A 72089-nucleotide genomic window follows, 5' to 3' on the forward strand; every position below is an offset into this window, starting at 1 on the left:
GATGCCTTTAAGTCGGCAGGCCCGAATGAGCTCCATCCGAGGGTGCTGAAGGCACTGGCCGACATCATTGCAGAGCCACTGGCGGGAATATTTGAACACTCGTGGCGCACGGGCCAAGTCCCGGAGGACTAGAAAAGGGCCAATGTGGTCCCCATCTTCAAGAAGGGGAGGAAGGAGGACCCGGGCAACTATAGGCCAGTCATCCTTGGCAAAATCTTTGAAAAAATTATCAAGGCTCACATTTGCGAGAGCCCAGCAGGACAAATTATGCTGAGGGGAAACCAGCACGGGTTCGTAGCAGACAGATCGTGCCTGACTAATCTGGTCTCTTTTTATGACCAGGTTACGAAACGCCTGGACACAGGAGGAGGGGTGGATGTCGTATACTTAGACTTCAGGAAGGCCTTCGATACGGTATCCCACCCCATACTGGTGAACAAGTTAAGAGGCTGTGACTTGGATGACTGCACAGTCCGGTGGGTGGCGAATTGGCTGGAGGGTCGCACCCAGATAGTTGTGGTGGATGGGTCGGTTTCGACCGGGAAGGGTGTGGGCAGTGGGGTCCCGCAGGGCTCGGTCCTTGGACCGATACTCTTTAATGTCTCCATCAGCGACTTGGACGAGGGAGTGAAATGTACTCTGTCCAAGCTTGCAGATGACACAAAGCTATGGGGAGAAGTGGACATGCCGGAGGGCAGGGAACAGCTGCAGGTAGACCTGGACAGGTTGGACAAGTGGGCATCAAACAACAGAATGCAGTTCAACAAGGAGAAATGCAAAGTGCTGCACCTAGGGGGGAAAAACATCCAGCACACCTACAGCCTAGGGAATGACCTGCTGGGTGGCACGGAAGTGGAAAGGGATCTTGGAGTCCTAGTGGATTCCAAGATGAACGTGAGTCGGCAGTGTGAAGAAGCCATCAGAAAAGCCAATGGCACTTTGTCGTGCATCAGCAGATGCATGACGAATAGATCCAGGGAAGTGATACTTCCCCTCTATCAGGCGGTGGTCAGACCGTAGTTGGAGTACTGTGTGCAATTCTGGGCACTGCACATCAAGAGGGATGCGGATAACTTGGAGAGGGTCCAGAGAAGGGCCACTCGTATGGTTAAGGGCCTGCAGACCAAGCCCTACGAGGAGAGACTAGAGAAACTGGACCTTTTCATCCTCCGCAAGAGAAGGTTGAGAGATGACCTTGTGGCTGCCTATAAGTTCATCATGGGGGCACAGAAGGGAATTGATGAGGTTTTATTCACCAAGGTGCCCCCGGGGGTTACAAGAAACAATGGCCACAAGCTAGCAGAGAGCAGATTTAGATTGGACATTAGGAAGAACTTCTTCACAGTTCGAGTGGCCAAGGTCTGGAACGGGCTCCCAAGGGAGGTGGTGCTCTCCCCTACCCTGTGGGTCTTCAAGAGGAGGTTAGATAAGCATCTAGCTGGGGTCATCTAGACCCAGCACTCTTTCCTGCCTATGCAGGGGGTCAGACTCGATGATCTATTGAGGTCCCTTCCGACCCTAACATCTATGAATCCAGGAATCTATGGGGTACCACTATGACTGGAAGCCCCCTAAAGGAGCTTGCTTCTTGCTGGGCCAGGAGGAGCCTGGATTCAGGTTCTCCTTGCACTGGCAGGAGGCTTGGTTGTGTAGACTACACATCTTACGCTAAGACTGTCCAACTGGCAGTGCACAAGCCACATACTGCCTGCAAGGGGTTAATTTGCAGCCCCTGGACACCCACCTAGCCCCTACTTCCCCCATTTATCTGCAGCAGCAGTAGCCATGGTTTCTGGGCAACCTCATCCCTGCTCCTGCTTTTCCATCCTGCACCACCCCAGGGAGTGGTACAATGCAGCAGGTCACAACCCATGGTGCTGGGGAAGCCTGTGGATGGAGACTTGAGGGTGATGATGAGGCTTCAGAACATGCAGTGTAGCAGCAAGGTACAACCAGGGTGCATGGTGGCTTGGACTGCTACAGCCTCTGCAGCATGTGACCCCCAGCAGCTTAGAAGTTGGGCAGCCCTGTCTTACACAAAGAAGCACTTTCTCTTGGGACAGATCACAGCAGTCTTGAGTATGTAAGAAGATTCCCATGCTTCTATACCCTGTGTAGGGGCCATCCCATCTCCAGTTGCAGCTCTTGCACTATCCTGAGCACAAGCACCTGCTCTTGTATCTCTAAGCATATTTCAAAGAGCATGTGGAAGAGGCCAACTTACTTCTGGCCTGGGTAGTGGTTACTAACAGAAGAAGCAATGGGAAGGTTGCCTTTGGAAAACATGAATTCTGCGAAGCATTGTCTCTGAGATTTCCCCATGGACAGGGAGTTTTCCTGCACTACCACCATGCAGGACTCTACCATGCATTAAAATATGGTGTTAGGGGCTTACAGATGGTTGCCATTCTGTGTCATGTGAGGAATATCAGGCCAAATTGAAGTTGGGCCTGGGAAAACTTTATTGAAGTATAACTAGTGTAACCCAGGTGGTACTCCAAGATGTACCCCCTCTCCAATTCAAGGGATCAGAGCAGGTGCACAAGCACTGTGAGAGGTGTAGGGACCCTCCTTCACCTATAGAGCAGAGCCAGACCAGCAATGGGGACTTAACCATATACCTTTTAATGACAAAACAGTACTGGGAACATAACAGGTATAAACCAGGGGGTACAGGGGACACTACTATGCCCCAAGAGGGCAGGATTCTATAAAGGTTAGGCACTTACAATCATACACATATTCATCCAGTTGACAAAAGACAGGTTTAACAAAATATAAAACACAAACAGCAGAACAAACAATACTGGTTGGTGAAATATAAAATGCACAAAATACAAAATGTCAAATAACAAGAAATATAGGGCCTAGGTACCTGGAGCAGGGAAAGAGGGAAAACACAATGATCCCCTTCCACTGCAACGAGAATTTCTCACTGTCACTTCACTCAGCCCAAATCATCCCAGCTGGGACTTGAACTCAGATCTCCCACATGGTAGGCAAAAATTCTACCCCACAGGCACCAGTACTGGTAATGTTTCAAGCTGCTAGGGTTTTTACTTTCCACTATCCCCTGCCTCATGTCAAGCTTCCTGGCCTCTTGCTGGAGCTGGGGAGCCTCTCCTGCTGGCCACAGCCTCTCATAGGGGATCTTGGAGCCCAGCGGGAAGCCTCTCTTGCCAGCCACAGGCCGCACTGCTGAGGGTCCAACTGCTGCCTGTAGGTCCCACTCCTTCAGGGTCTTCTGGGGCAACTGATCCCGCCCCGCTGGCCCAGCTCTTGCCAGCTCTTTGAAAATCCTTCCTCATGGTCCCTCACTGCTCTCTCTTGAGTCAACTGCATTGCCCCTTTTATCCCCCTCCGGGTGACCCAAGGGGCCAATCAGGGGACATGGAGGGTGGGTCTCTGGGGCCTGATTGGTGAGGAAAGGGAATCCTAAGCCCTCCAATCATCTTTTGCACTTTCAAAACCCCTGGGCCAAATCATTACCAGCTAGCTGGTCACACTAGAATTGACTCTAATAAAATATTTTTAGGCCTAAAGCTATTAGAAAAACTGAAAAAATATTTTATTTCCTCAAATCTTTCTCAGTAAAGTGGTCTAACCCATTTTAAGAAACACAGGAGTAAATGTCAGGGAAAGAATGTGTGCAAAGAGAGAATGCTGATTAGGTTATTAGATATTTTATAAAAGAGATTTTTTTGTTGATTGTAGGTTTCCAGTCTCTTACCTCAGCCCTCTTAAATCCCCACAAAGACTCCTTGCATCTCCATTTTTTTGTATTTTTGGAAAACATGCAGCTAACCTTACTGAACATCTGAGACCAATCATGATGGAACTTCCTAAAGCCTCAAGATTACTCCGGGTAGGGACTGAATCATGTGACTTTCCAAAAGACTTGGATTCATCTAGTTCAGGGGCAGGCAATTATTTCGGGTGGACGGCTGCTTACTGAGTTTTGGCAAGCAATCAAGGGCCACATGATAGGCATGCAGAGGTAGAGAAATATTAATTTTCTAAATTTTTTAGGGGCCCCATGGGCTGGCTAGAATGTCCTGGCGGGCTGCATCCGGCCCCCAGGCCGCATTTTGCACACCCCTGATCTAGTTGGTCATGAAGGCAGAGCTAATACGAAATGTAACAAAGATCATGTGAAAAGCAATTGTCTTTTTCTCTCCTGCCAGCACCGTGATCAATGCTATGTGCTCTTCCCTTCCCTGGGAAAGTCCTTTTGAAAGACAAAGATGTGGAAGACCTGTCTCTGGTAAGGTTATTCTGAACAGTTTGCAAGCTGACACCAGACTCCTGCATGCATGACAAGCTCCATCCAAGCCTCCACTACCTAGTTTGCTCAGAAGAGCAAACAGAAATGTGTGGGAATAAGAGATGCCAAGAAACAAAATAAAAGAGATCCAAACTCTATACCTTTATGTTTGTTTTTGAAGAGACCATATTTCTTCCCCTGTATATGTGTGCGCATGTGTGTATATAGTGCCTTTAATAGTTTCCAAAAGTAAACACCAACCTGTCATAAATAATTAGGACATACTGGTACTCATTACTACATAGTCAGAAGATGCCTCTTGGGATAAAAAAAAAGAGTATGACTCAAGAGCCACTCTTGTGTGAAATTTAACCATCATCTCTGTGTTAAGTCTCTGTGTGTTATTATGAAACAAAGGCTTGGAATAGGAAAAATAACATATAACGGTGAGATATAAGGAGGCAATGTTAAAGAAGTTCCATATAGATATGCTTTTTCTACCTGAACTAAATTTTATTGTTTGCTTGGATCATTTAATTTGGCAAGCATCCAAGAGCAGAACAGATCTATAAGATCTATAGACACTGATATCCTTCACCAGGTAGGTCAGTACCCTCTGCTAGCTACAATGTTGCCTGGGTTTTTTTTAATGAAAGCCATCTAACTCCTCCTTAAATTCCTCTAAGACAAGATTAGCAAAAAAATAGCTCTTTTTAGTTTCAACCTTATAATTTGATTTGATTATTGGACATTTGATCGTTTGAATCGATTGATTTTTGTTTTGTGAAATTGTACCATATTTGCTTAGTAAGATGCATTTTTAAAGTGTACATTTGTTTGCTTATCCTATCTAGTAAAATCCATAAAAGCACTGGTTTATTTAATCAAACTGCAGCATGAGCCACAAACCCAAAGTCACAGACAACCTCAGCTAAGAAATTTAGCTTCCCAACTAATACCTACATCCTTCAATGTTGCCACCTATTTGGGGAGCTGAATTAGTGTCTTTTGGGAAGGAACACAATTTTGGAATTCATTGCCTGTTATAGAGGCATTGGGAATGGATTGGAATCCATAAGTCAGATCCATTTTTCTCTTGCTTTCAAATAGCAATTGGAAACCACTCAGTCCTAGGGACTCTTAAAGCCCCTCCTATTCTAGAGGGCTCTCACTGTCTGAGCACTCCTGTCTCCATGCCATGCCATTTAAAGTGCAGCATTGTACTAAACCACCTTGCTCTTTGGTATGATGTGGGTAGCTTAGTAGATTGTGATGATTGGCAGTCAACATTTGCTGGATATCATAGCTTTTAGCCTTTTGCAGGCATCTTATTATTTGCTGGTATGCCAGTGCACTGCAAATGACGTACATGTAATATTTAAATCACCCATCACTGATTTTCAAAATAAGTTTTGCTGCCAAAACACATACTTGCTCCATTTCCTTAAGTGAAAGTTGTTAGATTTCATGGCTTAAGGAGAGAACAATGACTCTAAGATGGCTGAATAGCTGATAGTATAATCTTACCACAGAAAGTAAAAGTTCTTCGATAAGGGAACATCCTGTTTCCATAGATGCCATTTTGCTGTGTCACTCTATAATACAATGAACAGTTTTGAAGGCCCTCATCACATGAAAGGCCTTGTAATCATGAACCGAATTAATCAAATGCTGTTAAATATAATATTAAAAGGAACACTGCCAATGGGCAAAAGGCAGAACTGGGGAATTGCTGTGAACCCAACACTACAAGAGGATTATTCTCTCCTCGGACATCTGTCAATAGCTGTCATCTATCCTCCATCTCCTCCTGATCACATGGCCAGAATTGCTTTTTAACCAGTTCTTCTTGCAGTGGAGATCTGTATTTGGCATTGCTAGTCCTTTTCTCTCTTTTTAGACCCAGCCCTTTGAGTGCTGCACAAGAGCGTACAGGTATTCACGATGCCACGGCACTACATCTTACTGGAGCTTGTTTCTAGGCTAAGGTGGCAAGTCTTGCTGGGGTGCAGCAGTGCTTAGCTTCATTGTCGGGATGGTGTCACATGCCATGTAATTAAGTTGAACAAGTTACAGAAGATCACAAATTCTCCAAAGAAAAGTCATTAGCTGAATTGGCTTCTACATCAATGCTCCTGAATTGAAAGCTGTTAAAGTTTGCCATCTTGAAAAGGCTAATGTATCACAAAGAACGGAATGGTTTAACTTGTCTGAAAGCCAAACAGCAATGAAGAAAGTCTGAAGGGAGAGCAAATATTTAATTCCACCATCTGGCAAAGCTACAAGCTGAGCTTAAATACAAAATCAAAGAGTTGCAAGAGATTACTGGGCAATAAATTGCCTGCTGCCAACTTTTCCCCAAGGACTACCCAAAGCAACCATCAACCTAGAGTGGAAAATCCAGCCTAACAATGATTAGTAATATTTTTCTCAGGTGTTCAGTGCCCAAGTCCAGTGTCTATCATTGCTATAAATCAGTGATCTTTCATTATTAATTAGCTATTTCAGCCAAGAAGTAGGGACAACAGTGAAGGAGAAGGCTTTATAATAGCTACAGAGCAATCATCTTCTGACAGCCATCACCTTCCCCCGTGGAATGTGTAGCATATTTGACATCACCTGTCAGTGTATTCCATTGCTAACCTTGAGACATGCTAGGTATTAAATGCAAGCATGCTGCATGCACCCAGCTGCAGTCACTGGAGACATTCCCTGTCTCCGTGGGATGAGCACTTGTTCATACACTGAGATGGCACGATCAGCATCCACCAAGCCTGTTGGAATGGTGAGGCAGCATCTTGCCAGGGCATACAGATGTGGAAACTGGTCACAGACAGAGTCCCAGAATGCAGACACAAGCACCTGGCACTCTCTGACAAAGTTCACATAAGCAGTACGTTCATTGTCATGCTCCATCTCAGGATTGCTTTCAGTAGCTGAGGTCAAAACTCAAAGGCACCTGGTTGGGGTTCAAAATGCGGACAGCATTAAGGAAGGGGACAGCCAGTTGTCTGAACTGTGGTGGCAGTGTAGCTGTAATCCTGGTTCAGCTTCACAGCTATTGCCTGGAACAGGTCCCTTCTTCATTGGTTTTCACATGGACAGCTTGACAGTTCTTGCGATGCCCTGTCTTTGGCCCAGCTTATCAAATCCATCAGCTTGTTGTGTGCTTGGTGGATCAAATTCTGCTGGCCTTCAAACCATGTCAGGAGCTCCATGAACTGGGTGGCACTGTCAGCCACAAATGTCACTTGATTTTGAATGTTGCCTCAGCCTAAGAAATTGTGAAGCTTAAGCATGTACTGTGTGCTGGGTGTGATTTCTAGCTCCTCACTCACAAACTGCTGGTAGTGCTGCATATGCTTGGCATGGTAACAGACACCAATTGCACCATGTGAGCACAGGCTCTGGTGGCAGCAGCACAGTGGCATGCGAGCCCCACTTTGAGTGGTGATGGGCTCTCTGTACCAGACCTTATAACCTGGACAGTGCTTGAAGGCTTTTTTAAAGGAAGACAACTCAAAGCAGTTTGAGATGCCACAAGAGTCACGCTGGGAACAAAAAAATGTTCCCTGTGCTGCATATTTGCAGTGCAGACTCTAAATTTGATAGTAGGAAATCCTGGTACCAAAAAGAAACCTGCTTTAAAAAAGAGGTGTAGGGTACACTCCTGGAGCATGCCCTGAAGCAACCAGAGGCTGGGCCCTCTGATGAGACACTCCGGCACCCGACCAGAGTATCTCTATGCCTGCCCCCTTCCCCTGCTGATCCAGGATGCTGGAGCAAATAGGAGAGGGGTAAGGCTGCAGCAGTGACCTGGACCCAGGTGTCAGGGATGTGCGGGTTAGGGGGGGCTGTGGGTGGGGAGGGGTGGGCCCCCTGCCCTCCCTTCCGCACAGCGCAGCCCCTTCACAGCAACAGCAGCAGCTGTCAGGCACTTGAGGCCCACTGCAGCAGAGCTCCCCTGTGGCATGGTGCAGTCCCAGCCACATAAGATGCAGTACCACCTATGCCACACAGTGTGGGCCTGGCCCAGCATGGCCCACACCCGGGGTGTGAGCCTTCAGCCAGGACCGAGCCGCTCTTCTGTCACTGGGATCCTGGCACCACATGCAGGGGCCATGCACTGGGCCTGCATGGAGCCAGCCCAGCCTGACAGCATGTGGGGCACTTGGAGGCAGCACCTGGCCTGGCCTGATGTGCAGCCGCTCTATGCGGTGCCAGGACCCTGGTGACCGAAAAAGAGGCCCAGTCCTGCCCTAAGGCATATGCCCCCAGACCAGGCCCGCGCTATGTGGCACAGGTGATGCTCGGTCTCAGGTAGCTAGGGCTGCACCTCATTGTGGAGGGGCTCTGCCAGCAGCTGTGTGCAGTGCAGGGGGGGCACAAATCTCACACCCTGCATGCCCAGCCAGCCAAATGGGATGGGACAGGACTTGCTGACAGGAGTCATGGCTGCAGGGGCAACTGCCACACTGCAGCCCTGCTCCATGTCCACACCAGTACTGGGACATGCAGCCCCAGACTTGGGGGGGAGGGGGTGGCGGGGAGGTCCTGGTCCCAGGAACCACTTGGGGGGTGTGATGGGCCGGGAGGAGGGCTGGAGGTGGCAGCAGGGCTGTGTATATGTGAGAGAGAGAGAGATGGGGGTTGGGGTGGGGGAGTGCTCCAGGTAGGAGAGGCTGCCAGAGCCAGGCTTAGAGCCTCCCCTACCCCCCTAGAGCAGCCTGTATAAGGGGAAGCCAATCTGGAAGGGAAAGGGCTTGCCCAGCCCAGTCCTTGAGCCCCAGTCAAGGACTTCCCAGGAACAACACAGGGATTCATAGATTCATAGACATTAGAGCTGGAAGGGACCTCGCGAAATCATTGAGTCCAGCCCCCTGCCCAGGGGCAGGAAGTTAGTAGGGATTCATAGATTCATAGATGCTAGGGTCGGAAGGGACCTCAATAGATCATCGAGTCTGACCTCCTGCATAGGCAGGAAAGAGTGCTGGGTTTAGATGACCCCAACTAGATGCCTATCTAACCTCCTGAAGACCCCTAGGGTAGGGGAGAGCACCACCTCCCTTGGGAGCCCATTCCAGACTTTGGTCACTCGAACTGTGAAGAAGTTCTTCCTAATGTCCAGTCTAAATCTGCTCTCTGCTAGCTTATGGCCATTATTTCTTGTAACCCCTGGGGGTGCCTTGGTGAGTAAAACCTCACCAATTCCCTTCTGTGCCCCCATGATGAACTTATAGGCAGCCACAAGGTCACCTCTCAACCTTCTCTTGCGGAGGATGAAGATGTCCAGGTGCCCTAGTCTCTCCTCATAGGGCTTGGCCTGCAAGCCCTTAACCATACAAGTGGCCCTTCTCTGGACCCTCTCTAGGTTATCCGCATCCCTCTTGAAGTGCGGTGCCCAAAACTGCACGCAGTACTCCAACTGCGGTCTGACCAGCGCCCAATAGAGGGGAAGTATCACCTCCTTGGTTCTGTTCGTCATGCATCTGCTGATGCACGATAAAGTGCCATTAGCTTTCCTGATGACTTCGTCACACTGTCGACTCATGTTCATCTTGGAGTCCACTAGGACTCCAAGGTCCCTTTCTGCTTCCATGCCTCCAAGCAGGTAATTTCCTAGGCAGTAGGTATGCTGGACATTTTTCCTCCCTAGGTGCAGCACTTTGCATTTCTCCTTGTTGAATTGGAGATCATAGGATCCCAGCAAGATAGACCTCCCAATGTTTCTTGAAGGCATTCAAAGTAGGTGCTTGAACCACCTGTGGTGGCAGTCTATTCCAAACCTAGGCAGAGGCACAGGCACAGGAAGCAGAACAGCAAGGGCTGGCACCGCTCAGAGCCACAAAACAGTGGGTAGGACAGCTGCAACTGGACTCATGTCCTGGTGCTGGGATGGAGTTATTGCTAGGAGGGAGTTAGTGGGGGCAGGGAGGGGATGTGGGTCAGGAGTGAGGGGTAGTGGGTAGGAGGTTGTGGGCTGAGAGTGAGAGGCAGGGGCAGGGCACTGGGACATCAGTGCTGCTGAGCACCCCACATCCTAGTGAGTGAAGGGGGCAGGGGCAGCTCTGATTTTTCTATGATAAAAAAAACAAAAGCAAACGCCAAAGTGTATAGATATTTAGAATTTGTTTAGGATGATGACAGAGGCACTGGCAGACTTCCAAATTGCTTTAAAATTCTAAATATATCAATAAAACATTGCCCAACTGATCTCTCTATGTATAGTGGCATTTCATTTTAACCACAGAAGAACACAGATTTGGGGTATTTTAATGAGAGAAATTGGGTTATTTATCAGAGAATTTGCCATTTTTAACAGGGAACACCAGGATCTCTGCTGGTGAGACAAGTAGTGAGACCCAGGCAGAGGACCCTGCCCAGGGCCAGCACCCAGCTAGAGGGCAGACAAGGTGGCTGACTGGGCCATTTGCGGCCAGGAAGACATGTTTTGAGAGTTCAAAGTGGGCCACCGCAACAAGCACATCTTCTGGGCAATAGCTACCCAGATGGCAGGGTGTGGGCACCAGAAGATATGACAGCAGTTCCACACAAAGGCCAACTGTGCAGATATGACAGCTGGTATTTTCTGAGGGGGGTTTTCCAGCCTATTGAGGGGTGCCTCTAGACTAAAAAGAGTGAGAACTATGTGAGAAAGATATTGTATTCACTGCATCACAAGCAGTTTACAGTGTGGATGGGAATACAGAAAACAGTTCATTTTGGTATTCAGAAGTTCATAATGCCACATTTTGCTTGAAGGAACATCCCAGGCATTGGTCAGTGATAACAGAAAACGTATTCTTTCTTGTTTAGCTGTTAACAAGGCTCTTAAGCAGAAGGCTGTCTCTTCCATCCCCTCCCACTGCAATGCCAAGCTATCTTATTATTAGGGACCTGCTGAATTCACAGCGGAAGTAGAGTTTGCACTGGCTCCCTTAATCTTGCATGTTCCCCCCATGTGCACCTTGCTCCTTGCCTCCCGCACTGCTGACTAGTGGAGGGCCCCGCCACTCCCTCCTGATCAGCAGGAAAGCTAAAACCGCGGTTTTAAACATGGCACTGTTTTGGCCTCCCCACAAGTCAGCAGCAAACAGGAGGGCTGTCCGGGGCCCCTTGGCCAATCAGTGGTGGGAGACAAAAATGGTGCCATATTTAAAACCACAGTTTTTGTCTCCCTGCTGATTAGGAGTGAGCTGCAAGTGGAGCCCCTCCACCAATCAGTAGAAAGGGTGGGGGAACCTGCAGGATTAAAAGAGCCATAGCACACCCCATTTCCACCATGAATTTGGTAGGTTCTACTTATTATTTATAAACGTCACACCCAGGATTGAATGAAGAACAGAGATAGGAACATGAAAGAATTGGGTATTCAGTACCATATCTAGGTGGTTAGAGGAGATAAAACCAACCTGAGTGAATATTACACCAAAAGGATCCTCTACAATGAGGTTTAACGGTATAGTGACAACCCCCACTTTCTGGAAACAGCCCTTTGACCACATCATTTACTAAGTGGAAAAGAAAAATCCGGGTTTCTCTGCACAGATAAGCATGGAGCTCATCAATGCAATGTGGCCTGCCATGCAAATCAGGTGCCAGAGCCTAGGACTCAATGAGAGTCGGTCCAATGCGCTGTTGATCAGATCAGAATCTTTGCAATCTTATGCCTCATGACTTTAGGCTATACTCCCTTGGAAATTTAGGTCTCACATAGCAGTGCATTAATAAGAAAAGAAAGAAAATGCTTTCTGTTCTTACAATTTTCCCCTCTTTTTTAGTACTTTCTTAATTGTCTCCATGCACCGACACCCTTGAAGACAGGAATGTACTACACTGTAGCCAAAACATCCAAGCATTCCATGATGTATGTTCTGTCAGCTGTTCCTCCAAACATATTCCCTTACTAAGGATGATAAATGTTTGCAGGAGATATGCTTTCAGGGCAAGAATTTCAGAGCTTTCTTCCTACAGCATCTGTGAGTGACAGGTAAGTCCTACAGGATTTTAATAAATGTTCTCTAGGTCAGGGATGTGGGTGGGGGTAAATATCAAGCCTTGTGCAGCATGACACATTTTTCTCCTATGTAGACTACCTTGACAATCCTGAATTTTTGATTCTGTGCTGATACAAATCATACCACTGTGGTGCGATCATATTGAAATACTGTGTGTTGTCTCATTATCGCTGCTGGTCCTTTAGTATCATCCCATGGTGACATTGCAGCATGCAACACAAAGCCTTACCTTCCATGGATAAAACAGCTGCATGTAGAGTACAAACCCTCAGGCTTCAGGACATGAACCAGCTACAAATTAAAAAGGTTAGGAAGAAACTTCTCTTGTAGATAGATTTTTCTATAATTCTGAAATTAACTGTAATTAAGGGATTTCTTCGTTCCTCCAAAGGAGCAGGTAATGTCCTCCCTTGGAGACAACATACTGGAGCTGCTGGGCTCCTGCTCTGATTCTAATAAAGCAACTCCCATGTTCCTGTAAGTGTCCATGCAATGGATTTTATGAATCCAAATGTAGTGAGAGTGGTTGGAGGTGGGATCTCTGCTGGTGAGCCCAGAATCATGGATATACTCTGGGTACTATGCATCATCATGCCATAAAGTTGTCTGTTTAAGCCAGGTTTACAGACATTTTTAGATCCACAAATAATCATCAAAATTCTTATGTATGATTGTGACCAATGATTTGTTTTATTTTGAAAGGTGGTGTGAAAAGAGCATTTGTTTTGAGCGTTGTGGTAATAAGGAAGGGTTCCTTTCAACACTGAGAGGGACACGTTTACTTCACCAGGGAAATCCCCTCCCCAGTTGCACTTACACACTCTGCAGCAACCCAGAACCTATTGTAATGCTTCTGCCAGCCAGTGGTTGGCAAATGCAAGGGTTGGGTTCAATTTCTAGGGATTCCTACTAACAAATGCAAACACCAATGGCTTAAGTACCCACCTAGAGACCTGGGAAAATGGAATTACACTATTTGGGTGTTCATGATGAGCAAAACTTCAAAGATAAGTCCCAGGAGTTAACCAAAACTGGACTTAATAAAGAGAAAGATGGTCCAGGAATTATGAGACAAGGATGTTTTTTGGTGATCTCTTTTATTGGACCAACTGTATACTTGGGATAAAGTTAGAAAAGCTTTCAAATACAAAGTAACTTGAAGAAGAATGCTTTGTATTCAAAAGCTTGTCAAACTCTGTTTCAGATATGCAGTTGGTCCAATGAAAGATATCCAAAAAAATCCTTGCCTCACTCTCAGAGAAGAAAGAAAAACAGATAAGTAAATGAAAAAGTTGTTTAAAACATCCAGGTTTTCCCAAAAATGCTTTGATAAATTACTAATAAGTAAGGCTACCTCCACAGTCCTTTCACAACAGTCTTGACCCAGTCCCACTCCTACTGCCTGCCAGCGTACTGCTGAGATAGCTCACCACCTTCCTCTTTCCCAAAGTCATGCTCCACTCACGGTGCCTTTTCATAGCATAGAGGAGTCCACAATGCAAGCAGGTTGGTCAATCCTACTTGTAGAGAATGTGGCTTTCAGTGCTCTCCCATCTACCCCAGCTGAAATAACCACTGCTCTAGTACTGGGTTAGGGAGACATTCATCTAGTCCATTGTTCTGGCCTCTATTCTGCTTTTGAAGGTTCAGCCCTTTCAGTCCCTGTCATTGCCACTCCTGGGTTCCTGCTACTGCCCCTGGCTTTCAGCCCAACCACTGCTATTGCTGCTGCTTCTGGTCTCCTTTTATCAATACCTTGACACAGTCTCTGTAGAGTTACTGCTCTTTAGAGGTAAATTAGGGGTATATTGAGCCCTTACTCCAACAAGAAGACATTCCTGGATGAAGTTTCTTTCCTTTCTTCCCTGAGCAGGAGTGACTGGTGTATAAGGTCCTGACTGGTTCCTTATAATGATAAGGAGATAATTCCTGGAAGGAGCTCTTTTTCTGCCCTCATAGTTTCATAGTTGGTAAGGCTGGAAGGAACCTGAGCAGATCATTAAGTCCGACCCCCTGCCATGGGCAGGAAAGAGTGCTGGGGTCAAATGACTCCGGCTAGGGATTATCTAGCCTCCTTTTGAAGACCCCCAGGGTAGGAGCGAGAACCACTTCCCTTGGAAGTTGGTTCCAGCTCCTAGCTGCCCTGACTGTGAAGCAGTGCCTCCTGATGTCTAGCCTGAACCTACTCTCAGCCAGCTTATGGCCGTTATTCCTAGTTACTTCTGGTAGTGCTAGGGGGAACAGGGTCTCTCCCGTGCCCCGCTAGCCCCCCTTTGTAAGTTTATAGATGGCCTCCAGATCCCCTCTCAGCCTTCTCTTATGGAGGCTGAACAGGTTCAGGTCCCATAGCCTCTCCTCATAGGGCCTGCCCTGCAGCCCCCTGAGCGTGCGAGTGGCCCTCTTCTGGACCTCTGATGAAGAATATCTTGCATTTGAAAGCTTGCCTAACTCTGTCCCAACTACGCAGGTGGTCCAATAAAATATATCACGTTAAGAAGTCCGTGCTTCTTGCATAATTTTGAGACCATCACAGCTACATAACTCTTATACTACCATAACAGCACACAGAAATGTGAGGAAATGGAGAAATGTATGATGATGACCATGTTCACCACATCTCTCCTCCTAAGATCCTACTGAGTGGGATCACTTTGAACAATGAGGCTTCCTGCCACAGGCTTGCATTATAATTAAACTGGAAACCATGCAGAATAGCTACTGTTACTTTGGAAATATGGCTTAGACCAGGGATTTCAAACTCATCTGGCCCTGCAGACTAGATGAGTGGTGTGGGAGCAGACCCAACAGATCAGGTCCACAGACTGGCCCCACATGCCAGATCCAGAACATGTCTTGGAGCAGTTGAAGCAGACACTAAGTGAGGTGCATGTCCTGAACTGGCTGCTTCAGGACTGTGCTGCATATGGTACCTGCTCTGGCTGCTCTGAGGCTGCATCACACACCGCACCCATTCCAATGCATGTCCACTCCATGCCAGAGCTGGCATGCGTCTTGGAGCAAGCACTGTGTGGGGTACATGCCCCAGAGTGACCAGTCTAGGACTGCATCACACACTGCAAACTTGCTGAAGTTGTTCTCCATCTCATTTCTAGATTGTTGATGAAGACGCTGAACAAAACCAGCCCCAGGAACAACCCCTGGGGCACTCCATTTGATACCAGCTACCAACTAGATGCTGAGCCATTTATTGTTACACTTTGAGCCCAACGATCCAGCCAACTACCTATCCATCTTATAGTCCATTCATCCAACCCACACTTCCTTAGTTTGCCTGTGGAAATGTTGTAGGTGACTGTATCCAAAGTCTTGCTAAAGCTAAGGTATATCATGTCTGTGCCTCTCCCACAGAGCCAGTCATCTCATCGTGGGAGACAATCATAGAAGGCTGAGTCAATTCACCAACTTAACAGAGGGTGTTAGTAGTGACTTGCCACAGGCTGCTGCAAGTTAGGGGTGTGCAACATGGGCCCTAATTGATCGGATTCAGATTCGGCCCAAATCAGGGACAGTGATTAGAGCTGTTGATTGGGATCCCATTCAAGTGTGCAGAGTAAATACAACTTACATAAGCTAAGTGCTCTATGAAGGAAAAAAGAATCAGCCCTGGCATAAGTGGTTGCAACTCCCACTTAATTAGACCTACTTATGCCAGGATTGAATGTGGCTCTGTGTGTGATGCCAATTAAATCTGGTCTTCCTCTGTTTATTTAACATTGCCTTTAATATTCCTTGCTACTTTACCTTTCCTCCTCACACCTTAACCTATACATTATATGCATTTTGCAAAAACCACTGATGCCAACCAGGAGGAAACTATGCATACCTGTCACATATTGAAAATGTTCAGTTGTTATATGTGCATAGGTCTTTGGGAATCATTGTAGATAAGCACCTGAGCATGGTATTCCAGTTGCTAGGAATTCAAGCACAATCGTTGGATATATAAGTAAAGGCACTATAACAGGGTACCTATTGAGGCCAGCTACCAGGCCAGCCCACCTCCCTGTCTGGGCAGTCTGCCCACCTACACTTCCTTGCCATGCCTACATGGAAACAATAAGTTGTTTGTTTTTAGACAGGAGGCTGCCTATTTAAAGCCAGATGCCAAGGCCATACTACACAGCTCCAAACCTTCCCTTATACCATGTACCTGTGTCTGAAAAGACAGGTGGCAGATGGCATCCAAATTCCACTATCACTTACTGGGCATTTCCTGAAAGCTGCCCTGCCAGACACAGCCTCACCACACTATCTAACCCCAGCAGGGCGTAGTTGCAGGTCATTCCCCAGGAACCTCCTGCTATCCCCATGGCTCCTACTCTGTCCTTTGGGTGTTCCTGAGCAGCAGCTCCAGCTGGGTGATGTTCTGTCTCCAGCAGCTTGCAGCAACTGCTGCTGCCTTTCCTGCTCTTATTGCTATCAACTGAACCTTCCTCCCCAATCAGGCAGTCTCTTGCTAGCCATGTGACTCCTGATTGGGGAATGCAGCCACCTGCAGGTTGCCTCAGGCACACCAAGTTGGAGGGGAGAGATAGAATGATATACGAATATGGTGTTGGCAAGACTCTCACGGGGTCATATCTCCTTTATTGTTGTCAAAACTTCCAAAGGAATGCTAAATTGGAAAGGGTTCAGAAAAGTGCTGCAAGAAAGATTCAAGCTCTGGATAACCTGTTTTACAGAAAGGACTTAAGGAAACTAAGTCATCATTGACTCCAAGATGAACATGTGACTGTCTATAAACTCACTAGGGGGGACCAGAAGGGTTTGAGGGAGACCTTGTTTCCCCCAGCGCCCCCCAGGATAACAAGAAATAGCGGCCACAAGTTGTTGGAGAGTAGGTTCAGATTAGACATCCATAGGAACTACTTCACAGTTAGGGCGGCTAGGATCTGGAACCAACTTCCAAGGGAAGTGGTGCTGGCTCCTACCCTGGGGGTCTTTAAGAAGTGGTTTGATGCCTACATGGCTGGGGTCACTTGAGCCCAGTTTCTCTCCTGCCCAGGCAGGGCGTCGGACTTGAAGATCTACAAGGTCCCTTCCGACCCTACTTCTATGATTCTATGAAATCTGTCCAAATCTCTCCAAATTGATTCGGAGGGTTTGGAATCGATTTGGAGACATTAAAGGGTCCTCTGATTTGATTCAGATTTGGAGATTCAGCCACCGAATAGGGCCGAATCAGGGACTGAAGCTTTGCACAGCCCTGCTGCAAGTACCTACATGAAGAAGAGGTTTTTGATGGCTGAGTTATTGATGAGCACAGAGCAAGATCCAATAATGGAAGCTCAAGCCACATATACTTGAATTAGAACTAAAGTGCATTTTTTCACACTGATGGTGATTCATTTTTGGAAACATTTAGTCAGATTTGGGATGGATTCTCCAAGATAATAACTCTCAAATAGAATTATGACCATCAGAGTCTTTAAGTCAAGACTGGGGGTGGAATTCTAGTACCATTTTTTACACCTAAATGGCACTTACCCGGACAGTGTCTACCCTCTGGGTTTGCCAATATAAAAATATTGCCAAATAGTGACTTTACTATACCTTCTAGTCTAAACCTAAGTGTTTATAATCTGCCTTAATGCCTGTGAATTTGTGACTCTGCTGCCTGTCTGCATTTCAGAAATTCAAATCAGCAGCAATTCCATATACACACACTTTCTATAATCACTCTGAGGCAGATCATTACCTGGTGAAAATTGTCAGAACACTGATTTCAAGGGAGTTATGACAGTTTATTTCAACTAAGTATCTTCCCCTTTGAAAATAAAACAAATGTAATTCCCTTACTGATGTGGGATGTGATTAATAAAAGCCCTGATATGTGCTATATAGAGGAGCAAGAGCCAAAGGAAATGGTGCATGCAATGTCCACTATTGGCTGTACCATCCCTGTATGTGAAGCTTTACCAACATGTAACAAAGTCTCATTTAACAGAAAAAAGACTCTCTCAGCTCCTGCACCCAGAGGTCACTGACTGACTAGTGTCATGTTAGATGAACTAACTCCTTTTGACTTGTCAGCAAAAATGTATCTTATTTTCACAAGACATTGTAGCACTTGGCCCATGATATTTTCAGCTCCTAAAAACAGTCTTCTAGGGAGGCTATTAACAGCATGCAGCCCATCCTAAAGCAGCTTGGGGAGAATTATATCAGCTCAGTCAGGGTGAACTGGAGCTCTATGCCCTACTTAGCTGGTATGCAGATACTTGTCAGGAAGTGGGACTCTCAATATCCTGAGATCTGACAGCCTTCCAACCCTGTATGGAGAAATGTCAGTCATTCCTGCTTACATTAAACACTTTCCTGTGCATCTAGGCAGTACTACAACACCAACAGCACCACATTACAAACAAAACAACATGTGCTAAACCCCTGATTCTACCTTGCTTTCTCTTTGAATGATCCCTTAAGGAAAAATAACTTTCTTTTACGAGCATCAGAAAAGCATGCAGCCCTGCAGTGCAGAGAATGACAAGGGTTCCTCCATGTGTTGTGCTCCTTGTCCATTGCATATTTTTTTCAATGCATACTTCTTTGGTAATTTTTATCATCCTATAATACAGGTTTCCCTTGATTTATGCTGTACATGCATTCCCGGAGAATGGTGCATAAATCAGATTTGCATAAAGTGAACCCACTTTACAATGTAACAAATAGGGATAGGTTCCCATGGCGGTGAGGGGGGGAGTGAGGCTGAGACTAGGGAAGGGGCAGGAGGAGGGGTGCCATTCCTGCGGCTGCACAAGGCAGCAAAGCAGAGGGAGCAGAGTGGCACACACCCCAGCCCTGGCTGCAGCTGCCCCAGGAACAGCCCCGAGAGCAGCCAGCACTACTGCCACCTGCAGCCACTCGGCTGCACTGTGCTCCGCTTGTCCCCACGCACCTCTGATCCTGGGCTATGCCATGCCCTGGTGCAGGCAGCTGGTGTTGACTGCTCCTAGGGCTGCTGAAGCCAGGGCTGGGGTGAGTGCTGCACCCTGTGCTGCCTGGGGCTCCGCTTGTCTGCAATCACCCCAACCCGTGCTGGAGCAGTCCTGGGAGTAGCTGACACCAGCTGCCTGTACCACGGGACAGCGCAGCACTGGAGCAGAGGTGAGTGGGGACAGGTGGAGCACAGTGCAGCCCAGCAGCTCCTGGCAGCTGGCCCCAGCTGCTCCTGGGTCTGCTGCAGCTGGGCCTGGCGGCAGTGGGGCCACAGCCCTTTTCCCTCTGCCAAGAGACTTAAGTGCTTGGGTGAGGGCATTTATGCTGATTGCGTAAGAGCGAATTTACCTCACATATAACAAATTATGGGTCTAAATATGCTCATTGCATAAGAGTGAATTTACAAATAAAGAACCCGCATACATTGAGGGAAACCTGTCCATGTAATGACCTTCAAATGGAATTATGACTATCAGAGTCCATTGGTGTCTTGTTTTGCTCTCTGCATTTTCATATCCTCTCTGCCTTTGGAGGAAGTGAGTGACCTAGGGATGCCATTCGCTGCAGCGGTGGGGGCTATCTGTCAGCTTCAGACACAATAGAGACAGGAAAGAACCATGTATTTTGTTAGCTAGCCCATTCCCTTGCCCGCTGTGCAAGATTCTTCTCCATAGGTGTTCCCCAGTACATACCCAAAGAGCCACTAGAAATTATACCTATTTTATTTTTCTTTTTAAAAGATAACTGTAGGTCTGACAGCAAAGGTTTCCTGACAGTCATAAACATGGAAGCTTTCATCTGCTGAACACAATCATATGCCTCAGAAGAGGCCTTTCCCATGCAACACACTTTTTTTCCAAAGTATGGGTACTTAGCCCTATGCTGGAGACTTTGCCTGTGTGGCCTGAGAGCTCCATCCCAATGGCTTGCTCAACTCTTGATCTCTCTTTTCAGATGCAGGGCTAGTTAAGTGGGTACCACCATTAGGAATCAAAATACCAGGTTCACTAAATAGCACCAGGAAACTCTTTGTCTTCTCTACATGCTTCAAGGCCTCCAAGTGGCTTCTTTGGCAGCACTTGTTGGGAACAGTACAAAGCTTTTAGCAAGTTGCTGCATGCTCTTCTTGTCTTGGGCCTTGTGACTCAGGTAGAGTCTATCAGGTCAGTTCTCTACAGCTTATTGTGCCTTTGGCAAACCCGCCACATGGCACAGCAAAGTGAGCATAGGAGGTTGGAAACAGCCTTTTCCCTTGGGTTATGTGAGCATTCTCTGTCCTCCTTAGCTGGTTCCTAAGGTTGGAGAGGGACCTGTCCAGTTTCCTGAGCATCTACAGGGGAAGAGAAAAGCTATGATGCCCAACAGGGAAATGCCTATGCCAAACTAGGCATGCCTAGTTAGGAACCATGCCTAACTAGTAAACCATCCCTGGTGCTGGCTACCTTAAGCACACTGAACTACTTCACGTGAGCTGCCTCAAGAACTAGGAGAAAGGTAGCTTCCTCCTCCTTGTCTGTCCTCATCAATGCAATATACTTGAAGGCACTTCAATTGGTGGGGGGGGGGGTAAATCTACCAATTCCACACAGCCCTAGCCTTTGAGGAATATTTCCAGTTTGGTGCATGAAAAAACACTTATTCCTCTCAGAATCTTAAGCAGATAACACATTTGAGTCTTGCTACATCCAGTCGGCCACAGCAACCTTCTATTGACCTTGTTTCCCAATGTGAGAGCAGCATCAAAGGGGTTTCAGTCCATTGCAACTGGAGCGGGTCAGGCAGCTTGCCAAGTGGATATCTGCTGGTTTAATCACTGTGCAAATCTAATAAGGAACTGGAATGTACCATGCTCATTACTGAAATTAAATTCACCTCCAATTAAAGAGAGAGCTATGAGCTTCCACCATGCAAACTGCCCCCAGGCTGCTCCTCCCAGTGGTAATCCAAAAACAACATCAGCTCCAGGCTTGCTAAATGCTATGGTATCACAAAGTACAAGAAAATGAATTAGATCCTCCTTCTATTGCTATGGGAAGTTTAAATTTGCAGATTAAACTCAAGTCCTAACAAGGTAACTTACAACCATCTGATATCCTTGCCTTCAAAGTCTTCCACTGTAGAACTTCCACCTCTGAGTCATGGAGGTATTTTTGAAATTCCCATTTTAAAGTGGCAGGCCATCTTCTGAAGCAGTAGTGTAAACTGGGGGGGGGGGGGGGGGAGTGGAGGGGGGACAGACTAGGGCAGAAGCCACTGGCATAGCCTTTGGTAGTGGGGGTTGTGAAAATAGCCACCACCATAGGAGCAGCTGACTGTACCGCTGCCACTGCACCATGGCAGCTAGCACAACCCTGTGCACTACATCTGTCCTGCTACACCTGTCCTGAAGGCCTATCTTATATTTGTGATCTGAACATATGGTTAGTGCTCAACTACTTTATAATAAACAAAACTGTTATAAATGCAAGCCTTCTATTCAACACTGGTTGGCAGCAAGAAGGGTCAGGTTCATATTTGAAGGTACCCAATGAATTATACCATTGGCACAAGCCCCCACCCAGAAATCTGGGAACATTACATTTGACTGGAGTATTCACAGACAAATCCCCATTCTCGCAAGTAGTATAAACTCACAAATTACTAATTTATTATCAAAACACAAATAAAACAACTAACCCCCCCCCCAACTTAAACATAAAGGTTTAAACATAAATATAAAGGTTATCTCTACAATTACAGTTTATAGGTTGAACCTCTTTAGAGAGACTTCACTCCAACCCAGGTGCGTCTGAGACTTGGGGTTCCCCAAAGGATTAGTTCCAGGGTCCACGCTGGACTTGTCTTATGATTAGGACTCACCGAACATCGGGAAGCTGCTTATGGTCAGCAGTTTGGTTATGGTGCCATGGGCCTCTCAAGGCTCCTGGAGAAGTGGTAGAGTGCTGATTTTTGCTCCCATGGAGAGGCTGTGTGTATATGCAATGGGGTGAAGGGAGAGGGAACAGAGAAGTGCAGGTCCAGCCAGCAACCACCCCTGCCCCCCCCCCACCTCACCCCCAACTTCTAGGCTGGATTATATGTGCTGCTGAGACAGAAACTGCCGGACAAACTCAAAAGGGAGCCAGGTTGATTACTGACAGCAGCTAGCCCAACCACACAGCTTGGCTGGAGCAACGGACCATCAAAATAAAAAAGGGGGAAAGCCAAGCCTACCTTCCAGGCCTGGGCTGCAGATAGTCTGGGTCACGCAGCTCCACTGAGAGCAGGTTACAGACCTCAACTCTGCACAAAACTGGCAGGATTAGAAACTCCCACATTTCAGCCCTGTTTAAAAACTGCCAGCATAATTGCTGGACAGCCAAGCCAAAGAGTCAATGCCCTCCTCCGGGGGCGACGCATAGGGGGTGCACACGGGTGCACACGCAACCCCTGTGTGTGGTGGTGCACCCCCTACAAAAAGGCGCTGCCGACACTGTCAGTGGTGCCTGCGGGCAGTCACCGCTCACCACCCTGCTGCTGACACCACCAGCGGCATCTGCGGGTAGTCAGCAATCCCTGCTGGCTGCTGCTGATGCTGCTGGTGGTACCTGCAGGTAGTCACCGACTCCTGGTCAGCGCTCTCCACCCCTCTCCCCCCTGCCGCTGACAGTGCCGGTGGCATCTGCAGGAGCTCCGCTCTTACCATCGCTGTGCTCCCACCACTGCCAGTGCAGCTGCGCCCCCCCAGCTGCCAGGGGCACACATCGTTCATGCCCTCCTCTCCAGTATTAATCCCTTAAAGCCTCATAAAAGGAGGAAGAAAAGGAGGAGAGAGGAGTTCCTAGACATTGGGACAATTCTGTGTCTCTCTCTCTCCTCCACCTGAGTTTCCCTTTTTTCTAGGTGTAGATTCGTTCTCCCCTTGGAGGGGACTTTGCTTTTCAGCAGTCCTTAGCAGCTTCTCCTCCTCCCCAAACCAGCCTAGCTGATCTTATATCCCTTAGTATGATATCACCTTCGCTTTGCCCAGTCAGGGAGTGCCACACTCCAGTCTCTTAACCAATCTGCCTGAAGAAATCTTTGCTCCCCCTGGCCAATCAGCCAGAGAATTTTACATATCTTACCAGCAATGCCAGTTGTACAATAATTATTGTATTTGTATGTTAATTTCATCTCTTGTACAATGTCTATCAATATTGATAGATAATACTAGAAGTGTTCAAAATGTACAATAATTTTTTTTTGCATTATTTGACCCAGTTCTCACTCGCATTGAATTGGAATTTGACAGGGACTTACATGAGGGTGAGTAATATTTGACATTTATCTTTAACCAGAGGCTTACAGTGAGCAATATAAAGTAATTGCATAATGATCACATAACTAAATCTCATTGTATAATATTACTAAGAGCTTTACTTTAAATGCTATATACGGTCTTAAATCAATAGAAAGTCAAAAAGGTTTTGTGCTTGTGTTGTTTGTAAATTCCAGGCATGTACCTAATACAGTAAGCTGCAAAATAAAGTGTAGAAGCTTTACAATACACAGAGTGAACCACAAAACAAAGAGAAAAGAATAATCATAGTAATAAATTCAGTTTAACCAGTAGAAAAAATAGTTAAACAAAACTTCATATTGGGCAGTGTCAAGTAGAGTGGCGCAGGATGTGATGATAACAGTATAAGACAACATGATGCTACTTAAAAAAAGAATATGCCTTATTTGCATACTTATGCATACTTAGCACTAGAGCTGTGCGAAGCTTCGGGTGGTGATTCATCATTGGGTGGTGTTTCAATTCGGAGGATATTCAGCCCTATTCAGTGGCTGAATCTCTAGATCCGAATCAAATCAGGGGACCAATTTAAAGGCCTGAATCAATTCAAAGCTCTCCGAATATTCAGAAAAGATTCAGAGATCTTTGATGATTTGGGCAGTCCCCGGTGGCTGCAGCAGGGAGCTGCAGCTGATTCCAAGCTGGTAAGTACTAGGGGTGGGGAAGAGGGGGCTGGGCGAGGGGTCCATGGAGGGACCACTGCCAGCCCCCCGGCCTCCCCACTCCCCCAGCCCCCACCATGGCTGCCCACTTTTGCAGCTAATAGGGGACCTGCTTCACCTCCCCAACATCCAGTGGCAACTCCTTGTCTTCCATGCTGCAGCACTAGCTGCAGACAGCAGGTAGGGAAATGATAGGGACAGAGGGGGGAGCTGCAGCTGGGCGGGGGCAGAGATCATGGTGATGGGGTTGGCGGGAGCGCAGAGCCTATGCCAGGGGGGTGGTGGGAGTGTGGAGCTCAGGTAGGCTGGGTGTGGCAGTGCTTAAGATACTTTGGATATGGATGATTCTGACTCTGGCAGGGCACTGGACTAGTTGATCTCCAGAGGTTCCTTCCAGCCCTACTTTTCTATGATTCTGTGCTTCCCAAACAGTACTGATTTGCTTCTGAGCCTATACCATAAGAAAAACTTAGTGGCACAAAGGAAAAAAATGTAGCTGTGTAAGGAATGTAGACATCTTAGCAACACATAATGGTCTGAATCATGCTAAACAGAGTGTTGGTTTGTGATTTAAAAACCTAAAAACGGAGTAAGTATCACTTACACGTACTAGCTGTGAAGTACAACGTACTCCAGGGGGTCTAGCTGAGCTCTGTTTAATTAACTAATGCCTGCACTGTATCCAAAATGCACACAAAGGAGGATTTTGTTGTTCCCATGTTGCTTTGTTTGGTCATATAAGTCAGTCGATACTGCTTCTGCTCCTGTTCCTGAAGGGATAAATGTGGCTGGACTAGTCACACATGCACACTGAAACTTCTGCTACCATTACTGTTTCTGCAAACAGATTTGACATTCACTCTCCATGAACAGCAGAAATTGTTTGTGAACTATATGTGCAAGAAGGCAGCAAACCAGGGCCCAAGTGAGTCCCTGTCACACTGAGTGAACGTTCATTCAAAAAGCATTTTTGGCCATCTCTGTTTTGCATTCATACTGCTGTGAGGAGATTCCTGAATGGAGGTACCAGAGAAAAGATGCAAAAATCCTTCAGGGTCCAAGCTACAAAGAATACACAAGACCTTGTTATTATCAAGCTCAGACCCCAGCACGGCCCCAAGGGTTAATTATTAACATGGTTTACAACCCGTTGCCTTTAGACATATTCTGCTTAAGTGCTCCCTTTGTGAGGAATAGCAGTCTTTGTTGCCTAGATACAGGGTACTTGTAGGTGGAGGAAGGTACCTGAAGCTTCATTAATAAAGGGTGGTTAGCAGGTTTTTTTGGATGGAGCTGCAGTACATCAACTCCTACCTGGGGCAGGCCTGAGCCAAAGTGGCTGCTTGTAAGCATCAACCATAGCTTACATCCTAGCAATGACAAGGCAAATAAGGATAATTGCTTCTCTCCCCCTAATCAGCATCTTACGATTAGCTATTGTATGTGAAGAAAGTCTTGGCTACGGGCTCATAAGTCTTATCCATGTCAGTCCACGGTCACTGCTTAGGGAGAGGGCAGAAGGAGCCCTGGGAAGAGTGACTGGGCAAGGACTTGCAAGACCAGCCAGAAACATCAAGGCAAGGCAAAGTATCAGGCCAAAAGAGACAAATCTCCCTGTCTCCTGTGACTATCATCTCCTCAGCTATGAGCCTGGGAGAATTAAAAGCAAGACACAAATTGAAAGAAAGGGGCATGGACCCATTGTTTACAGTTTGGATTGAAGCCTAAAGGATTTTATGACCAAGAAATAAAGATGACCGGAGGGGGAGGTATGAAATATCTATTTTTTTCAAGGTTGGAACCATAGGTACTTCATAGCCTGGAAGACTCAGTGGCCAATGACAACCACCTTGTGATGTTTTACACTGAAATTCAAGGCTGTAAAATGTAAGCCCACAAGAAGAGAAGCATTTTAATCAAATGATTTAATACTATTTTCTGAAAACACCTCATTGATGGAAAGGAGCTTTTTCTGAGAGATACAGCATCCCTGTTTTCTGATGAAGACATAAAACTACCCCTAGTGAATCATGCTCTGCCCTGGGCATGTTGGAAATGTGATATTCCTGATACTTCTAAGTGGAAGGCAAGCAGAATGAACATTTTGAGGCTCTCTCTCTTAACTCAGAAAAGGAAATTGGAGCAGACTGAGTGAGGAGGGTGGCACTCAGTCCGTCTGCAGGTGGAGCTTGGGGAACCCCAGGAGCAGGAGGTTCACCTTTAGGAACACCAGCTGCTCCACCAAAACAGGATCCAAGCTGGTGTGGTGAGGTGTAACAATGTCCCCAGCAATGCTGAACACCCTCTCACTTGGAACACTGCTTGGTGGACAGGACAGGTGTTGCTGGGCAACCGTGGCCAGATCCTGCCACTTCTGGCTGTGGCTTGCTCACTAGGCCAAGGGGTCGCAGTCCAGTGGCTCCACATCCTTAGCAAGATAGGTAGCCACAAAAGCCTCAGCACTACCTGCCCGAGGCTTGGGTCTGGTGCATCTGGACACCAGCATTGAAGCCATGACCATAGCCCACATTGGCAGTGGCTGGCATAGAGGAGACTGGCTGGTGCTGGTGCCGGTGCTGGGAATGCTGGCATGGGACAGTGGATCCCCAGCTTCCACATCCGCTTGCCTCTGCACTTCGGCCCCCCTGACTCTGTTGACCAGCACCTGCATCCAGTGATCAAGGGTTTTGGTGCTGCCAGTGCACATGCTCCCCTTCACCCTCGGGTTGCACATGCCCACCATCATGTGGACCATACTGGACTGCAAGGGATCCAGCCATCTCCTGATGCCCTCCTTCAGCCACCTCACCAGTGCCTGCACATCTGGTGACAGCGGCCTGCCCCAGCCAGGAACATTGATCCCCTGGAACTTCTCCATTTGGTTCTCCAGTTCCCTCACTAGGGGATCACCTGGCTGAGGGGGGCATCGCCAGTGCTAAGGGTCTCAGTGGCCTCAGGGAAGGGCTTGAGGACCACCAGGATCTGGGAGATAGTACCCCACTCAGCTCTGTTCAGGGGGCTGCTGATCCCAATCTCCCCAAGCAAGGCCATCTCATGGATGGCCTTCTGTTGCTTCACCAGCCTTTCGAGCATCTGATATGTGGAGTGCCACCGAGTCCCCACATCCCACATGATTTTGTGCTGTGGGATGCTCAGCTCTGACTGTTTCTCCCGCAGCATCTTGCCCCCCTTGATGCTGTGGTGGAAGTAGCCTGCCACCTTTCTGCATTTCAAAATCACTTGGCTTGTAGCAGTAGTGGTGGCAGTGCCATCACAGGCAGCCCTGTCCCCCTCCAAGGCATCCCTCACTATGAGGTGAAGCCGGTGTGCCACACAGCAGATGCCAACAAAGTTGGCATCATGGACAGCCTTCACCATATTGGCCCTGTTGTTGGTGACCATGACCCCGTGGGTGAGCTTGGCCTGCCCAATGAGCCACCCCTGCACCATGCGGTTCATGGCCCCCATGATCTCCCTTGCCGTGTGGGACTCATCTAGCACCTTGGCTTGCGGTAGAGCCCACCAACAGCCTGACTGATCACACCAGTGCCCTGTGAGGGAAAGGTAGGCGTGATCATCACCCCGGCTGCTCCAGATGTCAGAGGTGAAGTGCAAGGCTGCCTACAGCCCTGCCTTGTGCAGCTCCTCCCTCAGGTACTCCCTGCATCTCTCATACAGGGAGGGCACCACCACCCTGCTAAAGGTGATGAATGCGGGCACTTTGTAAGATGAGGCCAGAAGTACTATAAGTCACCTGAACCCTGGCTGCTCAACTAGGGAGAAGGGCTGGCTAACCAGAGCAAGCATCTGCCCAATGCTTTGGGTGATCTCTCTTGCCTTTGCAACTCACCCTGCTCTGTCTGCAGTTTTCCCCCACTGGTCCAGGTTGGCCTGCCTCTGCTTTGGGGGGAAGGGGGCTTTGGAGCGAGCAGGGGAATTCCTTTTTGGCATGCTCACACTGGTGCCAGGCTGAGCAGGAAGAAGGGCAAGGGGGTGCTGCCTCCTCACATCAAGGAAAAGTATTTCACATCCTTGCCCTGGCTGATGTGGCTTCAGCAGTGCTGGCAGATGACAAACCTGGGATCATCTGCCACCTCAAAATGATCCCACATTACACTACTCACCCGCTTCTGGGTTGAGGCTGAGGATCCTGCCTTATCCCACCCCTCAGCAGGCTGAGGCTTAACAGCACGAGGAGCTGCCTCAGCGGAGCCACTTGCCTCCACAACCTCAACCTCCTCTGAAGTGCTGCTTTCCAGAGGAGACCAGGGTCTAGAGGAAATTTGAGGGGTGTGGAGCACAAACTCTGATTCCCCCTCGGTCCCCAGAATTGCTTGAACCAGCATGCTTAGCACCCCTGGATCCAGATCCAGCTCCTCCTCTGGCAGTGGGAGGCTCATGCTGAGAGATGACATTGGGGTGGAGGAGACAGTAAGTCCACTGCTAGTGCCTATTTATGGACTGAGGAGAGGTGTTGCAGGTGCAGGGACATCAGCTGTAGACACTGCTCCCACCTCCTTGCTTCCACTGGCAGCAGAAGTGTCATGGCTGCTTGGGAAGAGAATGCGTCTATGTTTGGCGGGGGACTTGCAGCTGTAGCTCTCCCCCTACCCTCTCTCTCTTCCGCCAGAAGACCTGGCACCTGCCTTTCCAGTACACTTCATATTAATCTTTTCTGTGCTGCAAAAGGTATGCATGTGTGTGTCGCTCCTTTTGTGTTGTGTGTTTTATTCCCCCTGTGTTGTGTGCATGCACTGGACTCTTCTTTGATTATTAATAACAATATATTATGTCTTCTTCTGTGATGTTCTATTAGTGTGAATGTGTGACTACTATTGTACTTCTTGTTCTTCTTCTGTGTTGTAATGTGCACCTATAATGATATATCTCCCTCTTCTAAGACCCTGAGTTCTGTGTTAGTCTCAACCTGAATCTGACTTCTGTGTTGTCTTCAGTCTCTATGTAAGCCAACTATAATAACTAATAACTACTATATGTAATCTGACTCTCTTCTTCACCTATGAATTATCTGATTTTTCTTCTTTTATGTGTGTATATTACAAGTGTGTGTGTGTGTGTGTGTGTGTGTGTGCGCGCACGTGCAATCTGTGTGCCTCCCTGCACAGTGATGGATCATGCTGGGGGGGGAACACAGAGCTTTCTTTTTTCAAAGTTTGCAACAAAAAAAAGAGAGCAAATATAAATTGAAAGGAATGAATTGGATAGTATTAAGAGATGCTAAACTAAGCTAAGCTAAATCCTACCCAATCCTTTCTAACAACAAAAAGGACCAGGCAAGTAGCAACTCCTGGCTATAAAACAAGCCAGGCAGTGCACAGTACCTTTCTCACATTGTTCCTCAGTATTGTGCCTACAATTTCTATTTAATTAACCATAATGACCATGTTACTTCCTGTTACTGGTTAACTGTTTTCTTCTAAAATTAAGACCACAGTAAAGTTAAATACCTGCGTATAACACCAAGGGATGTCCTTGATTTAGCACAACATGCTTGTTTTCAAGGATGAATGCAGCTGGAGCCATAAGGGGAAGTTTGTGCTGTCCATTTCTGCCAACAAATAAGTGTGTGCAAGTGTCCTTTACTAACTTGATCATGGTCATTATATTAAATTAAATAGACATTGTAGGCATATACTGCAGAGACGTGGAAGAGATCTCAAGGATAAGCTAGTCCAGGGCTGTTCAGATCTGGTGAGGCTGTGGGCCCCAGATGACACCAGCATGTGTTGCACAGGCTGCACGCTGTGGGGGTGGGCCCCTAGGATCCCCTTACTGCACGGGCTGCTCCAGCAGCATGCAGACCCCCATCCTCAGCCACGGAGGCTACATTAGCAGGATCTGAACCCCCAAGGAGGCAGCTGGACATAGAGCGCCTCTGGGCCGAGCTCCTCCTGTCCAGCCCAGCTCCGGTAACTGTGCACCCCACAGCCCCGGCCCGGCCCCATGGTGCCCCCAGCTCTGCACGGGGCCTTACCTGGTGCCTCCATCCACCACGCGTGGGCCATGCTGCAGCTCCCTTGGCCGTGTGCCGGGGCAAGGGGCAGAGCCAGAAAAGAAGTCCAATCAAGCGTGGCTGGGGCAGCCCCGCACCATGCAGCCCTCGGGGCAGTGGCGGCGGAACTGGGCTCATGTGATGAGCCTGGTCCCATGGGGGTAAGCAGCTCCCCTCCCCTTGCTGCCAGCTGGGGCCCACAAGCTGGCCCTACCTGCCTCACCTCACCTCACTGCTGCCCCACCGCCACCACTGCTGCTGCCGTGAAGTGTGGAGAAGGTGCCCAAACTCCTCGTCTGTCCTGAGCGAGGGACCTTGGGCCAGTGAAAATGGCTTGGCGGGCTGCATGGCAGCCCGCGGGCCATATGTTGGACAAGCCTGGTCTAGGAGGCCTGGACCAGCTGACAGGAATGACTGGTTGGCCCCAGAGGTATGTCGTGGAAACACACACAGAGTACTTTTGGGTCAGGTCAGCAGAAGCTTTTATTCAAAAGAAACTACAGCTGTAGGGGGAGTTCTAAAGTGACATGGATTTCCCAAGCACTTGGAAGGGGTCCCCCCCCAAGAGCAAAATCAGGAGGCTTATATACTTTTTAACAGTCGCTTACAACTCATGTGATCATATAGTGAAATTAGCATGAAAAGCGGCTATAATATTACTTCATTATTTCTTTGCTGTTATCAGGATGGGAATTATGGGGGAGGTAGGGTTAGTTCACAAACCTCCTTCTTGCACCTGGAAATCTACTTTGTACATACTTTTTTTTTTCTACCTTCAAGGCCGCGGTGAGCGAAGCATTTGCAGAAGAGTTACAAAGAACAAACACTTGCCCTTATCTGTTCTACTGTATCGAGCCAGCAATTCTACACAAAGCGGTTATGTCATCTTATAACTAAAATAATCAAAGTTTAAGGCATATATTTTTTCTGATTCCACAGCCCCCCCCTTTGAGACTATTTAGTCTCACTTTAGCCTTAAATTTCCATTCTCATGAGCCCCTCTATTTCATCATGCAGCCTTTCATGTTTTTTTTTAATCTGCTCACACTTTTGTAACACCATTATTCTAGACTCTGTTGTGGGTTTTTTTGCCTTGCTAAAGCTTCCCCTGCTGGCTTTCACGCAGCAGAGGATCAGTTGCATTAAGACATAGAACATTATCAGAACTATCAAGACAAACAATATTCCATACAGGATTTTTTTGCCAAGGGCCCCGAAATCTGGGAGCCAGGAGGTTAGCCAAGACCACATTTTTTTTAGACCCCAGTCAGTATTTTTTGAGGCCACTTGATGTAGGACCCTTAACTGATTTCGGATTTTGCGAATGTCAGTTTTGATTTGCATGTCCTGATTGACATAGACACAACAGGTGGAGTTTACTAAGGCACATACTCCTCCCTGGGATACCAATAGGTAATCTAGGGCTATGCGGTGTTGTATAGTTACTTGTGAGATCTGGGAGATCTCTTTTTGCAGAGCCTGAATTGCATCCACAGTGGCATTTTTCATAGCTTCCATTGTGGCTGAAATGTTAATTATGGCTAGTTTTAATTCTCTTATTTTAAGCCACGGTATGAAGGTTCTCACAAATCGATGGAACCCTGTGTTTCTGGTAGCTAAGGGGTTAACCGCCCTTTTTATGTGATGGTTGAAATTTTTTATTTGTTCCAGATATATTGCACTATGTATTTCGAAACCAGGGATAACACGTCCAAGAGCGCATGCCCCCACCCAATTCCAGGGCAAGATTTTATGAGCCCTGTTTCCGCAGAGCCAGTAAAGGCCTGGGGCAGAAAGGGTACTCAAATCTCGACAGTTGTTGTGTCCTATCCGGCACTTTCGATTGATATGCATCGTATAGGACGGTCCACGTTCAGCTGCTATCCTGCTGGACCGAGATATATTACAAGAAGTAAAATTGGAGTGAATGTAAAATTCCGATCTGTTTGCAATGAGAGCAACATGAGGTTCCTTAGAAAAGTTGTAGACCATGAATCCTGTACAATTGAGAGAGGGTACGTTACCCAACAGGATTCCACTGGTGTTACTAGGGCTATAATCTAGAGTAGTTAGGCAATGAGGGTAGTGTCCTACAGGTGTGGCTTTATTATAAGTTCCGGTGTTGTTGGATCTGTAACAGAAAGGCGCCTCTACTCTTGGGGAGATTATCCAGTTAGCAGGGGCGGCCCTCCATTCTTTAGGAGCGGACCGATGGGCAGCTAACGAGTAGTGTCTAACGAAGCCGCCGTTTATTGTTCCCCATTGCTGGAGGGATATTGGTACTCCGATCATTGGGATTCCTTGGTGTAGGTGTGCTGGGCTGTGAGAGCATATCCAGCAGTCACTTTTATTTCCAGCTTGAGCCACCGCATGGGAGATCTGCAAATACAAATTTTTCTCCCACCCCCCTTGGGTGATACTGAGATACCCAAGTGTGATATATAAGGATATCAGTGCCATTTTTTAGATACAGGAGGGACAAAGAATCTTAACAACAAACATAACCAGCACCAGTAAGAAAAAGAACACTACCAGCCAAACCCAGGATGGCAGCCAAAGTCTTTCTTCGTCCTCTGGGCTCAAGTTACCTAAAGGACTGATAATGTCGGCTCTTGGTCTTGATCGAGGTGGTGATCTTCCGAATGGGAGCATTCACTTTCTTCGAGGCCGAAGATGATATCTTCGTTCTTCAACTGATGAATCCGGCTGGGCTGAGGTGTTGGGTGCAGGGGAGAGGTTATTAGCACTTGCACCCTGATGCTCCTCACTTGCCTGAGTGAGGTCCTGAGGGTCTTTGTTCTTGGCCTCAGGGAAAGATCCCAACCTTGGTTGGAATACAGCTGCTTTGGGGTCCAATGGAGGTGATACCTTCTTGCAGTGCAAGGCGTGAGTCCATGTTTGGTGACCTTGGCAACGAACAGCAGAATTAGTGGTTAGAAGTACCTGGAAAGGTCCTTTCCATCTGGGTTGAAGTGCGTTTTTCCGTTGATAGACCTTTACGTAGATCCAATCCCCTGGTTCGAGGTTGTGACAGGGAACATCCGGTGGTTGAGGTAAGGCTTCTTGGACCTGTGAATGAACAGACCTGGCATACTTTATTAATGCCTTGCAATAATTTAGTACAGTTTCATCAGTTAATTGTAGGTCTGTTTGGTGAGGGGCAACAGGTGGTGTAGCTGGCATCCTCATGGGTCGTGCCATGAGTATTTCATAAGGGGTTAGGCCATGTTTTCTGTTAACAGTGTTTCTAATGTGCATAAGAGCAATGGGCAGTGCATCAGGCCATTTGAGGCCTGTTTCAGCACAAATCTTCGAAATGCGCGTTTTTAAATCAGAGTTTTTACGTTCTACAGCACCGCTTGACTGTGGATGATAACTACAGTGTAGGTGTTGCTGTATGTTGAGTGCTTGGCAGATGTTTTTTACTATCTGTCCTGTGAAATGGGTGCCACGGTCACTATCTATTGTGAGGGGCAATCCAAATCTAGGGATGAATTCTTTGAGCAATTTTTTTGCTACAGTGATGGAATCAGCACGTACGCATGGGTAGGCTTCCACCCATCCAGAGAACACATCAATAATAACAAGAATGTATTCATAAGAACAGCACTTAGGTAGCTGCACAAAATCAATTTGCAGATTTATAAACGGTCCCCATGGAGGGGGATGGGCTGCGGGTGTCGTTTTTACCCGTTGCCCAATGTTGTGAGCTAAGCAGATGGGACAGGAGCTACAGTACTGTTGTGCCATGGAAGGAAAATTTGGGGCAAACCAATTTCTTTGTACTGTAGCATCATTCCTCCTTTGCTCGTATGGGCCACAGAGTGGGTTAAACGAGCAAGATGTGGCAAAAGCTCTCTAGGCGCCACCAGGCGGCCGTCCAGGGAGCGCCAGAGAGAGTCGGGGTGCAGTGAACATCCTGCACGCAGCCAGTCATTTATTTCCTTTTTTGGGGCCTGATTTTGAAGAAGGGCCAGACTTGAAAGGCTAGCCAAAGGAGACTGGTCTGCTGAAAAACAAACAAAAACAGAGTTAGGAGCCTGTGGGCCAGAAAGGGCCGCATTTCTGGCAGAACGGTCTGCCAGATCATTTCCTCGTGTGACATCATCAAAGTTTCTCATGAGCTTTACATTTAACAATAGCAATAGCAAGAGGCAATTGAACAGCTTCTAAGAGCGCTTTTACATAACAACCATGACTGATTTGGGTCCCTGATGAAGTGAGGAACCCTCTTTGTTTCCAGATTTGTCCAAAATCATGAACAACACCAAAAGCATACTTAGAGTCAGTATAAATGGTTGTGGTTTGATTTTTTGCAAGAATGCAAGCACGTGTTAAAGCAATGAGTTCAGCAACTTGAGCAGAACGAGCTTGGGGTAAAGAATAGGCTTCCAAAACAGCATACTGAGTGCATACTGCATATCCCGCAACTAATTTGCCTGCATCATTTCTAAGACAGGAACCATCAACAAACAAAACAAGGTCAGAGTTTGGGATAGGAATGTCCCTGAGGTCAGTTCGAGGGGTTAACAATTGAGTTGTGATAGACAGGCAATCATGAGGCTCACCATCAGAGGCAATAGGCAGAAGTGACGCAGGATTCAGAATTGAACAGCGACTTAAGGTTACATTTGCAGCTGACAGTAGAAGTTTCTCATATTTAGTAAGACGGGAATTGGAAATGTGCTGAGTTTTGCCCTTGAGCAGAAGGGCCATCACAGCATGTGGAACTGCAACGGTTAAAGAGTGTCCCAAAACTAGAGAATCTGCCTTTTCAACCAACAAGGCAGCAGCTGCAACTGAACGGAGGCAAGGAGGAAGTCCCGCAGCTACGGGATCAAGGGCAGAGCTGTAATATGCAATTGGGCGATGCTTTTCACCATGCAGCTGAGTGAGTACTCCTAAAGCGATTCCTTCCCGTTCATGACAAAACAAGGTAAAGGGTTTCTTATAATTAGGAAGTCCAAGAGCAGGAGCAAGAGTGAGGGCTTGCTTAAGGGCCACAAATGCTTGTTCGGCTTCAGGAGTCCAAGGGAGGGGTTCCGGGGTGGTATCATGAGTGAATGCTTGCAAGGGTTTTGCGAAAGCAGCATAACCCAGGATCCACTGTCTACAATAACCCGTTGCACCTAAGAATCCCCTCATCTGTTTTCTAGTCATAGGTTTGGGAATGTTGAGTATGGCTTCAACTCTACTAGGGGAAAGGTGTCGTTTTCCTGCTGAGATATCATGCCCTAAATAATGTACCTTAGACTTGCAGAGCTGCAATTTAGATTTTGAGGCCTTGTGGCCTTTCTGAGCTAAAGCTGTGAGGAGTGTCAAAGTATCTTGCTCACAGGCCTCTAAAGTGGGTGAGGCTAACAATAGATCATCAACGTACTGAACAAGGGTGGACCCCCCTTTGAACGTGATAGGATCCAAATCTTTTTTTAGGATCTGGGAAAACAGGGTTGGGGACTCTGTATATCCCTGAGGGAGTCTTGTCCAGGTATATTGAAATCCTTGATAAGTAAATGCAAACAGATACTGGCTATCCTTATGAACGGGGATAGAGAAAAAAGCAGAACAAAGATCCACTACTGTGAAATATGTAGCATCTGAAGGGATACAGGAAAGAATAGTGGCAGGGTTAGGGACCACGGGGAAAGCGGGTAACACAGCGGCATTTACAGCTCGAAGATCTTGCACAAAGCGATACGTATCTTTACCAGGTTTTTTGACAGGTAGGATAGGTGTGTTGCAAGGGGAGCGTATTGGGACAATAATCCCTTGCTCAAGGAGTGAGGAAACGACAGGCTTGATCCCTTCCTCAGCTTCCTTTGAGATGGGGTACTGTGGGACACGAGGAAGTGGCTTGGCAGGGTTCAGGATGATACGCACTGGTTCAGCACTCAGCATGTGCCCCACTTCATTCGCATGGGTGGACCACAGCTGTGGAGGTACTCGTGCCAACAGTTTCTCTTGCAAGAAGGAAGTGTCGGAATCAGAGTACTCTTGGGTTAGCAAAGCCACAAGCTCGGTTTCCCTATGTTCCGGTACCTCAAGGTAAACACCATCTGGGCTATAATAAATCATGCATCCCAGTTTACACAGCAAATCCTTACCAAGAAGGTTGACAGGTGCACAGGGGCTAAGAAGAAAAGCATGATTTTCAGACAAAGGGCCAATAGAGATGGAGACAGGTTCAGAGACGGGATGTGGGATAGGTTGTCCGCCTATACCGACAGCATTTACAGTTTCAGGAGAATAAGGTAGAAAAGGAAACTCAGCAGCCTTTAGCGTGGAGCGGGACGCTCCGGTGTCGACAAGACAGGAGACAGGTTTACCAGAAATAAAAATAACAAGAAAAGCCCCGGGACTCACCACTCCTGGTGTGGCCTCAGGGCTTTAGAGACCCCCACGTGGCTCAGGGCAGTGGAGGGAGTGGGGATCCCTCCCCCCCCAGCAAAAGCAGTGAGTCTGGGGGGTTTCTTGGTGGATTTTTTTCATAAAGGGCTGGAGCTGGCCTGGGTGGGGCACCTGTGTGGGGGCTGGGGGAGCAGAAGGGGGTCAGGGGGCTCATGCAGAGGCCCTCATGCAGCATGGGGCAGTGGGGATCGTTCCCCGCCCGACAGCACCCAGTGAGTTGGGGCTTTTTTTCGACAAGAGCCAGGAGCTGGGGCAGGCAGGGTAGCCATTGCTGAGCTGGGAGAGCGGTTGGGGGATGGGCCTGGCCTGGCTGGTTCAGAGATTCAGAGATTCAGCAGCAGCTGAATCTCCAAATCAGATTCGGCTGAATCGAATCGGGACAGTGATTTGAATCAGCACATCCAAATCTGAATCTGAAGCAAATACTAGCCACTTCACACAGGCCTAATGTATAGTACATGGGCAACTAGGAGTTCCAGCCGTGGACCAGTCCATGGAACTCAGAACAGAACACAGTACTCCAGATATAGCATGGTCTGATGAGAGTCCAGCAGACAAAGGCTCTTACTTCCATGCTCTGAAGTGCTCTGGGGTAGGGCCCAATGCTGTGCCAAGGGTGATTAATTCAATTATTACTAGTAGCATCAGGTACACCAGCTGTTGTTGCCAGTCACCCATGTTACCCTCTCTGTGTGTTTCTTTTTCAGATGGACCCGCTCTGATTGAAACAGAAAAAAAATCAGTACAAGAACTTAGTTTGTTGAACCAACTGATATAGATGGTGACTTGAACGGACAAGCCCAGAGAGCATGTAGCTCTAGGAGAATGCTACAGCCAAGGGTGAGCAACTGTATAAAGGACAGGGGACAGTGAAAAGTGCCTTCCTCCAAGCACAGTCCCCATCCCAATGGAGTCAACAGACAACTCTCCGGCACCAGAGTTTGTGGAAGACCCAACACCAGAATTTGCTCTGGACCTGGAAAATATCATCAAATCCTTCCCATGCCAGCTTCAGAAAAAGCTACTTCCATTTATCCCCCATTCTCCCACCGCCAGGGACTTTCTATATGCTCCCAAAGATCAACAAAATAACCCTGGCAGACGCATCATATTGAAGTATGGTAACCTCACTGGCCATGTCCAGATGAGTGCGGACGTTTGGTTCCCCAGGGACAAATACCAATGCTGCACCTTGCACCGCAGCTACTTGTCCCCAGAGAACACCCATGTCATGTGCACTTTGGTGAGCAGCAAGTTACCCCAAGGGCAGTAGGGGAGGCTGGGGCCAGCACTGTGCTGGCCCCAGTATCCTTACCTGGGGCCCTGGGGCCTCCCAGGGCTGCAGCTACAATGAACCTGCTGTGCGGAGCCTGGATGGCAGCAGAGCAGGACTCTGGGTAGCCAAGCTCTGTTTTTCAGCTGTGCACACTGCCCATGCGTGTGCCGCTCCATTTTTTTTCCCCACAGGTTTTTTTGACCCCTGGATATCCAGGGGTCAAAAAAAAAACAAGGCAAAAAAAATGGAGCAGCTCACGCATGGGCAGTGGGCCCTTGCAGTGCAGAGAACAGCTGACTGTGCAGTATGTGGTGCTGCGGATGTGTTTGCAGCGCCACATACTGCACCGTCACATTCATCTGGACACACCCACTGAGGAGCTATCAGGATTCATAGAAACTATCCTGAAACCACTCGTCATTCAAAAATCAAGTTTTCTATAAGACACCACAGACTTCCTCAGCAGAATCCAGAACTTCAACCACCTCCCTGAGAAGACCATACTTGGAGCCACCAGCCAGTTCACTACCATCCTGCACCATGAAGGCATAGCTACCTGCCTGAAATACCTTCAAGAGCATGGAGTAGACTCAGATTTGCAATAACATGTTGTACAAATCATCCATCATCACCCAGAACAACTTCACTTTTGACAGTTGTCACTTCCACTGAACTATGGGCATAAAGTAGGCCCTTCAATATGCCAACTTCTTCATAAACCATCTAGAGAAAAAATTCCTAGAAAACTGCACCATTACACATGCTTTACACCTGTATTACATAATTATATTTTCATTATCTGGACTGAACACCTGGACTTCTTTATTAACTTCCATCACAGGTTCAACAACTATCATCTTTTGATCAATTTTTCTCTGGAATAGTCCTATGCTAACGTCAACTTCTATAGGCAGGGGTGACTGTGCCTCCTGAGTCTGGCAGGGAACAATTTGTGGGTGGGCCCAGGGGCAGGCCAAAAGCCCCATATCCACTCCTATACTTCTGTGCCATGGCTTAATGCCCCCATCCCCAATGCTCTGCCAGCCTGCCCACAGCATAGAATTAGAAGAAGTAAAGAAATGAAACAAGTTTAGGAAACGAATAAAAAAACCCCTAACTTTTTAATGATTTACCTCCTGGGGAAAAAAAGGCAAAGTGTGACTTTGTATTATTTTCTCACTTAGAGAGGAAAGTTTAGAAGTGAGAGAGACTGTGATTTTTTTAAAGTGAAAGTGCTGTTTTTTTCTAAAAGTGTTATTTCTTAAAATGTGTTACTTCTCTCACTATGTAATCATTTTTTACTACTTGTGGAAAAAAGTAAAAAGAAAAGAAAAAAGTACCAATCAACTAAAGAAACAAAACATCAAACAGAAAAGGTTAGAATTTTGTCAAAATTCAAATGTTTTAAAATATTGAAAAGTTATTCCCCCAGCCCCAAACATTTTTTTGGAATTTTTCCAAAACATTAAAAAACAAACAAACCCTAAAAACAAAACAAAAAACCCCAACCCCACCATCTTTCATGAAACCAAATTTTCAAGAAAAACATATTTTTTCCTAAAAATTGGAGCAGATAAATCTTAGTTCTATACAGTTCTAGCATGGCTGGAGTTGCTGCTAATGCCTTATTGTTTGAGTTTGTATTTGAAGGGGTAGAATTGGGATGAAAAGGTATGTTCCCAAACTTCACCAAGCAAAATAATCTCTAGTTGTCAGTCCCCTGGGGACAATAGTGACTACCTTCTTATGATGTCTCCAGTGAGTAGTTGTAAAGTGAAACTAAAAGTCACTACCAAGGCAATCAGACTTTCATTTTTTCCAATTCTGATACATTATACTTTCCAACTTTGATACACTGACTACAGGATGAGCCGGAGCAACCTCTCCTATCTATGAGGGGAAAGCTTGACTGTTCTCCAACTGAACATTGAAAGCTATACCTCACCTCAAGCAATCAGTGCTGAAACGCATCACCAGGGAAATGAAACCACATACAGTCTTTTTACAAGAGGCACATAGAGCATCCATGGAAGATGAAGCTCTCAGACTCTACAGACCCTGCAGAGTCCTTGCAAACTCTGTGGCCAGCAGGATCCATGGCCTTGCTACCTTCATCTGAAATGACATAATACCTCCCAGAGTGCAATAGAAGGGAGTGCTGTCCAGGTCAATGACATAATCATTGTCAATATATGCAACCACCCTCTGCCGTGCTATCTGTCACATCCCTACCTATTTACAACCAGATGACCTTATATGCAGGGAACTTCAATTGTCAAGATCAAGGCTGAGGATACTCCATTAACAGCAGCAACAGACAATGTTTGTCTCTGGGCAAGCCTTAGTGACATAACCCCCATATATGACCCAAAAGAGCCACGTACCTTCCACTCTGGGCATTGGCACATTCAGACAAATGCAGATCTTGCCTGATGGAAGGGCGACACAAGTAAAATACCAATAAGAAAAGTATTCAACAAGTTTCTATCATCTCAGTACAGACCCTCGCTTATCAACATTGACAATATGATTTTTCAGCCCACCCTACCCAGACCAGCCCAAGACAGACCTTCATCAGAAGGTGGATTTGAAGAAATACCAAAGGTTGACCAGTGGGAGAGCAAATAAATTAGAGGATCCATCACACACCAACATTGATCAAGGCTACAATACATTTACAAACTGTTTAATCGAAATAGCCAAATTATATGTACCTAGAGGCTATAGAAGCTGTTATGTGTCATGCTGGGACAAGCAGTATAAACAGCTCTTTAACATCATCAAGCAATGCAGTAACCCTGTAACTGTAAGAAGAACTACAGAACAGCTGGCTGCCACATTGAATAATATCAAAAAGGAAAGGTGGATCACTACCACTGAAGGATTGGATATGACCCACTTGAGCGAACAAGCATGGTTCACCATCTATTGTCTTATTGGTAAAGGCACCAAAAAAACACCTTGCTCTGTGTCAGCAAACTCCATCACAAAACTACTGTGCAACAACAGCAAGTACAGTAACCCAAACAAGCAACACACAGAAGTGATTAGACACCTGACTAGTGAACAACTTAAATCACCCTATGTCAACCTTAATTTAACCACTCCCATCTCTAATAATGACTTTGACACAGCATTTAAAGTGATCAAGAAAGACAAGGCTGCTGGACCAAATAAAATATTCCCAGAATTTGTTACTAAGCTCAGAACCACGTTGAAAAGATAGCCTTGGAATTTCATGTATAAATATCTAGAAAGTAATGGACTTCCAAAAATCTGGAGGAAAACTAATGTCATTGCTATCCTGAAGCCCAATAGACCACCAGAGGATCCAAGGAGCCATCTTACTGCATACAAACTCATGAAGCTCATCATTCTGAATAGAACATCATTGATCCCCAGCTCCCAAAAGACGAAGGTGGCTTTCAGAAAAAGCAGTGTACCACTGACCAGGTTACATTATTTACATCTGACATAGAAAACGGATTTTAAATGAGCCAGCAAACTGTTGTAGTCTTTATTAACCTTACAGCCACTTATGATACTATATGGCACCAAGGTCTCAAATATAAATTGCACTTTGTGCTACCTGACCACAAGTTATGCACTTTCATCATGAACATGATCTCCAGAAGATCATTTAAACTCAAGAGTAGTCAAGGAGAAAAAAAGCAGAGTACAAACTCTGAAGAATGGAGTACCTCAAGGGTCAGTGCTAAGTCCAATACTTTTCAGACTTTCCACATATATCTAAGTGATACATGTACACTGATGCTGCTGCCATAGACAATCACATCCTTCCCCATGAAGATACCCCAACCTACCTAGTAGTCACATTAGACCATTCCCTCACCTATAAACATCACATGCAGAAAGTCAGCAGTAAAGTCTCTGCACAGGTATATGCCTTAAGATGTTTAGCCAGCACAGCATATGGTACCAACTTCAAAGTGCTCAGAACCCCCACACTCAGAATGGTATTCACTCCAGCAGAATATTCGGCTCCTGTATGGTCCAGAAGTTGTCATACTAAAAGCTCAAAACTATACTTAACAGTCTGCTGTGACTCATAACAGACTGCAAAACTTACACACATAGATGTACTCCCTGTACCCTTGGGCATTAGACCAAGTGATATAAGAAGACAGACACTAACATCATTATTGGCAATAGAGGGAAGAGAAGATGAAAATCACTCACTCCATCAACTATTAACTGAAGACCTGAATAGATGGAGGCTTAAGAGGCTTAAAAGTCATAAACTGTTTATACATGAAGCCCACAAGCTCCTGAAAGAGGTTAGGGATGAATCAAAATTATGGGCGGCAGCAGAGTGGGCCCATCACTGGGAAAGATCAGACCTATTCCTTTAGAATATCTTGTAGAATCTAGCGTCCCAAAATGGGACACTAGATTCTACAAGATAATCTGAATCTAATCTGAATCCTGCTCTTGCTTGCTATCACACGATTGCTCCACATCAGCTCCCTCAAGGTGGGGCCTGAATATATGTATGAGCTCCTTTCTTAGGCACCTCCCAAGGGTCAACCATATTAATGAGATATCACTCACAGTGAATTATACACATCTTCAACCTGCTCCCTCTCCTTGCTCACATGAGGGGTGAAATAGGATCAAAGCTGACATTGATAACACCACTGAATATCTGGTTAAAACCCTTATTCATCGGAACGGGGCATTCACACCTTTTTAGAGTTGATATTCCAGGTGACATCTGGCTGGGATTTTTCTTGTGAACTGTTTTTGTCTCAAAATATTGAGTCATCATAACTGAAGCTTGTCATGCCAGTTTTGACAAGTAAGTTTTTTAGGGTCTAGGATGGATTTTTTTTGTGTTTATGAGATACAACACACTGGAATGTATTGCAGAAGCCGGCAATTACTCTGTGGGAATTGAAATGGAAAATGAAGTTTTAAATCTTTTGTCACCTTATACCAGTCCAGGAGCCTGAGTCTCCCACATCCCAGGTCAGTGTCTGAACTGCAAAGCTACTGGCTACTCTGGAATGTGTCAGGGCCTATCCCTTTCTCTCTTCTTATATATTTTTCCTCTCAAAAATGTTGAAAGCTCTTAATTTTATCCTGATTCAGAGCAGGAAAACATCTGTGAACACTCCCATAGTATGGACTCCTCCATGATCTCTAATGTCTCATGTAGATGTCTCTACCTAAATGGATTTCCATATGTAAGCAGGGAAGTATTGAGTTTGCCATGTATCCCTTAATATAGACTATGCTCTCTCTTTTCTTCATTCACTTCTGTTGAATTGTGCATTATCCATGGGACGTACTGCAGGTCATGAAATGTTTGCTGAAGGCAAGTTGGCAACAAGTCTTCAACAAATGAGAAATAAATAGCACGCTGTTTAAAACAGATCCTATAGTATGCTTCCTGTTTGTTCCCCTTCTGGGTGATGTTTTTCCAAAATGATCCTAACTTAAGAGGACTTCATCAAATCATTGCAAATGGCTCCAATCAACAATATGATAACATTCATTTAATCCTAGAGTTTCCAAAAATCTCAGTAGCATAACTAGGGATTGGTGAGAGGGGGCATAAACTGGGTGCTAATTAAGGGAGGCAAGGGGGCACTGAAACCAAGATTGGGGACACTCGGGTAGATGTAGCTATACTGCTAATTGATAGCAACTACAGGGTCTGGCTGTGTGGAGAGGGGACAGGAGCCAGACAGTGATGTCAGGGAGACTCTCAAGTCCTGGCAGTTAAGTGCTGGGAGGAAGGAAGCAGGGAGTGAAGACAGGGGGGTGCACTCCCTTCCACTGGGCTATGGGTTTTATTTATTACCCACCAAAGCGGCAGCATCAGGTTGGAGCTGGGCGCCTGAGCACAGAGGCAGTGGCAACTTCCATTTACCACCAAAACTGCACGTACAGTCATGTGACTGATGGCACCAGCCCCCTTTTTTTTGGACACCCCCCCCTCCAGTTGGCATCCTGGACATTTGTCCTGTTTGCCCCACCCTAGTTATGCCAACCTGTGGAGGGGGAGGGGAGAAGTTTAACTGCTAAGCTGGGGGACAAGGTACAGCTGCTCTGGCTCCACCCCATGTCTCCTTCAACAGGCTATGGAACCAGAACCCACAGTTGTTGGAACCCCAGAGCCCCCTTGCTTTTACCCTCTGGGGCCTGGACATTGCCCAGACCTTCAGATATTCCCCTGGGTCCTCCCCACTCCCACACACACACTTTATTCAGGGCAACAAAGGAGCTCATTATGCTTTTGTGAAATCTATAAAAATAACTGTTCCCTTTTTTGAATTGTGTTAAGGTACGGAGGCCAAGAGCTTAAGATTCACAAATGGCCTGGGTATTTGTATGCAACAGCAGAGTTATCATAGCTAATACCAATAACAATTTGGAAAGGACTTGAGTCAGGCTCAAACCAGTCTCCAGCTATCGAGATGACAGGCTGATAGCTAATATGGAGATGGATCCTGTAGACCATGGTAGGCCTTAAGCTGTTTTGATAGGTTACTATAGAGTTACTTGTATCTGCTTTAACTACAGTTTGGCGAAGAGGAGACCAGGCAAGGGAAATGCTCAGTCAAGAGAAGGCCACAAGGCATGAACCATTTTAGAAACTATGAGTAAAATGGATGGGGTGAAAGCTAGGGTAAAGGTTGTGACATCACCTGCGAACTGATGATAGACAAGATAATGCTTTTACAGGAAATAAGAATAGGCATATGAATAATAATTAGAGTAACACCTATTAGGAATGACTTTATCTTTTCTGTTTACCTCATTTAGTAAATTTTTCATATATTAGCCAAGCCACAGAGAATAAAATCTGGGCCCATTTTGGATTTTTTGCTCTTCAGTCTTGCTATGGTTCTTGCTGAATTGTCCACTAGCAAGTATACCTTGTTAGCGCTATTTAGAGACTTTCTTTTGAAACCTAGGTAGAAAGATCCTTTCCCTAGCAGGATGGTTACCTGTCAGGGGCGTCTTAAGATTTTAGGACTTAGAAATTTTAAGATTACTTTGCTTTCAAATATTGAAAAGTTTGCTATGCCTTGAGATAAATGTGCTAGTTATAATTTTTAATCATTTGCTTGATATGCCTTATCTGTACTGTTGGGTTATTTATATCTTTTCTGCCTTTTCTTATTGAATCTGCTATTTAAAATGTAGATATTCATATGTTGTGAGTATTTAATTGCAAGGGACTAGCTTTTTGAACCTTTCTTAGTTCTCATAAGCCATTTGAGCATCAATAATCCTCCAACATCTCCTAGTGTAGAGGCACTGTCCTCTGAAACATCTCATATTGGTCACTGTTGGGAGCAGGGTGTTGTGTTTGATGGATCACAGGGATGATCAAGTCTGGCTGCTTTTAAGTTTCTAAATTCCTCAGAGGATGGAGTGAGCAACCAGTGGCCACATCTACACAAGATGCTGACTGTGCAGTTGTTACTGCACGGTCATCTAGTACTGGTATAAACAAGTACTAGATGACTGTGCAGTAACCCGAGTTACTGCATAGTAGCACTGATGAATGCCTTTTTTGTGACACTACTGTGCAGTAGCCTAATACTATTGCGCAGTAGTGTCACATCATGGCTGTTGCCACACGACGCTACTGTGCAGTGGTATTGGGATACTGTGCAGTCAGTGTCTCATGTAGACACAGCCCCTGGCCACTCTGCAGGTTCACATACAAATTTGAAGGAGCTACATAGTGTTTTGAGGGGAGTGAAGAGACGTGGGTTCTGTTCCTGACCCAGGTAAACCGAGGCACAGAGAAGGCAAAAGCTCTTCCAATCAATAAAATAATATAGTCATAGGCTAGGGACAGACATTCAAAAAGCCCAAGCCTGAATTGATTCAATCTTTGCAAGTTAGTCTAAACTATGCAGCTTAAACTGATCAACAACTGGACAGACTTTCTCTGTTAAATCAGGAAATGCAGCCACATGCCCTGCAGTGGCTCAAGCCAAAAGCTGAGGGGTGCTAGAGCATGCCTGACAGCCACTGCCAAAGGGGAGGGAAGAGAGACACCCTCCAGGGCTCTAACCTCTCCCTGCTGGAGTGGAGGGGGCATGGACAGGCACCAGCTGGGGCTAGCACAACATGTGGGATGCCAGCCACCAGCCTTGGGGAGAGTGGGGGAGGAGCTGCTGCCAGACTGAGGAGTAGGGATAGGGAAAAAGTCCTTTCTCTGAAGCAAGCATATATTAAACACAGCAATTTGCAAATCATACAATGGGGAGCTACCAAAAATCTTCGCCTAAGCTAAGATATAGCCCAGTAAAACACAGCATACACAACTAAATCTAATTTGAAATGTAAACCAGGAAGACAAAAATTGGTCTTACTAATCCTGAAGGCAGGTTGTCTCCTTACAAACCAGGCATTCAGAAAGGCGTTATTTAGGTATTCCCAGCTTTTACATGTTCTGTGTTATAATGTAAATGTAGCTCTCTGCATTCTGTGGTGAAGCTGTCTGCAACTTCCCTTAACTACATCTCCAGCATGTGTGGTGATGATTGTCAAATCTTTGCCAACACTTCCCACCTCTCAGTCTGGTCCTGCAGGTCTTATCTCTAGGTTCACAGGTGCATCCCTGCCTCACTGCAGGCAAGCCACAAAGACTGCAGCCAACCCCCCTCCCCCCACACCACCATCACCACCCCGGGGTTCCAGGGGAGAGAGGGGACAGATGAAGGAATTAACTCCTGTCCCTGTCTGGCTTCAGGCAAGCTATGGAGGTGTGGCTGGGGCTGGCAAACCCCAGCTGTGGTCCCCAGGGTTTGCTAGTGGACAGGACGGGATGGGGGAGGGGACAGAAGGAGTAATTTGCCTCAGGGGCCATGGCAGGCCAGCATCTTGCCACACCCTGCCTCTGCCCCTGCTCCTGCTAGAGAGCAGAGGGAAAGGGCCAGCCCAGCTCACTGGAGCAGAGCTCCACCCAGCACAAGAGAGCATGCTGGGATGTGAGGGAAGTCTGATTTAGGTTAAACCAGCAAGGAATCTGGGACAGACATTACATAAACTGGTTTGAGCCAAATCAGTTAAGTCTGATACTACATTTAACCAGGTTTATCTCAAACTGGTTCAGCCATCTTCAAACTGGTTTATGTGCACGGATGTCTGGTCTGTTACAGGTTCAAACCAGTTTCTGATCACTTAACCTGGTTTATGGGTAATTTCTGTCCCTAGCCATAGTGTTCCTTAAAATGCTATAACACTGGCAGGCAGGGTATGCAATACTAGCTCATGTTTTCAGTAGGAGTGTAGGGCCAGCCACCAGTTATATAGAGTTGCCTGGGAGTGCACACTGTTAGAGGTATAACTTGCAGTGTCTAATGATCCTAAGGCTATCCCCCACCAACTGCACTGTCTTAATTTTCTGCTTTCCCTACTGGCAAGCTCACCCAACCACTACTGCACTACTACTCCGTTAAGAATGGGTATATATGTGTGCAAGCAAATAATGAGGCTAATTTTTTATGACTCCTCAACCAAGTCTTTCCATTGGCTCTTGCAACTTTACCCGTTTATATTCCTGTACTCACACTGCTGTGTACTAATGCTGGGGGACCCAGGTGCAGGATTTTGGAAGTCGGGTTTTTATACATAGTCCCATTCAGGCAAGCTGTATCAAAATCAAACTCAGGTGACATCATACAATATGGCTTCCTGCTGAATGCCAGGCCTTTTGGTTGCCTTTGTTAGGGATTTCCAATATGCAAATGAAATGCAGGCACTGAGCTCCTAAAGAGCTGCTATGCACTTTTCAGTCTCACCGAGTTTCCTCCCCATGACAAGTTTGAAATCACTCTGCCCTACACCCTTCCTGTGATTTCCTCTCCCCTCAGGCCTAATGGTGCCCCATAGGGAAAGGTGATCAACAGTGAGATTTGTAAGCAAAATAATGCAATGACACCAGTGCTACCAGGCCATCTGGCCCATCCCTGAGCTCTGTTCAGGGCAGATACCTAACTGTCTTATTAGTTCTCTCAGAGCTCTGCTGCCGGCATGACTCCCAGTTCTTTCAATTTATGAACAGCCATCTTTCTCTTCATTTTTTCTCTTAGTCATCATTTAATGTTCTTGGGAATCCAATTTTAACACCACTTCTATTATAAAAGCACTTGCCTCATAGAAAAGCATCAGCTAGCATGATTTTTAAGAATATTAGAAACAAAAGGAATCCTAACAGTGGATTGCTCCCTTATTTATTGGCAATGGTGGAATCATCAATGGCTATTCAGAAAAAGTAAAAAAATGCTTTTCTTTTGTGTTGGAGGAAAAGTCAAATGATATAGTCTTTTCATAGGATGAAGCTGGTGATAAAACACTTCCTTTTCTAATAGGAACTTGAGAAGTTGTTAAACAGCAGCTAATAAAATTAGACAATCAGCAGGTTTACATAATTTGCACCAAGAGTTTTCAAAGAACTCTCTGGGTGTGTTTACACATTCATTACTGTGCCTTAGGTACTGCACATTTAGTTTAGTACTTGCTTAATACAGTACTAACTAAATATACAGTAACTAGAATTTCTGCGCAATAGCACCAGCACAGTTTTTTTTGTGATACTTACTAGCTAGTAACACTGCGCCATAGGCTGTTAGCTTGGTTTTTAACCATCACACTACTGTGCAGTTTTATTAGGCTAATGTGCAGTAAGCATCTTATGTAGGTGCACCCTCTGGCCAGCCCCGGCCAGAGTGCACCCTATAAGTAGTTATCTGGAACATTAATGATAATTTTAAATTAGTTATAGAACACTGAGGAAGTTCCATAAATCTAAGGTATACCAATCTATGATATACTTGGGCATTACTAAGGCTTTTGATAAAATCACAAATGACACTGTCATAAATAAGCCAGAAAAATATGGCTAGGTAAAATTACTGCAAAGTGGATAGCTCAATACCACAAACAAAGGGTAATTATAAATTATCCATGTCAGAATAACAGAAGGTTTCAAGCGGGGCTCCATAGGGGGCTGTTCTGAGCTTGGTGCTGTTTAATATGTTTATTAATTATTTGGATACCAGAATGGAGAGGTTTCTGATCAAGTTTGCAAATGACACAAAAATGGGAAGGACTGCAAACACTGTGAAGGTTAGAGTTAGAATTCAAAAGGATCTTAATAGACTGGAGAGCTAGACTAGAGAAAAGAGGGAAAAATGATTGCAGAAAAATGTAAATTGCTACACATAGGAAAGAATAACTAAATAAAGGAATGAACTTGACTTGCACAGTAGGCGTGTGTCTACACGTGCACATACCTACTGTGCAGTAAACCTCACTAATTGCAAGTAAATTTGCTACCTGCAAATGCGAGTTGTAAATTGACTTGTGAGTAGTTACTGCGCATGAATGAATGTGTAGACACCTGACCTGGAGAAAATCTGCTCCCAGTCAGCCGGCCACCAGGGAGCGGGAGATTACTCCCTCCCCCTGGGAGCTGCCAGCTGCCAGGGCAGTTTCTGCCACTGCCTCCTGCTCTAAGACCATGTTGGGGAGTGGGGGCTGGGAGATCCTTACCTTCCAGCACCAGCTCTGTGGTAAAGGGGCCAGCACTGAAAGACCCTTATCTCCCATCCTGAGCCCCATGACTGCAGGCCTCAGTCTGAGAGATAAGGGCTGCAGAAAGTGGGAGGAACATCTCCAACATCCCTGCATGTGTAGATGCCTGCCCAGGAGCATTTACTTGTAAATAGTTTACTTGAAAGTAAACTGATTTTGGATCAAATACATGTGTATATGCACCCAGGAGGTGATACTGGTTAGGTCTCATCTAAAGTATTGTGTGCACTTCTGGGCTCCACTTTTAAGAAAGTTATGAAGAAGTGGAGAGGTCCACAGGTGGGTGACAAAAATGCTAAAGGGATTGGAAGGCAAGCTGTACAAGGAAAGGCTGAGAGAGTTAAGTATATTTAGCCTGGATAAATTAAGATGGGGCATGATAGCAGTTTTCAAATATTTAACAAGCTGCCATAAGTAAAAGGGAGATGCATGCTGCCCCACATCCCTAGCCCCACAGGTCCCCTGGCAGCTGCCTGCTTCCCTGCAGCAGGCTCCTGCCTGGGACTAGGAGGAGGTCCTCCATCATCTCCCACTGCCAGGAACCTGTGGCCTGGATCTTGGCTCAGCCTCCACCCTGGGTCCACCGCCACCCACCTGGGCCCACACCTGCCACTGACCCTGGTTCCACACACACAGGTGTGGAGCCAGAGCTGCCTGGAGTGGCACCAGGACTGGACGTCAGCCCTGCTGGGCCTGGATTGTACCAGCCAGAGAGGGAGCCACCTGCCTCAGAGGAGCACTGGGTGCCATCGCCCCTGGGCAATCCCCCCACCAGCCCCAGTCACTGTGGTGTGCAGACCCAAGGGGGAACAGCCAGAGGCAGGGATGCTGCCTGCCTGTCTACAGGCTCTGCCCCCTTGGCACCCCCACCCCATGACTCCCCACTCCAGGACTCCAAAAACACACCTTGTACATAGCTTCCACAGGGAAGAGGGTTTTTTATACTTTGAGGGTGGGTTGGGGTGGGGTGGGTGGTGGAAGGGCTCTGTGCATTGGGGAGGGAGGGGGCGTCTGTTGAATGTGAGGGAAATAAAGACTTGCTCTTCTGACATGTGTCTGCAGTGAGCCTAGTGCAGGGAGGGGGCAGGCGGGGAGGTGGGGTGGGAGGGTCAATGAACAGTGGTCCAGGCAGGCTAGAGAGGGGAGTGCAGGAGGAGGTGGTCGGTCAGGGCATCCCACACCTGGTGACCTGACCCCTGCTGGGGGCCTTCTTGGGGCCTGGGTAGGGGGTGCTACTGGGGCCAGCAGGGCCAGCACCATGGCTAGCAGGACCATAGGGTGCTGGTCGTTACTCCCAGGGGCAGGGGCTGGAGCATCCATGGTGCAGGGAAACAGAGTGGACAAGGAGGGAGCTGCTGCAAGCTGCCTCTGCACTGGGCATGCTGCTCCTGGGCAGGGAAGGGGCTGCCCAGGGAGCAGAGATTAGGACTGGCTTCTAAAGATGACTGCCAGGTACTAGTAGCTGGAGCGGGAGCCTGGAGTTCCTGCCAGTGTCCACAGGGGTGCACTGCAGGTATGCAGGGACCTGGCAGCAAATTTTCTCCCTAATCTCAGCATGTGTAGACACCTACCCAAAACCCCTTACTGGGTAGTAATTTACTGCACAGCAAATCTAGGCTGGAGTACATGCATGTGTAGACACACCCCCTGAGAAGATAAGTGCTGGCTACAAGTAAAAGAGACTTGTCCACTGCCCAGTGACACCCTTTTTTGTGTAACCTTGAGGAAGACACAGTTTCTTCATCTATAAAATGGGGGAAATGGCATAATTCCTTACCCAGGTGAAGTGCTTTGAGTCCCCTGGATGGTGAGGACTATTGTGATGCACAAATACTATGCTCCCACACAGTTCTGGGGGGTCCCAAGGCTGTCCTGTTGTATAGCATTCTCTCCCCATCTGTAGCCAACTCAGGATCACGTTCAATATCTAAAAATCAATGTCTGCCACTGACCAGGTTCAGGTTTGCCTCTGTAAAATGGGGTTTTTGTTGTCAGCAAAGGAGTCTGCAGAATCTCTCTTCAGGCAGCTCCCATGGGCACTAACCTCATTTCATATAATTTTTCATCTTTTAGAACAAGGTAGGCAGGGTTTCTGAGGGAAAGCAGACAGATGTTCTTATAAGCCATCCAAACCCTCCCCTTAGCCCTCTGTTCTTTACATGCTGGGGGAAGCCAGCAACTGGGGGAGGACAGTAGCAAAAGAGAGAGCTCTGTAATATATTCTCATTCCTCAGGTAGAGCTGCTGCCAAGGGATTTATCCAGTCATGACCTGATTTTGTGTTAACTCTCACCTGACTGTGTAGACAGACTCCAGCCAACCCGCTACTCTTTATTTTCACTCTCTGCCTTATGGTTATGTATGGGAATGCCTGCTCAGCCATCATTAGCAGATCCAGCACCAGGGAAGGAGTGGCTAGGGGTAGGGATTTTGTCAACAATAGGACTGTCTTCTCAGTGTGATCACTAGCTGGTTGTCAATTTGGAATAGCACTGTTTAACACTTTCACTGCAAGAGCCTGATACTGGCTATTGTTCCAATTTGCAGTAGTCACTGCTGTTTCCTATCCTTACCATGGGGGTCTGACAAATACTTCTCTTGTTTCCTTAGGCTTTTCAAAATGATCCTAGTGTCCTCTTGCACGCCCACTGCTCATCTGAGTTACTTAAGGCATGGTTACAAAATTCAACACTGTCTCTTTAAAAGTTGGGAGATTAACATTTAAACTTAAACCCTAAAACCATAACAACTATTCCTTTAGAGTAACAGATCCACCAAAATTAAGTTCCCAACAGCCACCTTAAATACAGTTGCCCTTTAAAACAGATCATATCTTGATTCAAATAAGAGACACTTGCACTATAAAATGTAGACCATTTGCCCGCTTCGCAGGCAGAGAGGGTGACCATTCGGTGGTGGAGAAAAACAGCAATTAAATGAGTGTGAGGGAGCAGGAGTTATTTCCATACACAAATTTTCAGTAGCATTATTATCCTTTTTTCAATATTAAAGATGTTAATAGGTTACCAGAGTTGAAAGGAAGATAATGGGAGATTTTACAGAGATAAGACTATAATTTTATTCAGGAGGGGGTGGCCTGGGAGAGAAAATTGAAAGGATTTATAATAAATTTAGCCTCCCTTATACATTTTCCCTCAGGTTAGGACCTTATAGTGTTAATAATTAACAAGAATCTTATGAAGGCTAAAATAGATGCATTGCACATGAATATCACCATTTCAGTATTCAGTGTGTGGACAAACCTTGCCTGCCACTCGCCTCGGTTACTGTGGCAACAGTACATCTGCTTTCCACAATATCATTCATTAATCATTTACACCCAGGAAAAAATGTGGAGGAATGATACCACAAGCTATTTATACTTACCTACTACCAGTGAACAGAATCAAGTCTGAATGCTGCCCCCCTCTTGTTATTCCCAATCAGCACTATCTTCAGTGCAAGCCAGGGGCCTGTTGCCATTGTGTCACTTGATGCCTTAAATTTTATTAAAGGGTTTTACAGGTCTTTTCTCTTATTTACTTGAGCAAAGCTTGAACTGTGAATCCAGAATAAATCTGGGAGCAAGGAGTTGAGGGAGTGGATCCAGTTTTTGTGGAAGTGACCTCCTATACCAAATCCTGCAACCCCAGGAACTGGCACAGGGAGCTGAGAAGGGAAGTTCCTACTTTTATATAAGGGATGCTGGAGTTTGGGCCAGAAGACAATGGACTAAGGAGAGGGGGGCAGACACAACTAAATACACATTAACATTAAAATACATACATTTAGGACCTGGGTAACAGGAAGTAAACAGTGACACTGGTGAAATCACCCAAGAACAAGTAACTGGTAGACAACAGTAACAACATGATATATACATTTGAGAACCTTTAACCCTCCCACAACTTTGGAGGGCTTCAAACCAGTCGCCGGTCCCATAAAATGCTTAATTGCCATCTGTCCGGGCTCCATGTCTGAGCCCCGCTGCTGCAACTTGCAGTCCTAGCTCTGCCGCTCCTTCAGGCTCTCTGGCCACGTGGCTCCCTCTCTGCCTCTGCAACCCAGGCTCCCACGCTCCTCATTCCACTTCCTCCTGCCCCTGCCAGCTTCTAGGAGTTGTAATGCCCATTGCAGTTCATTCCTCCAGTCCTCTGGAGGCTTCTGGGAGCTGCAACTCATACCACAGTTCCTTCTTCCAGTCTCCTGGAGGCTTCTGAGCACTGTAGTTCACATTACAAAATTACCATACATGACATTCAACATCACAGTACAGTACTGTACTGTCTCCCTGATTCTAGTGTACTTCCATGTTAATTCCCAAAGAACTAAAACAAGGGAGTTGATTCTTTCCTGAGTGGAAGTGGAAAGCAGCATTTAGGTTTTCATAGACATTAGGGATGGAAGGCACCTCGAAGGTCATCAAGTCCATCCCCCTGCCCCAGAGGCAGGAATTTCAGACTCGGGGAAACTAGAAAATAAGTCCCAAGTATGGCCTGGGTATTTGAAGCTATCCTAAAAAAAGTCATTAAAGCAGGAGCCTGTTATGGGTTCCCCAAGATGTGCATGTCCCCAAATCAAATAGCTGTGTGTCCTTGCACTTCCTCACATGCCTTGTTCCTCCTCTTTGTTTTTGTTGCCATCTGCCATCTTGTGTCTCATAGGAAGCCCCTGGGGGCATGGAGTTTTCTCTTCTTATCTGCTCTCAAATATATCTCACCCCCTCTGGGTACTACACAAACAACTAATAATGCAAATGGACTCCACCTGCAGGTTTTGGTTCTGGTACTGGAGCCTCCCAAAGTTTGGGTTTCAGGTCTAAGCCAACCTCCACTGACAGTGTATAAGCTGCCTTCTGCATGCACTGTTTGCTCAGCCAGACTCTATCCTGATCTCCAGAAGGGACACCAGAACTCCATTCCTTTCTGCCTCCTGCAAGACTTTGAGACTTAGGGACTTATAGCTAAAGGAAGAAGATGAACATCTGTGAAAAAGCCTCACTTGAGTCTGTTCAAGCTGTCACTCATGCCTTTTGATAAGGGCAGGGGCACAGCATCTCTTAAGAGAAAGAAGGCTATATTCACTCTCCTTATCAGTCATTCACCTGAAGGGATTTTGTCTGTGTCCTGCCTTGAAAACTTCATCTCCCCAGATAGAAGCTCTTATTTAAATATTAAAAATAGTCTCATCTTTAAAGTAATTATTGATAAAATATTTCTTAAGCCACTCAAACTAAGACTGCATGTATTTTATATGCAGCTGTAATATTTGACCCTTCTGCATGTCTCACATCTAAGACTTTGACGGTGCTTTCATCATTTAAAGCATCATTAAGGCATCATTTAATATACTATCACAGCAGCCCTGGAGCTAGAAGCATATCACCCCATTTTACAGCTGGAGGATGCGAGGCAAAGACAGGTGAAGTAACAGGCCCAAGCTTAGATTCAAAGAGTTTTAAACCCAGAAGGAATCACTGGTTCATCTCTAGGAAACATGGCTAACAAGAAAAGATTGGAAGAACTGGGATTGTTTAATCTGGAGAAGAGAAGACTGAGTTGAGATATGATATAATCTTCAAGTTCATGAAGGGTAGTAAAAAAGAAAATGCTTATTCACAAGTGAAATTTAGGTTGGATATTAGGAAGACCTTTCTCACTATGAGGGTGGTTAGGAGTGGAACAAATTAACTGGAGAGGTTGTATAATCTCCGTTCCTGGAAGTTTTAAAAGGTGCATTAGATAAACACTTAAATGAAATAAGGTTTCATTTAAGGCAGGGTTGAAAGATCAAACCTGCCACTAAGGATTGGGCTAGATAACCTTCTGAGGTCCCATCCTATTATTCTATTATTTTATTTTTCTATGCTATGATTTTGCATATGGCACCAGCCATAAAGTTTCATTGTTCTCCCACCTGCATTGGGGCCACTAATTTGTACTTCATTAAAGCACCAGCTCTAGAAAGATGTTCATTTCTGATCTGAAGACTGCAATAGATTGAGAATCCACCTCAGTCCAAGATTTAATCATATGCACTGCTAAAACAAAACAAACGAAAAACCCAAAACCTGTGCCTGATTTCTAATTTGAATCTGCTTTGCTTTAATTACCAGTCATTGGTTCTTGTTCTGCTTTTCTCCACTAAATTAAAGAGCTCTTTGGTACCAGGTATTTTGTTCCTGTGAGTATATTAACAAAAGGGAAAACGGGACTAGAAGGGGCCTCTGGTGTAATTGAATCCAGTATAAAAGTCTATGTACTTTTTATCAAGTCACCTCTCCATATTCTGGAAAACCTAAACAGTCTGAGCTTTTTAAGGGCATGTCTACTATGTCTGAAGGCCATGCTGCAATGATGTACCATGCCAGCTCTGCACCTGCTGTCCCACCCACCTTAATGTGTTGCTGGGTATGTGCCAGTAAACATTCCTGATAGTAAGTTTATTGCTGTACAACCAAGACAGGACCAAGGTGGCTGCACTGCATCTGTTTCAAGGAGCAGCAGCATCACATGCTTCATCCAGAGTTCTAGTTGTACATGTGACACCATTACCATATGCACATGATGAAAATGTCACTTTGTGTGGCTTAATGGCATTACACTGTACATGTGCAAGAGTTTTGGAGGTTTGATATAAGTTTGCATCACTGCAAACAACTACATCCCAATGTAGTTTAGTTTGAAACATTGCAAATTGCAACAATGCAGCTACCAGCTCACCTTCCCCCCACCACGGGAGAGGGGGCAGCCTCCGCAGAAAAAAGGATTAGGCCCCTCACCTCTTCTGCTTTCAGCAGGCTCCTCTGGCTGGCAGGATGCCTGGGGCCACCTAGGAATGGGCTGGCTTGCTCCTGGGGCATTACAGGAAGGTGGCAGGAGGGTGGCTGTGTTTGCTGGCAGTGACAGAAGGTAGTGGAGGCAGTGCATGGGGTGCTGGCAGCCTGTGCAGGCTCAGGGAAGCATTGGATTGGGAGCCTCTGAGCAGAGGCAGCACCCAGCAAGCTAGCAGCCCACCTGGGCTTCCAGCATCCCATGCAACATCCCTTCTGCCTTCCCCAGCCACCAGCAAGCCCAGACACCCTCCTGCCACCTTCCCACACTTGCTCCAAGGGCAAGCCAGCCCATTTTCAGGCAACTCCAACTGTCCTACTGACCACAGGTGCCTGCTGAAAGTAGAAGCGGTGAGGGGCCCAATTCTTTCCTTTTTTTTTATTTTTTGGCAAAGTCGGCCCGCCTCTCCCATGGCCAGGGAGTGAGCTGCCGGTGGGCCAAGCGGCCCCTGAGCTGCAGGGGGCCCCGGTCCTTCCTTCTGTGGTGGCAGTACCCCCCAGGGCCACCTGGGCAGGCTGCTAGTGGCCTGGGTGCTGCCTCAGCTCAAAGGCAGCACCCAGCCCTATCCAAATCTTCCCCAAGCCCTCCTGCTGGAAGCCTGCTGGGTGCTGCTCCCTGGGCGGGCTCGGGGAACGGTTGGATTGGGCTGGGTGCTGCCCATCCGCATGGCCCTAAGGAACACTGCCACTGCAGAGGGAAGGACCGGCCCCCCACAGTTCAGGGGCTGCTTGGACCACCACCAGCTCACCCCCCAGCCTCAGGCAGGCTCTAGCTCCACAAAAAAAAAAAAAAAAAAGGATCAGGCCTGTTACTGTAACATGACAGAAAAATTGAAATGGTGAGTTTCAATTAAAAACCCGCCATTCCAATTTAGGGGCATAAAATAGAGCCCTGAGGACTAAACCCCTGTCATGTGTACAAGCACCCTGGGTGTGGTACTCATCTGGTTTAGATATGCCAAAGTAAGGCATTTTCTCCATTCCTTAAACCATTTTTGTGGTGGTTTTCTGTAGCTTTTCCAATTTTTCAATATGCTTTTCAAAATGTGTGCATCAGGACTGGGTGCAGTATTCCTGCATTGGCCTCACAAATGCTGTATCCAAAGGTAAAATCATCCTTTAATCACTCTCACACTCCTCTGTGAATCTCGTCAGCCCATTTTGCCATTACATTACACTGGGAGCTCAAGAGAAATTGCTTGTCCATTACAACCCCCTTAATCATTTTCAAAATAACTACTTCCCAGGCGGGGGTCTCGAATCCTGTAGGTACAGCCTGAATCCCTTGTTCCAAGATGTATGCTCAGGTCACGCAGTGAGTTAGTGGCAGAGGCAGGAACATAAGCCAAAGGACAACTCTTCCTGTGAGGCCAATGGAGCTATGACAATTCACGCTATCTGAAAATCTATTGCCAGGTGTCCTGATTCCAGGGTTCTGTGTTAAGTCACAAAACCTTCCTATCTTTTTAAAAGGCACCTTTGCCCCTTAGACATCACCCTAGAACTAGAGAAGTGTCCATAAACCAGGCCGCACTGTTGCAAAGAGAGTCTTCATTAAGATCAGAAGTGTGATATGGGGTGAGCAGCTAGCACCAGCTACAGAGATTAATGTGTGCTTCTCACCTATGAAGTTTTATCTCAGTTTAACTCTGTCAGACCAAATGGTGCTCTCTGTAGTATGAGGAAGACAACAAAGCTACTCTAGAGTTTCACCCCTCTGAGAACAGAATTTGGTTCTTTGAATTAAATGAAGTAATTCCTGACATTCTTTCTGTGGGAGGTAGGTCAGATCTGGAGCAGCACAAGGATTTTTGCTGCCCCAGGCAAATGAAATTTTGCTGCCCTTCCTTGTAACATACGTGGGAACTGGCAAGGGCAGGCTCCAGACAGAGCCCCTGTAGCGCCGGAGTTGCTCCGCTCACTTCTGCACATTCCCAGTCTCCTGAGACTGCCCCCCAATGAGCATGTACACGGTGTATGCACACTGCTTTTGCTGCCCCCTTCAATTTACTGCCCTAGGTGGCCACCTGTCCTGCCTGGCCACTTACATCAGCCCTGAGTCAGATTGAATATACAGAAATCACTTTCCTTCCTCTCCTTCTCCCATGCCAGGACTCAAGCCATTCTACACCAAGAACAACTTTCCTTTCTGATGCATGCCCCTTCTTCAGATCCACTGGGGGCAGAAACCCCACCCCTCTGTGTCTTGGGCAGTGCCAACCACTCAGTGCTGAGGCAAAGCTTTCACAGACTTCCCAAGCTGATTTTCTCAGTCTCATACCCAAAACTCCTCCAAGCCACTGGACATGTCTGAGCAAGACAACAAGGTAGACAAATTTAAATTAATCTGCATCTCTTTTAAGTTCAGGTATACATTAGGAGCCCTATCTTTAGGTATTGAAGTTTGCAAACTATACTGTAAGTTGACAAGGCTAGGGCCCTTGATGTTGATAGTTTGAAAGCATAAATAAAGAATAATTAAAATAATAACATTATCTCACAGTGATTAGCAATTCATTTCTGTTCAACATGAATTCCCCTAGGGCCAGATTATTTCTACACTGAAAATTACCAGGATCAGAAAAGCCCTGAGAGAGATATGAACATTATTTTGCATTCACCTGCTTCTCTCATCCCATGTGAAGACAGGTGCTATTAAGACATCATGCAAAGAACTTCATTGTGTGGATCCTCTTGTATACAACCTCAAAATGAGCATCTGATCAAATTACACCATACTGTCTTGCATACCACATACCCCTAAATAAGACACACACCTTGTTTTGGGACAACAAAATAAAGAAAAAAAGTCATGGCTGAATGATGGCTACATGGAGTAGGGGCACAATATACTCTTCAGCAGGTGTCTACACAAGATGCTTTTACTGTGCAGTAGACTAAGCTATTGTGCAGTAAGGCATCACTATGTAACCATGTGCAGAAGCTACTGTGCATTAAAATATGCTAATGCATGGTTTTCTACTACCTGTAAATACAGGTAGTAGATTTACTGCACAGTAGTGCACATATAGATGCTGACTGGGAACAAATTTGGGAAAGAAGAATTTCCCAGTCCAGGTCCTGCAACTGCGGGGCTCAGGCTGGGAGAGAAGAATTTTCCAGCACCACCCCCATGACCATGGAACTGGCACTGGGAGATAAGGTTCTCTCAGCCCCGGCCCCACGATCATAGACCTGGGGCTGGGAGCTCCCTGCTGCTGGGGTGGGGAGACATTGTCTCTACCCAGGCTCCAGTGGTGGAACCCACCCAGCAGTAGGCAGCTCCAAGGGGCAGGGAGCAATCTTTCACTCCCTGCTGCCTGGATGACTGGGAGCACATTTGCTCCTGGTCAGGTGTCCACACACGTGCTATCGTACAGTAAGTAATCTTGAGTAAATTTGTTACTTGCATTTGCAGGTAGCAAGTTTACTTGTGATTAGAGGCAATTACTGCTCAGTAAGTGTCTGCACGTGTAGACATGGATGCTTACTACACAGTAATTAACTCTACTGCACAATAAAGTATCTCATGTATATGTGCCCAGTAAGCCTAAATTGTACATGTAGATGCACCCATCATCAGTCACTCTCTTCTCTCAGCTCTGCAGCTCAAGCTTTAACTTTGTTACAGCTACATCTATGCTGCTCAGCCAAAAGCTGTTGCCAATTCAGCAGTGGCTGTGTCTGTGTTAAATTTTAAGCTGCAGAGCTGCAAGGAGATAGTGAGTGATGCTGGGAGCAAGTTTCCCTCTAAAAAGTGCATGCATGCGCGACTGCACACAACTAAGTCTGGCCGCACACCAACTTTTCAAGGCTGCGCGCCAGAAGAGGAGCTGAAGGTAAGCTCCGAGGCGAGGCAAGGCAAGCCGGGGCAAGGCAAGGCAAGGTGGGGCGAGGCGAGGCAAGGTAGGGGCCTGGTGCAAGTTTCACCCATTCCGGGGAACTGCTCCGCTCCCCCGCATTGCCTTGGGGAGCGAGGAGGCACATGGCATCAGGGCTGGGGAGTGGAGCACTTCCCTGGAGCCTGCAGAGCCCGCGGAGCAGTTCCCTGGAGCCGGTGGAGCCTCACTCGGGGCAGGCAGCGGCTCCTCCCTGAGGTGAGGCAAGGCAGGGATGCAGGCTGGGGCTGGGGGCTGGCATGGACTCCACCGGCTCTGGGGAACTGCTCCACTCCCCAGCCCTGATGCCACATGCCTCCTCACTCCCCGAGGCGATGTGGGGGAGCAGAACAGTTCCCTGGAGCCGCTGGAGCGTGTGCCAGCCCCAGCCTCCAGCCTCTACACCCCACCCTCCAGCCCCCAACTGCCTGCCCCGGGTGAGGAGTGAGGAGCGAGGAGCTTACCTTTGGTAAGTGTCCCAGGCCACACCAAAAGGGGGATGCGGGACCGAAGCAGCGTGCTCATGGACTGAAGTGGCACGCTCACAGACTGAAGCGGTGCGTTCACGGACCACTACTTGTTAGAGGGAACATTGGCTGGGAGTGGACTCCACTACTCCTGCATGCAGCTGGAAGCCCAGCATAGAGACAGCCGTCAGCAGTCATTCCCGTGTCCACCATTCCTCTATTCAAGCATAAAAAAATAATCTTCCTTGCTTAAAACATCCATCCCCATTTTGGATGGCTATTTTGGGGGGAAAAGGTGCATGTGGTATGCAAGCGAATATGGTTGTACATGTGGACAAATTGTGTCCAGATACAAGCTTCTCCCACAGCACCATGGCATGTCAGCTATTTTTTCATCTATGTCATCCTCAGGTTTGAGCTTGTTGTTGAGCTGCTTGTTGAATTTCTTATATTTTGTATTTTCAGATTTAAAAAGAACGATTGGCATCCTGTTGCTTGAGAGAGACAGTGGATATTGCAACCTATGACTTCATTTGGTGTGGCTGCAGTATCCTGGGCAGTTGATATGGAGACACTGTTTTGCCCAAGTATCAGCATCCTCCTCTCCGCTACACTAGTTTGGTCCAAAGGAAGGGTTGGGAGTCAACACAAATGGAACCAGTCACGCTGCAGGAGTTGCCAGTGCAGAGGAAGTCTTCCATCTGCCTGTCTTTCAAGGCGCCACTCCTAGATAGGTTGCCAGCCACGGCTGTATGGCCCAATCTGCTCTGTAAAAGATGGATGCCATTGGCAAAATCACAGAGCTATTATGCTCATCCAACTTTTGATGGTAGTTCCTCCACTAAGGGTTCCCAGACCCTTCTCAGGTGCTCATCTGCCCAAAGCCATTGCAACTTCCTGAGGTTACCAGGTTAATTAACCGCTGCTCAGCACTCAATGCTGACCAGTATAGGTTGTACCATTTATGGTCATAGTTGTAGCAGGTTTTTAATCCTGACCTGACTACAAAAAGAACAAGAGAAGGAAAATGGAGACAATGTTGATGGAAAAGTTTCCGTTTCCCCCTCCATTTTTGTTCCAGATCAATGCTCAATGGCATGACTTGTGCTCTAATTGGAGACCATCTCTGCTTCTAGGAACTCTTTAAATTGAAAGTATGGCTCATTCTAGATCTCCCTTTGCTCTGCAAATCTTTACCCTAACAGAAGATGACACATGGCTCCACCTTCAGTCCCATGTGCTGAGGGTTGTGCTCAAATTCTGAAAGAGATTCAAGGGCCAAAATTCAAACAAAACTACTCACTCCATCCAGGAAGAGCACACACCAACTGCAGATGCTTCCTCAGCCTGACAAAGGGTTTTTAAACCTGAAAGTTTTTTAAGATACATTTCTCCAACTATTCAGTTGGTCTAATAAAAGATATGAGATTGACCCAGAGAACCTTGTCTTCCTATGTTCTTAGACCAACACAGCTACAACCTACACACCTTAACACACGTGATATGAGTTTTGCTTTCAACAGTTCAATGGCACTTTCACAGAAACCCCTGCACTTATCTCCTTGAAACTTGGCAGATGTCATGCCCTCAGAAGGCACTACCATCCTTAATGTTTTCATCTGGATCTGCAAAAATATGACAAAGTTATAGGTATTTTAGTGATTCCCCATTATAGTCTATGGCTGAATCTCCGAAACCGATTCAGCTGAATCAAATCAGGACAGTGACTCAAATCACCAAATCAAATCACTGTGCCTCCGATCAGCCAAATCTGAATCCAAATAGAATATTTGCTGCTTTGCACGGGCCTACTACATAATCCCTGCAGACAGGTACCTCCGAATAGGGAGACTGGCCTCTAGAGAGGAGAAGGGGAGGAGGTTTTTGTCTGGTAGAAGTACAAAGCTGACTGTTAATGCTGTGCTGTCCCCCTATGACTGAGTGAACCTGTGAGTTCATTCCAAACCCACTCACCAAGCCTCTTGCTTCTCCTGAGCTTTGCTCTCCCTCCTCTTATTAGCATCCAATTCAGAACTGTGTGACCAACATCCCCCTGGTTACTCTGAGCCTCAGCACTTGTAAAATCAGAGGTAACACAAAACACAAATACAGGAGTCTCAGGAGGAGGCAAACAAGCAAGGAGATAAAACTGGTGCTGATGCCTTTATGGAATTAGCATTTGCTAAAAGCAAAAGCTTTGGTTTCAAAGCCTCTTTTGGCTCTATATGCATATGTGTATGTGGTGAGCTGTGAAAACCCAGTGCATTACTGACACGAATTAAGGAAACCAGATCACTGACAGTGATGGCCTGGTTCATGAGCTTGGGCAGTAATGAATCTGTGTATTGTCTCAATGTTTCTTCTGCCTCTAGCACTGCCCCAGGGTCCTTCATCAATAAAGGAAGGAAAAATGTGTAATAGAGTCTTGCCCACACAGGAGAGACAATCCAGTGGATGTGGCAACAGTCACAGCTAGGACCATTATTTGTCACCACAAAAATATTAGATGGCAGCAAAAAAAACAAACAAAAAAAAATCAAATTAGATAGTTGGGTATTGGTTTCTTGATGAAAACTCGAATATTTTTTGTAAAAAATTATCATGTTCTATTCTGATGGAGAAATAATCCTTTTGATGGAATGTGTTGGACTACCTCTAGTCCTGCTCCTTCAGGGTGCTCTGACCTTCACCCACACTGCCTTCTCTGAATGTCTTATTCTTAAGTCTGGCACCAGAGAAAAATGCCAGTGCTGCTGGAAGTGTTGGATTGAAGAAAAACATTTTTTTTTATCCCCCAAAATGTAGTGGTTTGAGCAAAAGCTCCAGCAACTAGTCTATAGTCATTTTTATTGCCTCACTTGCTCTTGTTCTGACTCATTGACTGTTTTTTCATGCCGAAATGAACAGTTTAATGAAAAAGACTGAAAAGGGCCTGCCACCCCAGCTGGTCATAGTGTGCCCTATACTTTGCAAATTAGTGCACACTCCTTGAAGGTGAGTTCAAATGGACTCAAAAGCTTTCAGGCAGAAGAGGGATTTTAACCTGGGTTTCCCATATCCCAGGTGAATATTTGAATCACCAGGATGTGAATAAAAGAGGGAAAGAGTAGTGCCCCTTTCTCCTCTGGCTGTGTTTTCTGTAAGTCTTGATCCAGTTTGAACACAGTTTGAACACCATGTTGGCCCTACAGATGAGAAAAGCAGAGGAATGGCTGACTCAGAACCTGACAGCAGAGACATAACTGGGCAGTTCTGTGTCCTGGGTGGAGCTGTGCATGGGGTAGCAAGTACAGCTGAGCCAGCAACCCAGCACTTGCTAATTTTGTGTCCTTCAGCCCCAAGTTGCCACCAGAGCTGATGCCCTGGTCACCCCTGTGTTAGTTACACTGCTGCCTAACAGGTCTTTGATGTGAGCTAGGTACTGAGATGCTTAGAAGTGCCATAAATTAGCCAGTTCTGGGCATACTCAAAAACAGATAGCTTGATACCTGGGAAGCTTAGGTATCTCTGGGTGCATCTACATGAGATGCTTTACTGTGAAGTAGCATTTTTACTGGGCAGTAAGCATGCACATCTACACATGCACATGCTTACTGCATAGTAAACCTCATTAATTGCCAGTAATCAATTCCCCTCTAGTGTTCAGTAGCAGCAGAATGAGGTGCCCAGGATTGAAATCATGACCTAAAGTAGCAGTTAGTCAGCAGAGGAATGCCCATGTTTTCCTCTGCTGTTAGCTTGCTGTGCATCTATTCTTCAAAACCGAGTCAATATCGCTTTACTTATTCACATGTTGTTAATCATTACAGATTTCCGTGTACTCTGATTCTGTAGGAACAGGGGCCATGTAAGAGGCAAATGTGCAGAGAAGGGGCATGGGAAGAAATGGGGTCAGATATGTTACAGTTGACCATGGACAGAGCCTTAAACATGAGGCTAGGATGTTTGCACGTGATCAGGTGAGATGGGGTAGAAAGAAAGTGACTGGTCAAATTTGGTGTAGCTCCCTATTGGTGGATGCCTTCCTATGATATTGAATTGACATTGGTGGGCAATGAGCCCAGGTGTCCTTACCCACTACCATTAGCAGGGTGCTCACTTGCCATTGAAGCTGTGGACTAGAGCAGCGGTTTTCAACCTGTTGGTTGTGACCAAAAAGTGGGCCGCAAGAATATATGAAAAGGTTGTGAACAGACTTTGAAAATGGGTTCTCCTTTAGAGGAGGAAAACATGGGAAACCATGGTTTCCCATCATAGGCTGGCAACGTTCCAGGCTGCAAGGGGCTGCTTAGGGCTGGGAGGAGCAAGAAGAGGGTGATCAGGCAGGGGGAGCCATGTGCATGTGTACGTGCACACACATGCATGTGGCAGCCAGGTAGTGTGGAGAGTAGGTCCTGCAGGTCCTCACAGTAAGTATATGGGGGAGCATAGGCAATGTAGGGGGAGCATAGACAATGCAGTTGGGGGACAGGGGGGCACAGGCAACACAACTGTGGGAATGGGGGACATGTGCCTCCCCAGATTTGTGCATCCACAGAGGGCATGGGGCTGTAGCCTGGCCAGACTGACACAGACAGGAACTGCCTCCATGTCCCAGTGGGAAGGACCTGGCATGGGAGGTGGAGCATGGTGGCAAGATTTGTTGCTGATCCTGCCACTGCTGAAACTCCTGTACCAGATGCATGCCCTGCAACACTATGAGTAATGGACGGTGGGGCAGGCCACAATGGTCTCACCTCTTCCCTCCGAGAGCTGCTTGTGCACTGGGCAGTGGTCCCCTGGAGAGTGCGCTGGGCCCCCCGCCCCCGCACCTCCCTGGCTCCACAATCAGCCATGGGGAGAACCCGGGTTCCCTCCAGGCCCAGGAGGCACCAGCCACTGAGCCAGAGAGGCATGGGGGGGGGGCCTCCCAGGGCGTTCCCTGGTGGACCCAGAAGTGGACTGGAAGTGCTTCTTGTCCACTTCTGGGACTGCTGTTGAGTGTGCTGGGGAGCCCCCTGTGCTCCTTTGGGACACTCCAGTCACCCCAGCACTGCAGCACTCATGAGCCTCTGCTACCTAGAGGTATGTAGAAAAAACATTTAAAGCTGTGTCTATGTCTGAATTGTTGAATCTTTCCGAATCTCTCTGAATCAATTCAGAGGGTTCCGATTTGATTCAGAGAGATTAAAGAGTCCTCTGATTCAATTCGGATTCAGAGATTTCACTACCAAACTGGGCCAAATCTCCACCGAATCCAATCAGGGACTGAAGCTTCTCACAGCCCTAGTGCCTGGTTTGCCATGGCAGTTTGCTCTCCCTCTGTGGTCTCAACTGTGTAATAGCTCTGTGGACTTGGAAAGGCTGTGTACAGGCAGGGAAAGATGGACGGAGGTGTGTGGGGAAGAATTTGTGTTTTGTAGGGGTCGGGAATGGAAACAGTCCCTGAACACTGTGAGATGCCTAGGCCTGCATGAGAGAGCCAGAGGCAGTTGGAGCCCACAAGCGTGTGATGAGAGGAGTGAGGGACTGCCTCATTCCTCCATTCATGGGTATAAGTTAGGGTGACTGGCTATTTGTTGTAAATAATTAATTAGGGATTTAATACAATGAGTATTTAACCTAGTGCATAAGTTATTAGCTCTGTGTTCATTAATTTGATCATTGCCTAAGTGTAAATAGTTATCAACTGTTATTTTTGTATAAGATCATCCTTGTGTGTTGCATATAGAGAGCTTCAAACTTTTGATATTATTCAATGTTCGTTTGCATCTAGCAATTATTTCTGGTGTACAATTAAATACTGTAAATAGTTATTTCTGAGTCTGCAAGGTCTTTCCATTGTAAAGGGAGCCTCTCCTTTCAGGAAGCCCCTGACCACATCTAGGTGAGCTGAGCAGGGGGTAAAGCTACCTGGCACCTCATGTCCTGACCAATCAGACACAGCCATGGTTAGCACGTGTGCCAGGGGTTACACTTATATCCAACTTGAAGTGATCTTCTAGCAGTTTATGTTCATTACCTACGACTTGGTAGGGCTAACGGAAACCTGGTGGGATTCGTCCCACGACTGGGCGGTACATATTGAGGGCTATAGATTGTACAGAAAGGACAGGGTGGGGAAGAAAGGGGGAGGGGTTGTGCTCTATGTCAGTGAGCAATATACATCAACCCTCATCAAGACGGAATCCAAGGATGAGGAAGTAGAAGGATTGTGGGTTAGGCTACATGGGGGGCAAGGAGAAAGGGATTTGGTGGAAGGGTCTGCTACAGACCCCCACATCAAGGGGAAGAAATAGATGCGGGGCTCCTGAGGCAACTCACAGAGACCATAAAAGCTAAAGAGGCGGTAGTCATGGGGGACCTAAACTACCCAGACATCTGCTGGGAGACACAGACGGCAAAGTCCCGCCACTCACGCAGGTTTCTAACCTGCGTACAGGACCTCCACCTGACACAGGAGGTATACGGTCCCACTAGGGGGAATGCCATACTGGATCTGGTATTGGCAACGGGGGATGACATGGTAGGGGACCTACAGATTGGTAGCCATCTGGGGGACAGTGATCACCTAATAATAGAATTCACCATAAGGCGTCGAGTGGGTAAGGTAACTAGTAGGGTGAAAGTGCTAGACTTTAGGAAAGCTGATTTAAATGAACTCAGGTGATTAGTCAAGGACGCACTGCAGAGTAGGAGTTTTGAAGTGATGGGAGCCCAAGAAGGGTGGCTGTGCCTTAAGGAAACGATCCTTCGGGCACAAAGCGAGACGATCCCCGTGCAGGGTAAAAGAGGGAAAGGGGCCAGGAGGCTTCCCTGGCTGACCGCAGAAATCCAGGGCAGCCTAAGGGCCAAAAGGGGAGCACATAAAAAGTGGAAACAGGGAGAGATCGCCAAAGACGAATATACCTCCTTTGCTCGTGCTTGTAGGGAGGCAGTTAGACGGGCCAAAGCTACCATGGAGCTGAGGATGGCATCCCAAGTAAAGGACAACAAGAAATTTTTTTTTAGATATATAGGGAGTAAAAGGAAGGCCCAGGGAGGAATAGGACCCCTGCTAAATGGGCAGAAACAATTGGTGACGGACAGGGGGGACAAGGGTGAACTCCTCAATGAGTTCTTTGCCTCAGTGTTCCTAAGTGAGGGGCACAACAAGTCTCTCACTGGGGTTGTAGAGAGGCAGCAGCAAGGCACCAGGCTTCCATGCGTAGACCCTGAGATGGTGCAGAGTCACTTGGAAGAACTGGATGCCTTTAAGTCGGCAGGCCCGGATGAGCTCCATCCAAGGGTGCTGAAGGCACTGGCTGACATCATTGCAGAGCCACTAGCAGGAATATTTGAATGCTCATGGTGCACGGGCCAAGTCCCGGAGGACTGGAAAAGGGCCAATGTAGTCCCCATTTTCAAGAATGGGAGAAAGGAGGACCCGGGCAACTATAGGCCAGTCAGTCTCACCTCCATCCTTGGCAAAGTCTTTGAAAAAATTATCAAGGCTCACATACGTGACAGCCCAGCAGGACAAATTATGCTGAGAGGAAACCAGCACGGGTTCGTGGCAGGCAGCTCGTGCCTGACCAATCTAGTCTCTTTTTATGACCAGGTTATGAAACGCCTGGACACAGGAGGAGGGGTGGATGTCGTATACTTAGACTTCAGGAAGGCCTTCGATACGGTATCCCACCCCATACTGGTGAACAAGTTAAGAGGCTGTGACTTGGATGACTACACAGTCCGGTGGGTGGCGAATTGGCTGGAGGGTCGCACCCAGAGAGTCGTGGTGGATGGGTCGGCTTCAACCTGGAAGGGTGTGGGCAGTGGGGTCCCTCAGGGCTCAGTCCTTGGACCGATACTCTTTAATGTCTTCATCAGCGACTTGGATGAGGGAGTGAAACGTACTCTGTCCAAGTTTGCAGATGACACAAAGCTATGGGGAGATGTGGACATGCCGGAGGGCAGGGAACAGCTGCAAGCAGACCTGGACAGGTTGGAGATGTGGGTGGAAAACAACAGAATGCAGTTCAACAAGGAGAAATGCAAGGTGCTGCACCTAGGGAGGAAAATGTCCAGCACACCTACAGCCTAGGGAATGACCTGCTGGGTGGCACGGAAGTGGAAAGGGATCTTGGAGTCCTAGTGGACTCCAAGATGAACATGAGCCGGCAGTATGACAAAGCCATCAGAAAAGCCAATGGCACTTTATCGTGCATCAGCAGATGCATGACGAATAGGGCCAAGGAGGTGATACTTCCCCTCTATCGGGCACTGGTCAGACCGCAGTTGGAGTACTGCGTGCAATTCTGGGCGCCACAATTCAAGAGGGATGTGGATAACCTGGAGAGGGCCCAGAGAAGGGCCACTCGTATGGTTAAGGGCCTGCAGACCAAGCCCTACGAGGAGAGACTAGAGAAACTGGACCTTTTCAGCCTCCGCAAGAGAATGTTGAGAGGCGACCTTGTGGCTGCCTATAAGTTCATCACGGGGGCACAGAAGGGAATTGGTGAGGTTTTATTCACCAAGGCGCCCCCGGGGGTTACAAGAAATAATGGCCACAAGCTAGCAGACAGCAGATTTATATTGGACATTAGGAAGAACTTCTTCACAGTTCGAGTGGCCAAGGTCTGGAACGGGCTCCCAAGGGAGGTGGTGCTCTCCCCTACCCTGGGGGTCTTCAAGAGGAGGTTAGATAACCATCTCACTGGGGTCATCTAGACCCAGCACTCTTTCCTGCCTATGCAGGGGGTCAGACTTGATGGTCTATTGAGGTCCCTTCCGACCCTAGCATCTATGAATCTATGAATGTATGAATCTATGAACTAACAACACGCCTGTCATGAATGATGGGCAGACGGAGAAGGGATGGGGACCCGTGTCCAGCCCCATGCCCTCACCCCACTGCTCTGGATCTAGCCACACTCCCCCACCTCCTGCCACCACTCTGCATCCAGCCCTGCTGTCCTCCAGCCCCACTTCCCCCAATGCTCTGGATCCAGGCCTGCTCCTCCCTCTCCCACCACCGGTCCTGGTCCTTCCCCACTTCCCCAACACTGCTGCTCCAGGTCCTGCCCCATTCCCGGCCCCCTGCCCCCTGCTGCCACTCCAGGTCCTGCCCTTCCTCCTTCCCTCCCACCACCGTTCTGAGTCATGTCCCCGTTCCCTGTGCCACTCTGGGTCCATCCCTGCTCCACCCCACATCCTCACCACACTGCATGGGGTGGGGGGGGGTGCAGTTACATACGGAGAGAGTGGTGCATGGTTGCATGGCTGCAGGGCAGGGAGTGCCCACCAGCTGCATAGTGCAGGGAGCAGACCCCCAGGGGGTCTCCCAGCTCTTTTGCTACCTTTTTTATGAACAAGAATGGACTTCCTTTGTGCTCGAAGGATTGTATCCTTGAGAAATGACCACTCTTCTTGGATCCCCTTTCCTATTGGACCATGGTCCCGCAGGCCCTCACCCACCAATCTCCTAAGCTTGTAGAAGTCAGCTTTCCTAAAATCAAGGATTTCTACCCTACTGACTGATTTCCCTGCCTTACAATGGATAGTGAAACTGATTGTCTCATGGTGACTGCTGTCTAGATTACCCTCGATCCTCTGGTTGCTCACTAGATTGTCTCCTGTGGCCAAAACCAAATCCAGGAGGGCCTTCCCCCTGGTTGGGCCATACAATTCTTGAGTCAGGTAGAGCTCTTCAGTGCAAGTGAGGAAACTACGTGACTGGCTGGATCTAGCTGAGTGCTTTTCCCATGACATGTCTGGATAACTGAAGTCATCCATGATGACCATGTCCCGTGAGCATGCAGCCTCTGCCAGTTGTCTGGAGAACTCCAGATCAAGCTCCTCCACTTGGTTCAGAGCACTGTAATATAATCCTACCATCAAGACCCCTTCACCACCCCCTCCCCATATGTTGACCCAGAGGATCTCAAGTCGCCCTTCTTTTCTGCCAGTCTTGGCTTCCAAGGATGTGTACTGCTTCTTCACCTAGAGACCAACACCTTTGCCCTTCTTTCCTACATGATCCCTCCTATGTAAGGTGTATCTCTCTATACCTGTGGTCCAATCATGGGTGGAGTCCCAGATCTCCATTATCCCTATGAGATCATGTTCCTTATTGGGCTTGCTCTCATAATTTTCTGCCCATCTCTAGCAATCACAGTTTAAAGCAGAGTTGTGTTTGAGGAACCCATGGCTGAAATAATAGGGAACTTACTAGTTAAGATTAAGGGACATAAGTAGAGTTTGATTGTATATAAATAAAGACAGAAGTAATGAGGTATCTACAGCCTGGGGGATCAGCTGAGCTTTGGAAGGAAGGGTCTCAGAGCTGGAATAATGAAGGGTGGGAGGGGCTGTGCATTGAGAGTAGGGATGTCAGCACATCTTGGCATCTATAAGGCCTGTCTCGGGTCCTGCAACTTGCAGCACTCTTGCCAGTTCTTGTCCAGTCCTTCACTCATTCATGTTAACCAAGTCAAGGAATTTAAATCCAGCAGTTGCATTTCACATTCTTCTTTTTAATGTAATTCTTCCATTTATGGGTATCTTTTCCTTGCAACAATTGTTTTGGTCTTGCCTTTATTAATTTTCAACATAAACTCTTCTGTACTCAACCATTACATCAAATCATACATTCTCAGTGGACACCATGGCCGTGGCAGCAGGGTGCTCCCTTGGGGGCAGGAAGGGCCAGGGGTAGATCCTGATGCTCCCAGAGAAGGGAACAGAGACCCCAGTACCACCACAAACTTACTTAAGTGGTGGTCTGGGGCAGAGAGAAGGCCACATGAGCCAGCGTTGCATCAGCTTTTCAAGTGGCTGTCCATTAAGTGGGAGGTGGCCAGCTCATTACGTCAGCTGGAGCTGCCACCACAGGAGATTCAAAGCTTGACCAGCAGCTGGGTTCAAGGGGGAAGCCAGTGGGTGAAATGCTTGGCTGGGTGAAGCCTGGGACGCCAGCACGAGTGAGCCCTCTGGCTCTACCCTGTGGCAAACAGGCAAGGGCAGCAGTCAGAAGCCATCCAGGACACTGCAAACTGTGCTCCCGGAGAGGCTCACAGCCAGCATTTCTCGTTAGAGGAATAAGACCGGCCATATCCCTTCTTTTTGCATTCCTGCAAGTCGTGGCAGGCGAGTTGGGAGCCCCCAACCACCGAGCAGGAGGATGCTCACAAGTGCCAGCCAGGGATACCACAATGGCCTTCATTTTTATTGCCTTTCCTTCACCCTTTGAAGGAGTCCTTCTGTAACTGCATTCAAAAAAGTGAGGCTACATCTCTGAGGGACTCTCCCTGGCCCCAGAGCTCCCAGCTGTGTCATTATGGGAGATACAGAGGAAGGACAAAAACTGAGGCAAATGCCATGCATCACATATACCAGTTGTACTACATATGCCAGGTCTGATGCAGAAGAAGATGGATCAGCCAGAGCCT

General features: G+C 47.0%; 1 protein-coding gene across 1 annotated transcript; it reads right to left on the minus strand.

The window, feature by feature from the left end:
• Positions 1 to 30700: 30700 nt before the first annotated feature.
• LOC132251130 (uncharacterized) lies at positions 30701 to 51668 on the minus strand. The gene is made up of 2 exons (XM_059729655.1): positions 51283 to 51668; positions 30701 to 33304 (listed from the first exon to the last, which is right to left on the minus strand). Exon 2 carries the CDS (start codon positions 32693 to 32695, stop codon positions 31211 to 31213), a length of 1485 nt encoding a protein of 494 aa, XP_059585638.1. The 5' UTR covers positions 32696 to 33304; positions 51283 to 51668; the 3' UTR covers positions 30701 to 31210.
• Positions 51669 to 72089: the final 20421 nt, after the last annotated feature.

This window comes from Alligator mississippiensis, chromosome 6 (genome assembly GCF_030867095.1).
Source record: "Alligator mississippiensis isolate rAllMis1 chromosome 6, rAllMis1, whole genome shotgun sequence".
Taxonomy (NCBI): domain Eukaryota; kingdom Metazoa; phylum Chordata; order Crocodylia; family Alligatoridae; genus Alligator; species Alligator mississippiensis.

Coding starts and splice junctions, on each gene's coding strand:
- LOC132251130 (XM_059729655.1), bottom strand. CDS start 32,695: ATGGCACTGATATCCTTATATATCACACTTGGGTATCTCAGTATCACC.